We start from the raw sequence: 61,854 nt of genomic DNA, 5'->3' as shown, positions 1-61,854 counted from the left end.
AAGATCAACCAACGATTTTACTATCATAGCGCTATTGACACGTTAACTACCTGAAAATATATGATAGATATTAATACACGGCTCAGATATATACAGGGTGACTTATTTAAATTGCTCGGGTCAAAAATGTTGCGTACCCTCTTTTTTAATAAAATAATATAATATAATTTATATATATATATATATATATATATATATATATAAATTATATTATATTATTTTATTAATTTATTATTATTATATTATTATTATATATAATTGGACCGAAATATTATATTAATTACAATATTAGGGGTTAGTTTATTAAGCAGTGGTTAACAAATAATTTTCGAAAATTGTAATTGGTTGGGATGCCAAACAATATAAAAAAAAATGATGTTTTCTCAATTTTTGATATTGCATTTATAGCACAACCCCTCCAACATCTCTAAGAAACACATTCGGTCCAATTTTAAACAAGTTATTTCGGCCTAAATGATATGCGATCAGTTTCGTGAGCCACGTGTATCGACATCAAAAACAAAAATGGATTTATTCGAATGCGAATACCATACGGAATTAAAAAATTCCGGATACTTTTTGATCATATCTCGTATTCCCGATGACATCATCGAATCCAATTATTCATATTAATTAGAATATAGACTTGGACGTTACAAAAGCACACGCGCATTCGAAGATAAATTTGACAATTTTTGCACGTCGAAGAACGAAAATGGCAACGGTCACCGTGCTAAAAGACTTATCCGCGCAATGCCATTAGTATTCCGAGAAACCGTCGCGACTCGTCCGCAACCGCAATTCGAACGTTCTTTCCGCGCTTTGTAACGCGATTCCCTTGTGGCGTGCAGCACACAGCGCGTTGTAATTACATCGGTGTAACATTCAACGCGGACATTTAAAATAATAATAGAAACGGCTGCAGAGGAATCGTGGAATTACACGTGAAAGTACCATCTTTTGCTCGTTCCGTCAACGAAACGCGGTACATTTCGAAGTAATTATTCGATCGTCCTTGCGATTCAATGGAAAAGATTGATTCGTAATTGTTAATCGCAATTAACGATTAAATCTCTTCCAATTGTTAAACGCAATTAGCGATTGAGGTAGAAGTTCAATCATTAATTCCGATTAATTGTGTATGTAAAATTGTATATGTTCGTATAAAATATAATAATGTAAATAAACATGATAAAAATAATTCTTGACGGAACTACGTAAAAATATCCTAGGAAATGCTTCGAAAATGAACAATTATTAATTGCCTCTCTCAATCGATGATTAATTTAATCAATCGATTAATTCAATCGTCGACTTTTCGACGATTAATGGTTTCAGATGACAGCTGATGATTAATTTATTCAATTGATTAATTCAATCGTCGACTTTTCGACGATTAAAACCTTTAATCAATGACAGATCATTATATTCATCAATCGATTAATTTAATCGATGATTTTTCGACGATTAATGGCTTTTAATCAACGATTGATTAAAATCGATTTTATCAATCGATTAATTCAATCAACTATTTTCGACGATTAATGCCTGTAATTACATTTAATTGTAAATTACATTTATCAATCGATTAAGTTAATCGCCGATTTTTCGACGATTAATGCCTTTAATGAACGATTGACTATTAATTTTATCAATCGATTAATTTAATCTCCGATTTTCGATGATTAATGCCGATTATCAACGACTGAACATTACATTTATCAATCGATTAATTTAATCGCCGACTTTCGAGGATTAATGCCGATAATCAACGATTGAATATTAATTTTATCAACCGATTAATTGAATCGTCGATTTTCGACGATTAATGCCGATTATTAACGACTGAAAATTACATTTATCAATCGATTAATTTAATCAACGATTTTTCGACGATTTTCGATTAAACTGAAGATTGCATTTGTCAATCGATTAATTCAATCGTCAATGTTTCAACGATAAATCATTCTTTAATCGTTTCAATCAATCATTTAATCAAATCGAACATTTTAATCGTCTGGTGTCCAACACTGGTTTAGCTGCACCCGAAACTTTCGTAGAAATGTTCGCATTTTTTCGGCGTTCTGATTGCGCAAATGATGATAAATCGTTTGATAAAACGAAACGTAAACACTAATATGCAAATGAATCGTAAATTAACAAGTGAGAAGAAACTTCTCTTGTCAAATGGAGTACATATGTCGTCACGCGGAACCTAGATTCTTTAAAAGATGTTTACTGGCCGTTACTAGCGAACCATTTCTTCCCAGATTCATGACCGCCTTTTTTGCCGTAATTCTTCTCGTCGCGATGATGACTGTCGTGGCCTTCGGCGGCCTTACGACCCTTCTGATTTCGGTGATGGCGGCCCTCTTCGTGTTTCTTCTTTTTGCCGTGATGATGCTGGAATATTCGTATGATTTTAATCAGTTTTTAGTTTATTCTACGCCTCAACTGAATATCTATAAAAATAGTTAAATTCTTTTGTGAACATTCAATCACACTTCGGGTGAAAAAGATGGCACACTTTAAAATTAACGTGAGTTTTATTTATCTAACGTCCCAACTAAGGTTTTTGTTTTGTTCATTCTTGCAAAATACCACTATAAACATAGACAAATGAAACAGAATTGAATTTCGATAGGATCGAATGTCTATACAATTTTATCGAGAAAGAATTTTTAAGGAAAAAAGAATTTTTAAGGAGACATAGTGGGACAAAATGACAGCACATCTAACTAAAAATTATGTGTAGCTGTAAATCAACGAGTGATACTTAGTGATTAATATTTGTGTCTCCCCTTTAAAAATCCTTATTTTTCAAATTGATTGTTGATCAAAAGATTGACGAAACTCAATTCTATTTTGTTTGGGTGCGCGTTTATACTGGTTTTCTCGCAAAAATGTATAAAAACGAAAGCTTGTTCGAATCGTTAAATAAATAAAAATCACATTACTTTTGAAGTATGCTATCTTCTGGTCCGGTAGAGTATACTCGAACGAAATTACGTTGCGAACATAATGTTACATCAAAGTTGCAGATTTTCTCCCTTTCTTTCGATAAGAAATGAACTTTCAACTAAACAATTGAGTCATTTATTTTAAAAATAGGCTAAGTCCATTCATTTTCATTCAAAAAAAAGATACTTAAGGATTTTGCGTTTTAATAAATTTAAAGATATTGGTAACTGATAACATGGTAGTACAATGTTTATGTGTTTCAAAAGTTATTTTTCTATTCTAAAGATTATTGCCTTCTAGAGGCTTTGCTGAAATGAAATTATTCACAAGGTGTCCCAAAATTATGTGCAGATTTTGCAATGAAAAAACTGAAACGATATCACACGTAATTAACAAATGTTGAGGAATGGAAGTGGTAATGGTATTATATATGGTATTATTATATATTGTATATTATTTATTATATTATTATTATATATTATTATATATGGTAGTATATACATATATTGCCATAATATAAAATATATGTTTTACTGAGGGGAACTTCGAAGGCAACAACTTGGATGAGGAATATAATAATAGTAAGAAGAGAAAAAAGGAGAGAGAACAAATGAATTATTGAATTACTGACTTTGTAAATTTTATATACAGGGTTTCCCAAAATTATAGTATCTCCGGAAAATGAGAGGTTCCTCAAAACATTTGAAGTAACTTTTTCCTTAGCGAAAATGCAATTCGCAGCTTTGTTTACGAGTTATTAACGAAAAACGGTGACCAATAAGAGACGAGATATGCTGGCGCGAGGCGGCCGAGCCAATATGCGGAACTGTGCTTCGACCGCTCATTGGCTCGCCTGCCCTGCGGCGCTGAGCTCGCCTCTCATTGGTCAGCGTTTTTCGTTAATAACTCGTAAACGAAGCAACGGATTGCATTTTCGCTAAGGAAAAAGTTGCTTCAAATGACCTCAGGAACCCTCTGTTTCCCGAAAGTAACATAATTTTTATGACATCCTGCATAACGTAGAAATATGAATATTAAAATAGCTAGCTCAAATTTTTGGAAAATGGACTTAGGCCTCTTTTAAAATAAACGGCTCAATTAATCGGAGAAGCGAAGACGGATAACCTCGATAGAGACACACCTTTTCGTCGAAATTATGATCCTCTTTGACGTACCTCATTATGGCCAGAGTCCACATGGCCCATTTTCTGGTGGCCACCTTTCTTGCCCTCGTGTTCATGGTGGTAGCCGCCGTGCTTCTCGTTCTCGCCGTCCTCGTGGTACTCATCATAGAAGTCGTGCTTCTTCTCGTACTCGTCCTACGACAGCGGATAATCGGCTTCGACAGATTAGCCGGGTAAATCCTTAATTACTATATTAATTACCGACGTCGCAGCTCGCTCGATACTCGGAAAATTAACTGACTCCCGTAAGTTCCACGCGAAACTTTTGTTCCGTTGACAGACTCGATAAGGTCGCGAGCGATGTGCTCGATAATTGAACGACGCCGTAATTAATTAAGAGTGATTTAAATCGGCTGCAGCATTTTCCGAAGTATTCTCAAGTTGACTTTACTTAAACAAAGTAATTTCTGTAACGCGGATCATTACGCGAAGTAAATAACAATTTATAAAATAATAATTTTGATAGATTCGCGATAATAATAAGAAGTCGCAAAATATTGTGCATTAAATGTCGTTCGTTGATTTATTGCTATACATAATTTTTAGTGAAATGTGCTATTATTTTGTCGCACTATACTCCCATAAAAATTCTTTTTATTCAAATCGAATATTGTTTAGACTGGTAAAATTTAACCCTATTTCATTTGTGTATATTTATAGTGGTATTTTGCAAATCCTCATAAAACAAAACCCTGGTTGCAATATTAAATAAATAAATAATCCCGTTAATTTCTGTACTATTTTTTGCTACGGACTGTACTACCAACAGTTTTGACTTTTTCTCGTTGTAAAAATTTTTGAACATTGTTGAAGAGTAACAGATGTACAGGGTGACCTTGAATGACCTTTATTTATAGGTCAATGTATTCGTCTTGAAAAGCTTTATCAAAATGTGAATAAAAAGATATATCATCCCATTTAAAAAAACAAGGTTGACCTTCATATGTCCTCTATACCTCCACCTATAAAAAAATTATTGATATAATGCAATGTACCCCTCCAAATCAAAGCACTTTTGTCTGACACTTCTTTTTCTATTGTCAAAAACCTGCGAGTTATCCAGGTGTTTCGTTTCACAAATGTCCCACCCTGTATATGAAAAACACCAATGCAAGATGTTACTCTTCTTTTTTTTATAAAAAAAATACCACACAAATGAGAAAACGTGTTCTAGACAGCAACACCCCCTTAATCTTCCTATTGTTTGAAGTTTCAGTAGCTCAGTTTTTCCGTAAATTTCTTTAGGAAAATCATTCGGAGAGCGGAAGCAACGAATAAACCATTGTTTCGAATAACAATTGTACATTTATTATTGTTAATAGTGATGTCAACGAACCTTCTTGGAAATACTGTGCTCTCCCTTGGTGCTGTATCCTTTCTGATGTTTCCCCTCTTCGTCGAATTCCCCAGTTTTCTCACCTTTCTCGCCGTGATGACTTTCATCATAATGATCAGCCGCTTCATGTTTCTCCTCCTCCTCGCCCACCTTCTCGTCGTATTGTTGTTTATGATTCTCTTTGTCGTGGTGACCCTTCTCGCCCTTATCGAATTCGTGGAAGACCTTGTAACCCTGTCCGACAAGAAATACGATTTATCAGAATAGGAAAACGATACATCTCGTTATTTTGTTCACTCTAAAATAATAAATGTTTATAAATTCATGAATTAAACAATTTTGTAATTATTGTTATTAAGAATCAAATTTTTATTAGTAATTATAAAGAACACAATTTTTGTTAGTGATTATTAAGAACTAAATTTTTGTTAGTAATTATAAAGAAGCCAATTTTTATTAGTAATAATTAAGTAATAATTAAGTATAAATTAGTAATAATTAAGGATAAAATGTTTATTAATAATTATTAAGAATCAAATTCTTCTTAGCAATTATTAAGAATAAAATTTTTATTAGTGGTAACTAAAAATTAAATATTTATTAGTAATTATTAAGATTAAAATTTGTATTATTGATTATCAAGAATAATATAATTATTTTAGTAAGAAGAATTCATATATATATATGAATATATAAATATTCATATAATAAATATATAATAAATATATAAATATTTTGGTAAGAATAAAATTTGGTGAGTAGTTATTATGTTTAAAATTTGTGTACATAATTATTGGAGGTAACTATTTATAAATTATGACTTTAATGACATTTTTATTACTATTTATTGATCTCATCGTGATAATTATCATCGTTTAACGCAATTCTGACTACTGGTTACTATAGTGATCAAAGTCATAGTAAGATTATCACATTCTTTTAGCACATTTTACGTAACATTTCTGTTTTTGTTATTGACAGGTGATTCGTTACGAAACACGTTTACAATTAATGAAACACATAATTATTTAAATAACATAATTTTTACTAATATCGTTATCATATTAATATTACAAAAATTCGTAAATTTCAAGTAAACGTAGATTCACTTAATATTTTCGTATTTGTATACAAAAGATTATCACAAATGCAATTAGAAATTAATTGATTACGAAGAAAACTTAATATTTAATACCTCTACGACATTTTGAGTTTATTCATTTCTGCAGCGTCTCCGATGCGATTTGAGAGACCATGCCACCATGATACCATTTTCTAATTCATTAACGGTTGCGTATTGTTTAATATAACGATTGCATATTGCAAAATGTTCTTGCTAAAATGCCTCATAGGTTTGCAACGTATCTATTTCCATTATTTCAGCCACCGCATTTTCATGGAATCTTTAATTCGACCTTCGATAAAATCGAATGAAATCCAGTAAACAATTTCTCGAATAAAATCGTGCCGGAATTTTTGGGATACGCGTGTCCGAAAAATTCCAAATACCGAAACAATTACGACAAATACAACAAAAGCGTGCGCCGACGCGGTATTGTATTTCCGTTGAATTTCCAAACATCGCGTTTGCCAGAGAAATCCCCCCCGTTAACTTCGATTTTACCCGTGGAATAATAAAATCGGCGTTGGCAAAGCGTAACACGCGTCGCGCGTTACTTCAAAGTGGGATCGGCCCCGGTTCGCAAACGATTTCCGGAGAGTCGGCGATCACGGGGACGCACGTGCCGGCGAAAAATTCGGCGGAAAATATAGGCGCGTGGTTGTGTTCAAAGCGGCGGGTAACGAGTTCGCGAGCGAATTAATTGGCCCGGTCAAGCCTGGCCAGCCCCGCGGCTCGGAATAAAAGTGAAAAGCAATATGTCGAGCGGGAAACGGGGAAACGACGACGACGACGACGACGGGCCGGCGTCTCGCATCGTTACAACGAATATGTCCCCGGCCGAAGAAAGAAACCGTCGTTCGCCGAGCTGCAAGCATGTCGTTCGCGCAAAAACGACCGTATAATAAATAATCCCCGGCAGCGGTGGACACTAATATTACGGCCGGTAAAAAGGGAACGAGTCGTCGACGAGGACGTCGACAATGACGAGCCACGGGCACGTGAACGAATCGGGGGGAAATCTTATATCCTTTACAGAACGATGGTAATAGCTCCACATAACAACTGTGTGTACAGTGGATCTTCGCGTGCGCGGTTGCAGTTTTCATTTTAATTTGATTGTTTTAACTAGGAAGTATTTGCAGCTTCTCCTTAGAGAAGCGTAGATAACAAATTCGAGGAAAAAAATCGATGACAGAGTTGTGCTAATTCAAGTACATTGTAATTCAATTACGTAATTCGAAGCTTTCGGTTCATTCAATTACTAATTGCTTTAATCACGAGTGTAATTTTAATAGAATGTAATTGGAGTAAAATGTAACTGAAATACGATGAAATGGGAATACGATGTAATTTGAAATATAATCTAATTAAAATATTATGTACATTGAAGTACAGTGTAAGTGATATACAATTTAATTTCATAATGTAATGGAAATATAATGTAATTGTGAAGTACAATGTAATTGAAATACAATGTAATTTAAATAAAACGCAATTGAAATATAATGTGATTGAAATACAGCATAATTGAGATACAATTGAATAATACACACACACACACACACACACACACACACACACACACACACACACACACACACACAAATGAATACGTAATTGAAATACACTGTAATTTCGTTATAATGTAATTGAAATACAATGTAATTGAAGTACAATATAATTTAAATAAAACGTAATTGAAATACGGTACAATTAAGATATAACGTAATTAAAATACAATGTAATCGAAATGCAATGTAATTTCAGTATAATGTAATGGAAATACAATTCTCCAAGTTACGGCCCAGAACAATCAAGAAGTGAGATACATTTTTACGTTTATTTTATTTAATAAAAAACTCGATTATTATTTGCAAATAAAATATTAATTTAGTTTGTAATTTATCTATGAGAGTAATTGTTCATAGTGGACACAACAACAATATCCTTCTGTTCGAAACCTTCACATGGTTTTTTTCAACCCCTCTTGTTACCTATTATTATTTTTTATTTCTTAATCTCAGTACAATTACATCGTAATTCGTAATCAATTCGTAATAATTCGTAAACATAAATTCAGTTACTGTGCACTGTAAATAAACTCCCGAGAAATTGAAACATAAAACAAATGTTCAAATAAACAATCAACGTATCATTGTTCCGTAATCTCAATGCGTTTTTCCAATATAATTGACATTGTGCTATCATGCCTACGACAATATATTTTACTGAACATCGTTCTTCATTCGTTCAGTATTGTCTCTTAAGCTTTTTCATAAACTTTACAGAAAATGTCGCAAATTCTTTTTCAAAAATTTGAAATAATTTTTGTGATGTTTTAAAAATTTCCGTCTTTTCCACGTTTAATTTTGACAAATAAATAATTAATTGAATTTAAACAAGAAAAATTTAATATGTCTTATTCGATAAATATACACAGTTAATTATGCTTGAAAATAAACCAGAGGCACAGTAATTGGCTAACCCACAGTGATTGACTCTGCTATCATATTTTATAAATACAATTGCACAAAAATAAATCTGTTGATATATAATATAGTGTAATATTTTGGTTTTGCTAGTATAGTATGATAACTATAAAAGTATAATATTTTGGTTTTGTTAGTTATAGTATGATAACTATGACAGTATAATATTTTGGTTTTATTAGTTATAGTATGATAACTATGAAATTATACCTTGTCACCCTTCTCTTCTCCGATATCTCGATGGTCCTCGTGGAGTTCCATGCCACCACCCTTCTCTTCTTGCCTGCTGCCACCTGTTTGAATTAATTACGAGTAAAAGCTCGTACCTCCCATCATGATTTCCAATGAAGTTCACATGTCTTCGAATATTACTGTCTCATTTTACATTGGCATTATACAATATTACAACGCTAACCTAAATTGAAAAATCTCACTCTTATCGAGAAAATTGTAGAGGACATTTCCAACTCAACCCTTTACACCCGAAGCCATTTTTCCGCGAAATCCAGAATAGTTTTTCTGACAAACAATGTTTCTTTTTCATATAACCTGATGTATTTTATGCATATGAAATTGAATATTATGACTCATGCAACTTTCAACCCTTCAACGCTTTCAACCCTTAGCACTCGGATTATATTACCAGCAATAAGGGAGCAAATTCTGTAAAAATTGTGATTTTACTACTCAAAATCGATATGAGATAAAAAGGATCGTACCGCTACGAAATTTTAGAGAAATTAATAAACGAAAAAATTTTTGGTTTTTATTTATGAATTTTATACGACTACCTTACAGTACGAAAAAAAAATAATAATAATTAGAAAAAAATGTCGCTTTGACATGAATATACGGTGTTGCCGTATTCGAACGCAATGGTTTAACAGTTTTTTAAATACATATAATGCAGGTACGATATAAAAATATTATATAATTATTATATATTAATATTATTATATAATATTTATATATAATATAAATATCGTTTATGCGATATAAAAATTTTCAGTGGCGCCTCAGAGTCATCTCTCGAGCGCAGCGAAACTGAAATTTCAATTTGCAAGTATATCTTCACCTAATTTTGAAAGCTAAGTTATTCATGTGACATGACTTAGAAACTATTTTTTAAAATTCTGTTTATACTTTCGAGTAACATAAACACTTTTCAGTTTCCACGTACAAAAACGACATAAATAAAAAATATAAAATCAAGAAAAAGCTTCCGTTCGCATTATCAATAATATATTTAAAAACTAGATCAGGCTATTCGAGCGAACAGCACCGTACCTGCATGCTCGCTAGCAGCGACCTCGCTGTCGTTCGTCAACCGGAAGTCACCCTGAATCCCCTCGACCCTCCCAGCAACCGCCAATTCATGGTGGAAAATCGTCGCCAAAAGAAACGAAGCAGCAAGACGTCTGATATGAACGAACGACGCCATATCGATGAAAATTCCGGAGCTCGTTAATCGCAGGAACTCGAAGAACGCTGGCAGAATAACCAACCGGAAGTTCGTAGAAGAAACGAATACCGATACTGAACATCGCATGGGATCGCGGCGGAGATTTATTGGACCCGTGGTTCTTTTTCTTTCCGCTCCGTGTCCGATGATCGCGTTTTTTCCTTTGTGCCAAAGAAAGTTTCCGCATCCGGCCGATCGGAAGACGAGCGGAAAAAGATGCTTCTTTACGTTACTACTGTCACGGACACGGGCACTTTCACTGGATCCGCTCTCGCGACTCTCCGCTGGACCAATATTAATATTTACACGAGAAAACGCGACGTCCCCTTTCCACAGCCTCCAACTGTCCCTTTTTTATCGCTATCGAATACACTACCTAGCGTTCGGACCTTTCTTTGCTCACCGTCTCGAAACTGTTTTTGTTCCGCGCCATTTTTAAGAAATCTTCTTTACTCCAAGAACAATTAATATACCAAAGATTTTGATATTGGCATACGGCAATGAAAAAAATATGCTATCGTTTCTTTAAAATTTTACGAACTAAATGTACTTGCGTCTCATTTCGATTTTATACTGTTTTTTATATGTCCTTCTACAGTTTTTTCATTGATAGAGAGGGGAAGTTTAAATAATAAGAAAGACATGCGGAATGTGCTCGCAGCTTATTCTGATTTTACCTGATTTTTATTCTGATTTTTTTGTATGCCTTCTTATTTGTTACTTTCCTATTACTTGCGGAAATGATTTAATTTAGTAATTTAACTAAGTAGTTTTTTCTCATTGAATTTCTTCGTGTACTTGGAGAGTCCCTTTTTTACTTCTTTTATAAAGTCTTTAGGAGGATCTCAATTTCTTTACTTCAAGAGCAATAGTGTCTCTAATTGTTTCGATCTCGAATAATTCTTTTATTTAGAATTGTAACAAAGCTGCTTAAAACAATTTGAGCAATATTTGAACAATTCAATTGAAGCCTTTCTCTTAAACCAAAAGCAATTGCTTCTATCTTGAATAGTTATTTTATTTAATAATGTAACAAAGCTACTTAAAAAATTGAGCAGACTTTCCTGGCAATTTCTGCAACAGCAAGCATCTTGTTCATTTATATAAGGTTATTAATCGCCTTGAAAAGTGTCCTTTAAATTTTCAAAAGCAATTACGCCATCAATTGTTTCGATCTCGAATAATTCTTTTATTTAGAATTGTAACAAAGCTGCTTAAAACCGAGCACAATTTCCTAACAATTTCACCATTACGTTAATTCGCATGGTATTTTTCGTTGTCTTGAAAATAAATAGCGATTTCATTCGAACAATTTATGATGTGTGACTAGTGGAGAGACGAAAGTTTCAAACGATCGGGGGATAAAGTTTCCTCTGTTAATCAAAAACATCCTGTAACTTTAATCGTATCCGTTTCTTTTCCTCGCTGAAATTTCTGTCCACTTACACTCGCAGTTTTCAAAGTTCCCTTCGTCTCTGGCGTTTCCCCGGATCTTACGTGTTATTTTTACGGTGGCACAGAGAGTGCCCAGCGTATTGACATTTTTGTAATTTTCTCGGTCTTGACGGTCTCAGTAAGTTAATGGAAATGTTAATAGAAAAACAGCCTTACTCTCTCTCTCTCTCTTTCCACTGGCATGAAGGCACGCCTCCTGCGAACGCGCTTTGATTAAAAGTTACACTCCTTTAACCGTCGGACGGCGGACCATTTTCACAACTGTACTATAGACGATGTTTATAATATGTATAATAATTTATATATATATTATATTATATTATATTATAATATAATATTATATATATTATAATATTATATTATATATAATATATATATATATATAAATTATTATATTATAATATAATATTATATATATAATATATATATATAATATATATAATAATGTATATAATGTATAATAATGTTCCTTTGTTATAATAGTCCAAAGCATTATTCAGCAATATTTCGAAATTGATTTCTAAAGATATTTCTTGCTGACTTATCAATAGACCGCGGGTCTCCATTCCAAGTAAACATTATCGTCAGTTGCAACAAACGTGAGTCGGGCAGAAATTTCTTTCTTCCTTAAATTCTTTTAATATTCTTACTTTTTGTTTTTAATTTCACCTAACCATTTCGATCATAAGCGCATGAAATCCGCAGTCTATTCATCGACCTCTCCGTTGTGTTCCTAGTGAAGCAATAATTTATTTTATTTTCAACTGCCGGAAATTAAGTAATTGAATGAACGATTTAAATAATCTGGGTCGAAATTGACCCGGTCACCGGCTGTCAGGAAATAAGACTATTTTTACCAGTCTTCTCTACATACACAGTGGCTGAAGTCTTGATATTTTAGATTCCAGATAAATGGCATCCGGTCGCAAAATTCATCCACTAATTCAGGATTTTGAAAAAAATAACATCGGGCGTCAATGCATTTCGACTAAAAAAAAATCACGATTTCGGTAGCTTCTTCATTTAAATCGATTTTTCTTCAAAAATCCTGACGTGGTGAATGCATTCTGGTGACCGAATTTGAAATCAGCGTGACAAGATCTACGGATAATTTTCAAATTTTTGTAACACTAAATACATCGTAAAACAGAAATGTTACGTAAAACACGCTGATACATATATCACAAAAATGAGATGAATCTATCTTTTTTCTCGGTCTATCATTTCATTTTACTCGAAATTAATTTCATTTTACACTCACTATGGGAAAAGTTGAAAGTTAATTATGGAAAAGTGACAATATGTAACTTGAAAAATAATTTTAAATTAAAATTCTAAAAGGAGTCCTTTGATCCCTTTTATAAATTAACATTCTAACAGGCGTATTCTCCATCCTTTCGATAAAAATAGTGCTAAATTAACATTCAAAGTGGAGTCTTTTGGCTCCTTTCATAAAAATAGTACTAAATTAATTGTAAGAGAAAGTCTTTTGGCTGTTTTAGTAAAAAAAAAAACTGTTAATTTACAACTCAAACAGGTGTTTTTGTTGATCCCATTGATAAAAATAGCCTTGAATTAACATTTCAAGAATTGCCTATTGATACCTTTCGGTAAAAAAAGACGTCTTTTCGACCCTTTCGATAAATTAACACTTTAAGAGACATAAATACAGCTAAATTAACATTTTTACACAGGTGTCTTCTGACTCCTACAGTAAAAATAACGTAACCTAATAGCCTTGACATAACCTACCACTGGTCCGAAACGAATGGGATTCACTTTAGCAACAAATGTGGAAAACTTCGATTGTCACAAGCGATTGTATGTGATTTTACAGACGGATGGCCCGTAATCCCCGTCGCTGATGCGGCCGTCGAGTTAGGATCGAACGGAATGGCGGCGGCCAGGCCGAAGCCGCGGAGCAAACAGCTGTGGCTTTTTTTTCTTTCCACACACGGTGTCGTCCCTCGGACCGTTTCCACCCCGACGAAACGGTTAGAGCTTTACCGGGAACATTTTAATACGGGACCAGTTTAATGAATTTCACGGGTGTTGACTCCGCGGTCGCCGACGCGCTAATCGGGCTTAATAGTGTTTGACCGCTTTGAGGTCTTTGCCGTGAAGACGTTGCGCGGTTTCTTCGACGATGGACTGACTCCGCTTTCGCGCGGACATCATTACGAAGGAATTAGACGGTGGATTTTATTGTTGGCGTTGAATACTTTGTGAGATAAGGTGAAAGCGCCTATTGTGGAACGCTTCTCGGGAAAGGCGGGAGGCGTCGATTTTATGATAATTTAAAGTGTTATTGTTCGTTAGATTAACGTGCTCAATTAGGAGTTCAAAGAAAACGAGGAACTTTTTCTCAAAATTTTTAGCACCGTTTTTTTCGGCGAATGTTCATTTATTAGAAAACAGTAGGCTTCTTATTACTAATCGTATTTTTTTTATTCAAAAATACGTAAAAATATGTAAGTTAAGGCAATTCACCAACAAAAAGACATAACTTCGCGGAGGGTAGCTTCGCTCCGTCCACGGTGCACGAAAAATATTTTTTCGGTTAACAGTCTAACTTTGTCCTCGAACGAAGGATTTTCGAAATACTGATTTCTGACAAAATGGCAGGCGTTCGAAGTGAAGGATTTCGATGTTTGATGAAAAATCGCTGGGCTTAATAAATTAAATAAAAAACAGAACACTCAAAACGAGAGGAATCCTTCTTTCAAGGACAAGTTTCTTGAGTGCAAGAAAGACCGCGAGCTTTTCGTCCGAACCGATGCAGTCGTTTTCAAGATATCCAATCCACCGATGTTGAAAACGCAGATTCACTTTGATGAACAGATTCTGCTACGGCGTCCAAATACGACTGAGGCATTCTCGAGACGTGTGCAACTGAGAATAAAAATCTGAATACTAATTCCGCGGTTATTTTTGCTCGGCGAGACGACGAGGATTTCGACCATCAGCGCGAAGAGGATCGTAACGTTTGCCCCCCCCCCCCCCCCCCCCGTAGCACGACGCTTGTAAAAAAGGCGAGAGTCGCGAGAAAATAGGAGACGATCCGAGGCGATAAAGCAACGGACCCTTGAGGTTTCGCCGCCTATAATATTAACAATAATACATCTCGTTTTACGATCCTCGACCTTGGCCGATGCGTTCCACCCTCCAGAAACCGGGTCAATGGCATCGCTGCCAACTGGCGTCCTTCTCGCTCCGAGCATGGTCTCCTCTCGTTCCAACCCTTTCGGATAGAACGGCGAACGTAAACAATCACAAGGACGCAGGTAAAACGTGTGTGGCTCCGGCCATACTGGCCAGGGCCACAGCAATTCAGCCGGCTGTTGTCGGAGTGTCGTACAACGTTCGCTGGTGTGGCTAACGAGATATCGATAAGCAAATTAGCCCGCGTATGGACAGCGCCTTAAACGAGCGAGCAAATAAACAGGGTCTCGGTTAATGCTGGTAATTCGATTTCCATCATCCGCTATATAAGCGCGGCCGGTGGCCGAGTCTCGTTTATCTGGCAAGTCTGCGCCGGTTGCGGTTACACGGGCCGGGACATCGATGATCAACTCGTCCAAATTATCCCTCTCAGCAGCTGACCCCGACTGATTCCACGACTCGCGGAGCACGCCGACAATCGGGGACAACGGAACTGGCCAGAGCTGATCCTATCTTCCGGTTCTGCGAAGTCGCGCACCAAATAATCGGATGCCGCCGGTTCCGAGGATGCTAATTTCAGGGAGCTAATCATTTCGCTGCCGCCGAGAACTGTGCCGAGCCTGTCGTGCCTTTTGTGTTGAAACAGTGAAACAGTGAAGTACAAAGACCGTACGAAAAAAAAGTTCAAAGTTTCGCAGAGTCGTTCCCTATCGACGGATAATTCCGAGCGGTGACTTCATGGTGCAGAATGACCTGCCACAAGTCCCAGGACGATTTAGAGGCCGGACCGAGCCAAGGGGACACGTACACCGTCAACCTGCCCGGCCCTTTGAACCTCGAGGAGAAGAAGTATCTGTTGGCTGTGGAGAGGGGGGATCTGGTTAATGTGAAGAGATTCATCCAGGCGGCTCGTCAAGGCGGCATCAATGTGAGTTTCCGTCAATTTCGATAAATTTTATTGTACGCGATGTGCGGCCCTTTTGTTTCGAGCCCGATGAAACGTTGAATAGTTAAGTTGACACGTTAAAAGATACAGTTGACTAATTTTTTTTGTATTCGAAAGGCCAATTCATGGCATTAACGTTTAAACATGGCTTTGGAAATGTGGTAATCTGTTGTAATTATTAACGTAGTTGGTAATTAATGTAAATAGATAAAATAAATAAATAAATAACGTAGTTAAATTGTCCTTAACGTAGCTGCAATCGAAAGTTATTTGTTTAAGAATTTGTTGAAATTCTGCTGTGTTTATATAAGCACCGTCTACGTCTTCGTCAATTATCTTCGTCGTTGTCTCAAATTCGAGATGATCGCCTTCAAGAGAGGATTCGATTTTTAAATTAAAATAATTAAATTAGATTAAAATAATTAAATTAAATTCAAGTAATTGAATTTAATTTAACTTAATTTAATTTAACGACAAACGTAACGATTTTATTCTGATTTTTAACGAGTGTGATCGTAATATTTGCCACAATTCACACATATATTGGATAAATAACTCATAAATGTGTCTTTACGATCTGAATAATCGTAAATTAAAAAATTAGTGGCCCGCCATTTTCACGTAAACTTAGTGTTAAGGTAGTTGTACTCGAAAGAGATTTATTTAAGAATTTCTTGAAATTCTATCAATGTGTTGATTGTCGTCTACGTCTTGTTAAAATTTTCAAGCATTTCATCATCTCAAATTCAAAGTAATCCCTGTACCGAGACTTCGCTAAATTTCGCTGTATCTCCGAAGAATAATTTCAGAATTCTCCGATAACCTAATTTATAGTGGAAAACGTCCATAAGAACGTATTGACACACAAAAGAGTGTACCACGCTATCTAATTGGATGGAAACTGACGGAAACCTCGAGTGGGGGGAGGGTACGAGCACTTGGCAACGTTGCATATATCAGGTTTAGATCATTATACTATTATACACGGCATGTGTATAGTGCGTGTCTCTAGAAAATCCAAGCGTCCAGTGAAGCGTAGATAACTGTTCACTGTGACGTCATACGAAGTAAAAAACGCTCGTTCAAAATGGCTGATCCGTGACACCGCGGACACCAAGCGTTCCATAACTCGCGAAAATGGAAAAATTGAAGTATACAATATGTGATATATATTGTTTAGAAATATTGTTTAGAAACACTCGTCTTTTCGAATGAATATTTTCTTTACTGTTTAGCATTATATCACGGTATTTGCGTGAGTGACTTTATAAAGAACGATATTCAAAAATATAGATAAAATTTTTACATTCAATTTCATATGCTCTATCTGATTTTTATTGTATTATTTATGCTATTCTTTCACGATCAGATAACAATTGAGCGGTGTTTCGTAATAGTTACTTTTATCTTATAGACTCGGATAAGAAAGTTAAAAGACAAGAACCTTTTTTATTTTATTTGTCATTCCGAGCAATAGCAAAATGAAAAAAAATTGTTTTAATCATTATTCAATATACTAGTTCTTCCATCAATTAAAAGAAAATTTAAGTAATTTAATTCAGTTTTAATACTAGTGGAGTCCAAGGTTGACGGTGGAGTTCAAATTTTTATCAACGAAAATTGATTATAAACTGGATAATAATAATAATAATAATAATAATAACAATAATAATAATAATAATATATAATTAAAATGATACGAAAAACTTCTGAAATTCAAAATTTACCTATATTCCATAGTAGTCGAAATGACACACATATACAGGGTGAGTCGCGTAACACGATGACCTCAAATAACTCATAAAATATTTATTGTATGAAAAAATGTTTCACATAAAAGTTGCATGATTTCTAGGGGGACAAATAGTATTCTAATCAATTTTATGTGTTATTTTACTTTATTATCAAGATACGAAGATCACCTTCATTTTTTTTAATGGAATAGTTAATATATCACCCCTAATTCGGATAAAGCGTTGAATTCAACATAAAAATGTATTACGCCAAATAGGATCTAGGATACGTAGCCGCTGAGATATTAGCAAAATTAGTTTTATTTCAAGCGATGTTCGAACTGCTGCCGGTTGCAATCAATACAATCACGTAATCTCATTATTAGAGAGCGAGAAACATTGTCAAGAGTTTCTGCTGTTATTGCAGCACATGCACGACTAATACGTTGTTGCATGCGTCGTTACCTATGTAGCATCTAGAACTGCGTTTTCCAATACTGATCGGCCGCTCGTAAACAAAGTTGTCTGACTACGTTCTGTTAACAGTCACGTTGATTAATGGCCGTGTTCCTAATAAACGTAATTTACTTTCGCTAATATATTTCAGTATCTACATACGTATCTTAAACCCTATTTGGTATAATACTTTCTTTAGGTAGAATTCAACGTTACATCCGAATCCGGGAAGAAGTATTAATTATCCCATTTAAAAAATTAAAGGCTTGATAAAAAGGCGAAACAATATAAAATTGATTACAATTTTATATGTCCCCTTGGAAGCCATGCAACTTCTATCTGAAACACTTTTTCTACAACAAATATTTTATGAGCTATTTTATGAGCTATAATATTGTACTAATTGTAATATTATATTATAATAATAATATTATCTTATAATATTATATTGTATATATAATATTAATATTATTATTATTATTATATTAAATGTATATATAATAATATATATTATTATATTATATTATTATTATTATTATTATATTATATGTATATAATATTAATATTATTATTACTATATTATATATACATATAATATTAATATTATTATTATTATGATATTATATATATCACTGTATATATAGGTACACTACATATAATTTGACAACGAAAGTCCAAGAAAGAAGAAAGCTGCTTTGCATAATTAATTGTCCACATATCTCAAAAAAAAAACCACAAAAAATTTTAAAAAACAAAATGTACTCAAAATGATTAATTATCATAAGAAATGGCGGACGAGTCATTTTGGCACCGCTTGGCGGTTCTAATGTAAACGAAATGATTGCGTTTTAAAAGGTGTCCGAACAGATTTGTCCGGTACCGTGTGCCCTGCCGTTGACTTCTGCCTGCGCTGAATATTAAATGAGCGATTCGATTTGCAGGGAAAGTCACTGGACGTAAACTGTCTGGACAGCCTAGGTCGCGGGGCGCTGTCGCTGGCTATCGAGGCAGAGAATCTGGAAATGGTCGAGCTACTCGTGGTGATGGGCGTCGAAACGAAGGACTCGCTGCTTCACGCGATCGATCAAGAGTTCGTGGAAGCTGTCGAGCTGCTGCTGGAGCACGAGGAGCTTCTGACTTCGGAGTGCGCGGCCAACGGTAAGAAGCAGCGACGAATGCTTGCCCCGGTGTCTCCGATCGTGCACGAGCAATTTTTTGAGATAAAATTCTCTTTCCAACAGAAACCGAGATCACGCACAGCTGGCAGAAGATCGATCCCGCATCCGCAAGATACCCGCCGGAAATAACGCCGTTGATCTTAGCCGCGCAACGAAACAACTATGAGATCCTGAAGCTGCTCCTGGACCGCGGGGCGACGCTGCCGATGCCGCACGACATCAGATGCGGATGCGCCGATTGCCTCAAATCGACTACAGGTGGGAGTTCGTAATCCAGTAATCACTGGACTGCGGACATTTATGCAAAATAAAAATTTCTTGCATCGATTGCAACAGATTGGAGCTCGATAAACATTTCATTCTTTCTTTCGTAATTTTAATTGATTGAAATTAGTGTGGTAGTAAAACGTTTATTTTATTCGCTTTTCAACCTATGGAATAGGGTGAACAGTTTTGCTTCTACAGGGTGTTCCAAAATTATAGTATTTCCAGGAAATGGTGGGTTCCTGAGGTCATTCCAAGTAACTTTTTCCTCAGCGAAAATGTAATCCGTCGCTTCGATTACGAATTATTAGCAGAAAACAGTGGCCAATGAGAGGCGAGATTAGCTGGCGCGAGGCTGACGAGCCAGCAGTCGAAGTACAGTCCGGCTGATTGGCTCGGCCTCAACGCGTCAGCATACCTCGCCTCTCATTGGTCACCACTTTTTCTTAATAACTCGTAAACGAAGCCACGGATTGCATTTTCGCTAAGGAAAAAATTACTTCAAATGACCTCAGGTTCCCGCTTGGACAATTATGACACCTTGCATATTAATTGTAAAAATAAGATAGTTTGTGCACCGAAATTTAAGCGCATCAGGGTACCATAATTTTGAGAGTCAGTAATTCAATAACTCATTTGCTCTTCCCGCCACTCTTTTCTCTTCTTCTTCTTATTATCATATTCTTTATTCAGGTTGTTGCCTTCGAAGTTCCTCTCAGTAAACAATTGATTGTTCCTTTTACCTCTTCCATTTCTCAACATTAGTTAATTATATATGGTGTAGTTCCAATATTTTCATTACAAAATCTACATGCGTTTCCTTTCGCTTTCTTCCAGTAACTGTTTTCTGTTTCCTCGAAAGTGAATCTGGCTATCATCGATTGATTAAGTCATTTATAGTTAGCTGATGAGTCCAGTATTTTTTCCCTAATTCGCGTTCAGATTGCGCCCAAAAATGGACAATTTCGGAAGAAGAGATACGATTATCCGAGCCTTTCTAAGTTGTCGAAATATCACACTATGCTGAAGAACTGAACGAAGTTGTCCATTTTTCTTTTTGTACAAGCTGAGGGTCAATTAGGGAGAATTTACTGTATAATGTTTTATTATAGAAATACAGTAATTTCTCCCTAATTCGCGCTCAGATTGCGCACCAAAATGGACAATTTGGGCCTTATTTGAGCCTTGCGTTTCGTTCTTAACTATAAAAACGAAACGCAAGACTCGAATAATCGTATCTCCTCTTCCCAAATTGTCCATTTTTGTGCGCAATCTGGGCGCGAATTACAGAGAATTTATTGTAATCTGCTTTGTCACTCTCTCCTGTACACTCCGCGACAAATTGATAGGACGCCCTCCAATTTTTCGAGTTTTTCGAAAGCTATGAAGCATTTAAGTAGGGGAGACTGAGGCTAGAAGTTCCGTGGGTAAGTTGTTCCGATGGTAATATATTTCAAACAAAGAAGAATCGCGTTATGCTATCAATTGTTTTGTAAGCGTAGGCCGATCGCGCCGCATCACAAACCATTATCGCAGCGTCCGCGACAGCGAATTGTTTAGTTTTAGACAAAATGGTAGTCGCATACGAGGTAAATAAATATTTCGCAGTCGCTATTTTCTTGTCTAATTCAATTATTTAACGTCAATATCGTCTGTTTGTGTGTTCTGTTCTTATAAATCAAATAACATTTAAGAGCATGTTGCAGCAGCATTTATTAGAATATTTGAATGTATAAACAGAATATTTTTATAGATTGCCACACGTGTCAATTGGAGTTTTTTGTTCCCGTGACTCGGGACATATTGTTACCGTAACAACTTACCCCACCTCAAATGTACAAATAGTCTCTGTTGCGTTGCGATGCATATTCTAAATCACAGCCCAGGGAAGAATGGATTTAGTGTATGTTACGCAAGAACTGGGCTCATACCAAATGCATAAAGAAAGTAAATGCTGCATCATATATTTGTCCGAACTGCGATTCCGACGAGTCGTTCGTCGACATCTAATTTATTTCGTTTAAAAGGTTATTTCAATTAGGTTTAAGTAAAGTTGTTTCTAAATTATCATAATATCTTAGATTATTATTTTCATTTTACTACAATTAATGTTTGTGCCAAAGATAGTATATTTTTTTCTTTCAAAAATATATGTGTATCTCTCTGTTAATCCGAAGTTAACAAGCAAACTTTATTAATAAAGTTGTGTTTTATTTCATCAGAGAATGGAATATCTCATTGGAAAAATAACGTTTATTTCTTAGTAACAATTTACTCCAGAGCGTTAACAACTTATACCCCATGACGAGGTAGGAAGTTCCGCTTGAGTTAACCTGAAAAAACACTGAGTTTCTTATTGCGATATATTAAATTTGAGTTAACGATCTTAAAGTAAAATAAATTTAACAATGAATTAGTCAGAAACGAAAACAGCAACTGCATTGTTTCTTAGTCAATTTTCATGTTTCCTCAAAATCGGAACTTCGAGCCTCGGTCTTCCTTATCTCGTGCATAAGTACGTAAATAATTTACCTTTCGTAGTAACTTGTGAAAAAGCAGCTACTGTTTGCGTCGTCTTCCAGAAAATATGTTTGTTTATGTGAAAAATTACCTGTTGTAATATTTAAGTTAGTATCTAAAGAGCAGTCAAAACGAGTGATTTTTCGATTGTTATTGTCCTTTAAAACGTTCGGGTGCGTCGTCCCGAGCATTGTAAATGTTCCACTGAATAGCTTGATTAAGTGTTTCTTAATTTGATCAATAATTACTAATCAATATATAAAGAATACTAATCGATAGTGACTAATAATTGCCATAAAAATGGGACGAGGTATTCGATTACACGAAACCGAGATAAAAGTGATTTTGAATTAGAAAAAAGAAGGCATGGCTTTATCTATAACAAAATTAAGTTGGTATACACGTTATTACAAAATTTATTTTAAAAAACCCTTTTGAAATTATGGCAAGAGGAAAGGTAGAGATCGCCCAAGCGTTACAAACAACCGCGAAAATTTTGCAGTTTTAAAAATTGTATCAAATTCAATGTTAACTGCTTGTTAAATTGCTCCTGGAGCAGATGTATCTACAAATGTACGAAATGTACCACATATATTGGAGAGATCTAAAAGTATTCAACGAAGAAAACTGAAAAGAATGTCAGCGTTGACGAAGAAACACGTAGACGATCGGATGGAAATTGTTCGAGAATATGTGAGATAGAAGAAAAGTGGAGGAGAGTTGTGTTTTCAGATGAAAAAAGATTTATACTAGACGGACTTGATGTCTGGTCATATCACAGTAAATTCTCTCTAATTGACGCTGTAATTTTTGTGTACAAACTGAGAGGGTCAATTAGGGAGAATTTACTGTAATTTAATTTAGGGTTTCAACAGTAGCAAATGTAGCTCTAAAGCTCTCTAAAGCTTCCGAATAAACTTTAAGTATGAATATACAAATATCTTTAATAGATTTGTTCTAAAAAAAAAGAAAATATTAATATTAATATTAATTAATATTATTACATATAAAAGTGCGGATTACGCAAAGCTCATCGATGACGAAATTAGGACACATGCTACACGGCTAAGTGGTGAACAATTTTTTTTAGCACGATAATGCAGTCGTACTCGCTGCCAAAATTGTGAAAAATTATTTTCATAGAAATAAAATCAAAGTTCTGCAATGGCCGGTAAGATCGTCGGATTTAAATGGTATTGAGCTATTTAACCCGTTACGTATTATCAAGATGGGAAACGATTTCATTCTTCGGAAAAGCTAAAAATCGCAATTGGGGAAGTTTGGAGTTCCGTTTCAAGAAAGTTCATAAAAAAGTTCTACAAAAGTTTACCTAGAAGATTATTATAAATATATAATAATAATATAATAAATATATATAATAAGTATATATAGTAATAATATGTGTATAGTATATGTATAGTAACTTGTGATATTATATAATATGATAATATAATATATAATAATATAATATAACACATATAATAATAATAATATATATAATATAATATAATTATATATATAATAATATATACTATTATTATATTTATATTTATATATTGTATGTAATATTATATGTATATATATTTATAATATTAGTAACATTAGCAATGTTTCTTAATTTTATCAATAATTATTAATCAATATATAAATAATACTAATCGACAGTGACTAATAATCGCCATAAAAATAGGATGAGTTATTCAATTACATGAAACCGAAATAAAAATGATTTTGAATTAGAAAAAAGAAGGCATAACTTACATATATATTGATTTATAATGTTATTATTATTTACAATATATTGATTCATGGCTTCTCAGATAGCACAAAGACGTCTTTAAGACGTCTTTAAGACGTCTTAAGTGTAGAACAGGGTTACAAATTTGACCATCTTATCCGGCTGTGCCCTTCAACCGTACGAATTTCTTTTCATATCTCATCGTTTGATTAGGTGATCCATTGAGACTCTCGTCGACGAGGATCTCGGAGTACAAGGCCCTGGCTAGTCCCAGTCTCATAGCTCTGAGCTCGCCGGACCCTCTGATGACAGCGTTCCAACTGAGCTGGGAGCTTCGGGACTTGATCATTACGGAACCGGAGAGCAGGGCGGAGTACTTGAAGCTGCGGAGACAGGTGGAAAGGTATTCGCAACGATCGATCCTCCGACCAATGAGCTATCAACGCGAAGGCCTTCCTTCAACCGAACATAGTTCCATCTTTAGTTTTAGCTTGTCGTCTATCCTGCTGTCCATCTATCTTTCACCTAACCGAGCTAAATCCCCTGGAACGGAAGATTCCAAGTTCAGGCAGTAATCTTGCGTGAACTAGCCATCTTCATGTCGCCGTTCACGATCTATTGGGTTGGCAACTAATTGCCGATTTCAGTTATAGATGTCTCTCACTTTTATGATATCCGTAAATGTTATATTATAAAATTATTATTATTATTATTATGTTATTTTTTATTATCCGTGAATGTTAGCAACTGGACAAATTGAATGCAGCGGTCAAGGAAAAGCGACCAGAATTGGTCAATCGTAAAGCTGTCATTTTCCAGCAGGACAATGCTAGGCCGCACATGTCTTTGTCCACTCGGCAAAAATTGATGGATATTGGTTGGGAATTGATGTTGCACCCACCATATAGCCCTGATCTCGCGCCATCGGATTACCGCTTATTTCGATCCCTGGACAACTCCCTTCGTGGTAAAACTTTTAACGATGATGACGCTGTAAAATCTCACTTAACTCAGTTTTTGGCCGAAAAGGATCGGACTTTCTACGAGCGTGGAATTTTCAAGTTGTCAGAGAGATGGCGAAAGGTCATATCGAACAAAATGGAAAATACATTACAGATTAAACTTCGTTCCAAGTAAAAAAAAATTTTGTATTTCATTGAACAAATCGGCAATTACTTAGTTACGAACCCGATAGTTTTCACCTTGCTGCGCGAATTCTTGTATAACACGGCCAATACCGCCGTAAGCCGCTAAAGCCCTGACAAGATAACTGTTAATCAGATTCGCCGTCGACCTGTTGCAACAAGTCCGCACCACGATCGAGTTGCAAACGATCCTGAACTACGACCCGAACGAGGATGACAATGCGACCAATAAGCAGCTGGCCAGACTGGAGGTGGCCATGCACTACAAGCAGAAAACTTTCGTCTCCCATTCCCACGTGCAGCAATTTTTGGCTGCGATTTGGTGAGTTCGCGAAGTCGTTCTAACTTGCAGCCGTGCTTCGGTCCAACGGAACCGGCTCGCGGAATTGTTTCGCGCAATTCCGATGCCGCGTTTACAGATATTATCTTCTGCGGAAACCAGCGCGCCGGAACCGCGATTATCCTCGACGATTATGGTCAATGGGGTTCTGAACGGTTGTGTTGCCGCTCCACATGTTCCTTTGTAAAATACTCGAGTTCGCCATACGGAGTTTGCCGTAACTTCTTCGAAACATTATTGCAACGGAGATTACGTCAAGATGGCTGTGATTCCGTTCTCGATTAGGTACGACGGCCTGCCGGGCTTCCGTCGAATGGCCACGCCCCAGAGGTTCAGAGTGCTCGCGAAGACCGCCGTAATGTTCCCGTACTACTCCATGGTGTACTTGCTGGCTCCCGAATCGAAAACCGGCCAACTGGTGCGAAAACCTTTCGTCAAGTTTCTCATCCACGCCTCGAGCTACTTGTTTTTCCTGTGTGAGTACACGACCGCCGGCGAATCCGTAGAAAATAGGGAAGAACTACAGCAAATTCTGCCTAGTGGTCCATGTGACGGGCTTATCGGGGATTATCCTTGCGCTATTCCTACGCTTGTACGCGTTATTCCTGCGCCTATGCTAAAGTCGGTCGAGCGTGTGATGCGGCACGCGGCTCGCGGCTCGTTTGACTAGAATTTCCCGGAATCGCGATACATAATGCAATAACGTGACCTTCTCGATTAAAGTGTCGAAACATTTTAGTGCTGGATTTTTTTTTCAAATGAGCCCAAACGTGATATAGGTTGGACAGATATTGTTGATTACATGAAATTGAAACAATCATGATGTAATTGAATAAATATGGTCCAACGCGTGTTGTGTTTCGCCTCATTTTAATTGGAAGAATCTGAACAATATGTTTAAAAAGTTTCATGTATGAAAAGTTTGCTGTCTCTCTCTTTCCCTCTCTCTCTCTCTCTCTTCTCTCCTTCCCTCTCTATCTCTTCCTTTCCCCCTCTCTCACTATTTCCCTCTCTTTCCCCCCACCCACCCCCCTCTCCTTCTCACTCCCGCTCTCTCCAGCGCCCTCCCTCCCTCTTCCACCCTCACCCTCCCACTCCCTCCCTATTTCCCTTTCTCTCTTCCTCTTTCCTTCTCCCTCTCTCTCCGGAAACCACAAAGGAAAACCGCGAGAATCGAAGAATCATGTATGTATTGTCTCTATTGTCTATTTTCGATTCCGAGCTACGAGACTACTAAGCAGAATTTACTGCGCCATGAATGGGACACATGTTGAATGGGACATTTCAATTACCTCAAAAATTATGAATCTTTTTATGATAAAATTGTACTTGTTTTCTAACTATATTATGCATAAATAATCACACGTAATTTGAAACCGCTACCGGATAATACGTAATCATGGCAGACAATTAATTTTGTTCATGCCTGAAAATAATTTTTATATTTTATATTATATATAATATAATATAATAATATAAACTATTATATTATAATATATTTTATATTATATATAATATAATATAATAATATAAAATATTATATTATAATATATTTTATATTATATATAATTTATATAATTTTTATGAGCTATTGTATGAGCTATTGTTACTTTTGACTGAGTATTTTAATTATCGCATTCGATCAGGTATTTCTTCAAAAATCTTGGCATACAGCATCGAACAATTTTGTTTATTATAGAAATTATACAAGTTAAAGTTTCAATGTTGTTACCAAATTAATGAATGGGGCACAGAGAATGTTTATGGATGGGATATAAGATGAAATAAAAAGTAAAGAAAATTTAAAACATGTTGGAAATATTCTTGAAGATAATTTAGTTAAGAAGCAATGAAGACTCGTATCGGTGCAAGATGCCCTATAAAAGGTGCTTCAAATTTTTGCTCTTATTATGCCATTAAATTTTGAGATATTTATTAAGATAAGTTTGAAGATATCTTTATTCAAAAATTTTTGTCAATTTTCTTCAGTTTCTTCATATCGAAACGATTATTTCTCGTGTCATAAAATACTCTAATATTTATTTTTAATTCATGTTCCCCCATGGTCATAATATTAACCAAAGATGCAAAAGCAAGGTTTATGTAATTCAAGATCATTATAATCATCATAATACTATATATGCACTTACGATCATTAAAAAAAGCAGTACATATAATATTTTGCTACATAATATTGCACAATATTTTGTTACACTGTCCCATTCATAAAAATGAGTACCCCATTCACAATTAGTGAATGGGAGAAAATGCATCTTTTAACAAAATTAAAAATAAAAAACGCAAAAAATAAAGGAAATGAATAAAAAATAAATAAATAAATAATTAAAAATAAAATGAAATGAATAAAAAATAAATAAATAAAAAATTAAAAGTTAAAAAAATTCAGAATGAAACGTAGGTGAAACTCATCGACACCGTGCATTCTTATAGCAAAAGAACTGATCTTTCGAATATTTGAAACAAGAATTGGATTAGTATTAAATTAGTCGCTCAGTGTTTTTCCTTACTTTGTCCTAAACAAAAGTGTCCCATTCGTGGTAGTCCTTCCCAACATCGAGGAATTGTAACGATTAACGGAGTCTTCCACCTATGTCCGGTCAGTTATTCTAATGTTGGTCTCGCAACGAGCGGAAGAACAAGTGGTCCGTTTTTTCGGCACCGAGTCGACGAGGAGGAACCTCGAAGCCGAGCTGGCCAAACAAAGGGGCACAGTCCCGACGATTCTAGAGGGTATCGTAATCTTGTACGTTCTTGGATTTATTTGGGAGGAAATTAGAGAGGTACTGGTAACCTTAATTGCCAACCACCTCGAGACATTCTAGCCTGCTTGAACTTTCAAGGCCTACGTGGACGGCTTGAAAGGCTACCTGCGCGACATGTGGAACTTCATCGACTTTGTCAGGAACTCCCTCTATATCGGGACCATTCTGCTAAGGATCGCGGCGTATGTACAGCAGAACGCTGAGATTAACCAAGACTCGATGGCGGCTTTGGTACCGAGAGAAAATTGGAGCGACTTCGATCCCCAATTGATAGCAGAAGGTCTGTTCGCAGGTGCTAACGTCTTCAGCGCCCTGAAGCTGATCCATATGTTCAGTATCAATCCTCATCTCGGACCTCTTCAGGTACCGCTGCGTTTCTCTCTATGGAAAATTAGGCGCACGGGAAAATTAGAAAATTAATAAACATAATGTAATATATAAAATCGGGATATATTATCGGGATACAATCAATATTAAAATCGGGACTGGGATTCGAGCCTCGATCTCTCTCGTTCGTCGGGCGAATGCTTTAAGACCCATGTCTGGATTTCATTGCTTAGTATTTGAGTGTACAGAGTGGGGCATTTGAAACAAGACACCTGAATAACTCGCTTGTTTTTGACGATAGGAAAAGAAGTGTTGAACAAAAGTTCTTTGATTTCATAGGGCAGATTAAATGACGTCAATAATTTTTTTATACATGGAGGCGTAGAGGACATATGAAGGTCAAACTTGATTTTCTAAATGGGACGATCTAATTTTTTATTCACATTCTAATAGAGCTTTTTAAGACGAATGCAATGACCTACAAATGAAGGTCATTCATGGTCACAACGTATGAGCTACAATGAAAAACGAAGCACCTGTAAAAAAATTATTCACATCGTACAATGCGCCACTCGAAATCAAGCAAATTCTGTTTGACATATTTTTTTAATTATCAAAAGCAACCGGGTTATTCAGATGTCTCGTTTCAAATGCCCCACCCTGTACATGTATCAGTTACATATGTTTCTTGTTAGATTTTGCTGCATAGGTTTATAGGCATTCTGTGTGTCTGTATTTCGTACCATATTCATTTTTAGCTTTGCAGACCACTATTCTAATATTAAAAATGATTAAAGAAATACAGTAAATTCTCTCCAATTGTCCCACAGCTTTTAACCAAAAATGGACAACTTGGGAAGAAGAGATACGATTATTCGAACCTTGCGACTTGTTTTTATAATTGTCCACGATCGGCAACTATAAAAATGAGTTGCAAGGCTCGAATAATCGTATCTCCTCTTCCCAAATTGTCCATTTTTGTGTACAAGCCAAGAAACAATTGAAGAGAATTCACTGTATATTAGAATGACTTTTGGTCCTAGAATTGTGTAAATATTGCCATAAATGCTTATAAAACCGGATTTTCTAACAAATGATAGGAATAATTTCGACCGTCCAAATCAACGAAATACAGTAAATTCTCGATTATGAAAAATCGAATCGAAAGTACAATTATTCGAGCCTCACAGCTCGTTATTATAGTCGCCGATTGTCAACAATTATAAAAAGAAGCCGCAAGGCTCGAATAATCGTATCTCCTCTTCCCAAATTGTCCATTTTTGTTTACAAGCTAAGAAACAATTGAAGAGAATTCACTGTACATTAGAATGACTTTTGGTCCTAGAATTGTGTAAATATTGTCATAAATGCTTATAAAACCGGATTTTCAGTCAAACAAATGATAGGAATAATTTCGACCGTCCAAATCAACGAAATACAGTAAATTCTCGATTATGGAAAATCGAATCGAAAGTACAATTATTCGAGCCTCACAGCTCGTTATTATAGTCGCCGATTGTCAACAATTATAAAAAGAAGCCGCAAGGCTCGAATAATCGTATCATCGCTTCCCAAATTGTCCATTTTTGTTTACAAGCTGTGGGACAATTGAAGAGAATTCACTGTACATCAGAATGACTTTTGGTCCTAGAATTGTGTAAATATTGCCATAAATGCTTATAAAATCGGATTTTCAGTCAAACAAATGATAGGAATAATTTCGACCGTCCAAATCAACGAAATACAGTAAATTCTCGATTATGAAAAATCGAATCGAAAGTACAATTATTCGAGCCTCGCAGCTCGTTATTATAGTCGCCGATTGTCAACAATTATAAAAACAAGCCGCAATGCTCGAATAATCGTATCATCGCTTCCCAAATTGTCCATTTTTGTTTACAAGCTGTGGGACAATTGGGGAGAATTTATTGACGACTGATTCTCTCCTGGTCCTTATAACGCAAAGACCTCAGAAATGCCGATTCCTACAGACAGAACCACGTTCATTCGCATTGATCTTCCCCCAGATATCCCTCGGTAGAATGGTGATTGACATCATCAAGTTCTTCTTCATCTACACTCTGGTGCTCTTCGCCTTCGCTTGCGGATTGAACCAGCTGCTTTGGTATTTCGCCGAATTGGAAAGACGGAAATGCTACGTCGGCTATGGAGACATTTCTTGGGACGCTACCAGTGAACCTTGCCTAAGATGGAGGAGGTAAAATGATCCACTTCTCATATCATCAAACATCAATCCTGATTTCGTTTTCGTCGTCCACAGATCTTGCACAGTGCGACAAATAAGTTTCGAGACTAGCTGAAGAAAACATCGTTGAAACAAGAAATATGAATATTTCTCGATTTTTTTATTCAAAATAGTCTCCTCCAGTTTTAATACACTTGTTACAGCGATTCAACGGTGATCCAAATGCGTGTTCTAGCTAATTTTGTGGAATCGCCTCTAGCGCTCGTGTTGAAGCTGTTTTGATGGTCGAAATGTCATTAAAAATACATTCTTTCAACCTCAATTTCAATTTTGGGAATAGAGAGAAGTCACACGGGGCCAAATCAGGCGAATACGGTGGATGATTCAACGCACAGACTTGATTTCGAGCCAAAAATTGACGAACAATAAGCGAGGTGTGACTCGGTGCATTATCGTGCAACAGACACCAGGTCTCTGGATCACGATATTCGGCTCGAATACGACGGATTCTGACCATCAAACGTTTCAAAACTTCGAGATAATATGTTCCAGTAATTGTTCGGCCAGTTGAAACGAATCCCTGTGGATAATTCTTTTGCTATCGAAGAATGTAACGAGCATTGTCTTGATTTTTGATGGAACTTCCGTGCTTTTTGGCTTGTGGCGAATCTTTCGACTTCCATTCCGCACTTTGACGCTTGGTTTCTGGGTCGTACCGAAAGCACCATGTTTCGTCACCCGTAACAATTGATTTCAGGAAGTTTGGAACATTTCTGACGGCTGCGACGACTTCTTTGGAATGATCGACACACAGCGATTTTTGGTCATATTTCAATATCGATGAGAAAGTTGTTTAAGGAGAACTGTTATAACTTTGCTATTCATCAACGGATTGAACCAAAATTGATATTACCGGAAAGAGGAATGTCACAGCTTCCAAACGCCGGTCTAAAAAAAAAGATGGCGCTATTAGTTACTGAAATATGGTCCGAGTCTCGAAACTTATTTGTCGCATTGTGTACTATCGAGATTTTCTGGCATAGACCATGTCATGGTGGAATTATTTTCCCAACACTTCGCTTTCCCATTGCATCTACAGTGGCACAGAGAAGTGTTCGTAATTTAAAATGCACGAACTACTTTCAAACTGAACTAAATGATTTGCATTTTTTTTTATGATAGAGGGACTAGTCTGGTAAACGATGATTGAAAAATGCTTTCTTTTTTAATTTTACTATTACTTGGAGTGACAACAAAATCAAAATTTGTTGTTTTTTAACTTCTTTATCTGAGCCCAAAGATCAGCAATCGCAGTTTTGTTCGTTCGATGTCCACCCGAAAGCCACGACAATAAGAACCGCGCGATGGCTGACCGTGTAAATCTAAATTCTCTGTCGTCTACAGGTTCAGCAGTCTGTTCGAATCCTGTCAGAGTCTCTTCTGGGCCAGTTTCGGAGGGATTGGAATCGAGAGCTTCGAACTCACAGGTGCGTCGATGTTCCTACAATGCATTTAGAGCAGTGTTTCCCAACGTGAAGCGTGGAACACCCAACCGCGGTGCAGTTTTTAATATTTTTAGAAAAATAAGGCAAATAAAAATAAATAGGCAATCAGAAAATAATTCTGCGACTGTTAGGAAAAACGCCGCGTATCATTTCGAGAACTGAAAACTTACGTGTTTCGAGGAATTTCGAGGTTTCGAATAAATAATAAATAACAAAAAATATGTATTGCATATTACTCACACTGCATTTAATATTCTATCGTAGGCCTGGACAACTTATGGCTGACAAGCCAGATACGAGCTCTTCCGCCACTGCTCTGCGATTCCTATCATGACGATGTTTCACGGGCCTGTTATAAAGGGTGGTCCAAAAGTTACTCAAGATTAGGAAATGAGGGATTCCCAAGGTTATTTGAAGTAACTTTTTCCTTAGCGAAAATGCAATCCGCGGCTTCGTTTACGAGTTATTAACGAAATACACCGACCAATGAAAAATCGCGTACGGCTGATGCCCCGACCACGCGACCACTGCCGCTGCGTCAGACGACCAGCGCGACGCGGCATTAGCCACAAGGGCGAAGCGGCTGTCGTGATCGCCTCTCATTGGTCAGCGTTTTTCGTGAATAACTCGCAAACAAAGCCACGCATTGCATTTTCGCTAAGGAAAAATTACTTCAAATGATCTCAGGAATCCCACAATTTCTCGAAGTAACATAATTTTGGGACACCCTGTATACAGAGTGGATAGCATAGCAATAGCGAAAGAAGCCGTATGCTGTTTGCGAGTCACAAGTTGCCCGGACCTGTTCAATACGGAATAATAAAAATAGATAATTTTATTTTCGATTTAAGAGAGAGAGAGAGAGAGAGAGAGAGAGAGAGAGAGAAGATTTTTACTTTATAACGTTACACCAGCTCATCGAATTACCAGAAAGAACTAATATTTTGGATTCTGAAGCTTCAATAGATTCTCGCTCGGAAAGAAAAACGAATTCTTTTTAATATAAAAGTGTTGAACATTTTACTTTCGCTCACAAATTGCCCCATCCTAGACTACTGTGCGTTGAGATTGGGGCATGGTCAAGAAAATATTGAGAAACACTGATTTAAAGGATCCCAATTCAAATGAGAAACTTCAAGGATTCCCTTCGATGTTCTTATGTTTCCCATTACAGGGATCAAGACGTATACACGATTTTGGGGCTTATTGATGTTCGGCTCTTACTCCGTGATCAACGTGATCGTCCTACTGAATCTCCTGATAGCTATGATGAGCAACAGCTACGCCATGATAGAGGTGAGTGCAATGTGTACGCGAGAAGTCACTACGCAAGGAGTGGGGGCAGGTGACGCATGCGCGGAAGTCCCGTGCAGCGGCGCGGGGCGTCTACCGAGCGAGTATTACAATACTGAACCACGATGAAACAAAGGTTCTGCGTTGTGTCTCGTAGTTCAGAATTGTAATGTTCGACCGGTGGACGTCCCACGCCGCTGCGCGAGACTTCCGCGCATGCGCCGCCTGCCCCCACTCCCTGCGTAGTGACTTTTCGCGTATACACTGGGTGAATGGCTTTCACTACTACATTTGCATAACGTTAACACGATCGCTACCAGCATCTGTAAAGCAAGTCTCGCTCCACAGTCCAGCATGATCGTGGTTAAAATATGTCTCTATTGGCATGGGTCTCTTCAGGATATACAGTGGGGGACAAATATGTGTGGACACTCTTTGAAACGGTGTAACTTCTTTAAAACTGGACTAAATGACTGGACTAAACGAATTTTTTTTAGGTGATATAGGGACTAGTCAAATTCTACTTTTATTTGGAATGTCAAAAAACAAATAAATAAGTCACGTATTCTGGCTTTTTTATTTAAGCTTAGAACGAAAATTTCAAAAATGCGTTCTGTATATCTGGATAACTTATACAGGATGTCCCAAGAATGTCTCGCGATCTGGAAATGGGGGTTTCCTGAGGTGATTTGAAGTAACTTTTTCCTTAGCGAAAATGCAATCCGTAGCTTCGTTTACGAGTTATTAAGGAAATACACTGACCAATAAGAGATCGTGTACGGCTGACGCTCCGCCCTTCGCGACCACTGCCGCTGCGTCAGACGGCCAGCGCGTCGCGGCGTGGACCGCAAGGGCGGAGCGACGGTCGTGCTCGCCTCTCATTGGTCACTGTTTCTTGTTAATAACTCGTAAACGAAGCCGCAAATTGCATTTTCGCTAAGGAGAAAGTTACTTCAAATTACCTCAGGAACCCCTCATTCCCGGATTGCAAGACATTTTTGGGACACCCTGTATACATATCAAAAATTTCGTCGAAATCGGACGACATCGCTATCATTTACAAAGTTACAACAATATAAGCTGCAGAATCCATTTGAAATCTGAGACGACAATGGAAACAGGAAAAATCTGCCTTTGTTGGTACGAATAATTTCGTGGACTGATATTGTATAGCACGAAGATTAAAATTTCACTGTTTCCTTTGTGCTCGTTACTCACAGTCTTGTTGTAATTTCGTACAAGTAATCCTTATACCGCAGTAAACAATTTATTGCAGAATCTCGAACGCGTCACTTGATTTCAACAAATCTTTTTTTATAAACAGCAAGGTTACGAGTACTTACTTATGGGACTGACTGTATGCGTCGCTAGTATCGAAAGGGTTAAGTAATGAAATATCGCAGGAACGATCGGACACGGAGTGGAAGTTCGCCAGGACGAAACTGTGGTTGAGCTACTTCGAGGAAGGCGGCACGCTGCCGCCGCCGTTCAACATCCTGCCGCCGCCGAAGCTGATCCTGCGGTTCTGCGGTCTCCAGAAGAAGACCAGCGGGGATAGCCACGATCGCGGGCGCTCGCACGATTCCAGCAAGTAATAGCCTATCCCCGAGCCAACTTTATATAGAGACCTCCTAATAAGAGACACGCAGTAAGGGTAAAGTTATGTCGTTGGCACTGTGCACGTGGCACTGTTGCCGTGCCAAATGTCACGTGATTCTGTCGGTGACGTCATGTAGAGGGCAGCAGGGATTCCGGCGATGTATTACGATGCTCTCGCGTTTGTGATTGGTCAGGTCGCGTCAATCGACTACGCTGCCCTCTATGTCCATTCTGCCGAACTGCTCAGCAGTGACGTCACCGATGGACGTCACGTGACATTTGCGATATTGCACGGCAACGATGATCGTTGGACGCCATTTTTCGGCAAGTTCACGGGCCATCTACATGCACGCGTGATGAACGTGACCAAATAAAATGGCGACACAGTCGGTCGTACTATACCGACGAGCAAAATTAAAGGATCAAAAAATGTTGATCGAAAAATGGCCAATGTTCGAACCGCTGTAACTTCGTTAAAAAAGATCGTACAGAGATGGATCTTCGTTCATTTTAAAGAACGAAGTCTCCACTTTTTAACTCTTCTTTCAATTCCATTCGAGATGCTACTTTACTCGAACACGAGGCGATAGCGCGAAGGTACTTTCATCTCACAGAAATTATCCAACATCAAATGTCTGCACGAAGTTTAAAAAATATTTTTCGGGTTTTTTTTCCTGTAACGAGATTAAGGCGTCACATTTTAAAGAGCGAAAACTTAGGTTCTTTTTATAAAAAAAATTGGCTGCTACTTGGTGCTATTGGAATAGTTAAAGGAACTGTTATACAGAGTGTTCCAAAATGATTGTATAAGCGTGAAATGTGTGTGTGTGGGGGGGGTTCCCTGAAGCTAACCAGCGCACGAAGCCCAGCTCCGCTCATTGGCTCGATCGCTTCGCGCCAGCTGAGCTCGCCTCTCATTGGTCACTGTTTTTCGTTAATAACTCGTTAACGGTGGCTCGGAGAACATTTTTGTAAAGGAAAAAGTTACTTCAAATGGCCTGAGGAACCCGCCATTTCCGGATCACGAGACATTTTTGGGACACCCTGTATATACAGTATCAGATTCTGTAGAGTACACATCAGACTCTGCCGTCCAGAGAAATAGCCTCGCGCAGAATTCAACCGTACCTAAAAGGTTAATTAGGAAATAATTTCTGATACGGTTGACTTATGGCAACATCTAAAGATTACCAGCTTCGCAATTATTTTACAACAAACACGGCAATGTTTCATTCGAATCTAGCAGTTGTTCTCTTTCTTCTTGGCAATCGGTAGACAGCGGATTTTATGCATTTATGACAAAATTGTGTAGTTACAATGTGTAATAGTGGTAGTAGTAGTAAAGGAAGAAGTTGCTTCAAATGATCCGAGGAACCCGCCATTTCCGGATTGCGAGACATTTTAGGGACACCCTGTAGACCGTTGTAAATCGATGCGAAGACAAAAAAAGTGCGAAACAATGCATATGAAGACGATTATTTCATTCAAACGATGAACGAGCGAGCTACCAGAGCAAGCCACTATAGTGGCGCGTCGTCCAGAGAGATGACATCCGCGAAAGCCACTATAGTGGCGCGTCGTGCCTAAAAGGTTAAGGGTTAAGTCGTTTAATCGAGGTGACGAAGTTAGCTGAGAAACACCCTGTACGTGTAATTTCGGTCGGGGAAATATTTTTTTACTGTACGTCGCATCCCTTATGTCCGCTTCGACGAGGTCCTTTACGAGGTGCTTATTTGTCTGCTGGCGATAGGTACGGGGCGGTGATGAGGGCGCTGATATGGCGGTACGTGGTCAACGCTCACTCCGAGCACGAGACGGACCCGGTCACCGAGGACGACGTGCACGAGCTGAAGTCGGACCTCTCCTCGTGGAGATGCGAGCTGTTAGAGGTGCTCAGGAAAAACGGCATGGACATCACCGGCGCTGACACCAAGGAGAGAAGTATGCGCTGTGCTCGATGTTGCCGTCTCAGCTGATGCGTCAGCGTAGCGAATAATTCTAAATATCGCGATCGTCCAACAGCTATCCTAGGAAAGAAGATGAGGGTCTGGGAGAGAAGGCTGATGAAGGACTTCCACGTGGCGACACAAATGGCAGGAGGGTCTATAGACATGGGGGATGAATTGTTGAGGCCGCCCGAAGGCGAAGATAACGTCGCGAGGTGGAAGAGGATCGCCAAATTAGTCGTGCAGCAAACGCCTAATCAGCGATGGACACAGGTGAGATGTACAGGGTGTATGAAAATTATGTGTAGCGAGCACCGCTGCGTGATCCTACCCCCCTTGGATCGGTGAAGATCGACTCAAAAATGGACCGCAAAATGGTACTTGTTCCTGAAAATCGGGATCGAAGGGACAGATTTGTTTCGTTGCGACGTGTAGTGCTCGTCGAGAGGAACGAAAGTCTGAAAGGAACCGTGGTTCTCCAGTCAACCCTTTGCATAAGAAACGATGTTAAAAATGACATCTAAAAATTGTATAGGGTGTATCCAAAATCGTGATACAATAGTCCGGCAAAGTGATTCTACGTGCAAAAATAAGTGAGAAAGAAGCAATAAAATTTCTACACGTTCTATATATTCGTAGACAAATACAGAGTGGTCAGTAAGTAGTGGTACATGGAAATCGTCTCAGATTCGGATCCTAAAATTATAGTATTTCCGGGAAATGAGAGGTTCCTGAGATCATTTGAAGTAACACTTTCCTTAGCGCAAATGCAATCCGCGGCTTTGTTTACGAGTTATTGACGAAAAACAGTGGCCAATGAGAGACGAGATCAGCTGGCGCGAGGCGGCCGAGCCAATGAACAGAACTGGGCTTCGTCCTAACGTTGGCTCGGCCGCCACGCGCCGGCCGATCTCGTCTCTCATTGGTCTCTCTATTTCTCTTAATAACTCGTAATCAAAGCAATAGATTGCATTTTCGCTAAGGAAATAGTTACTTCGAATGACCTCAGGAAGCCCTCGTTTCCTCGAAATACCATAACTTTGGGACACCCTCTATATATAAATATAAATTATCCTAGTTATCTATATTTCTTCAAAATAGTAGCATGTCTAAAAAAGAGGTTACAATAAAAATTTAACACCTTCGTATTCTTCTTAAGGAGATATTATCAAAAAGATAAAGAATTTTCGTTTAAATAAAAATCTTTGCCACCGCCATGATTTATAGTAATTGGAATTTTTCCACTCGTTAATTATCTCTTTGTAAAGGATGATGTGTATGTTAAAATCATCAGACACCTCCGTTTCGAAAGGTGTCCATTAGGGTGGTCCTTATTTTTCGAACTCCGATCTTTTTTTGACGTCAATCCCCGGGATGGTTCCGCTTGTAGAAAAAAATTCCTGTGAAAAATTATTTCCATCGGATAACGGGAAAGCGTATCGACGGAGCTTTAAAGCTTCGAACTTTTGCTATTTTTTTTTTTTGTTTGAAAACATTGTACGGATAACATGCATCGAATAAGTTTGCTTGGCGCACGACTGACGAGATGTTTCTTGCACGTTTGCCGATTATTATCCTCGCGATCCTCAGGTTGCGTGCCGGTTAATTCCGAGCCCTGCCTTAAGCGACAATAAACACACTAGGAATCTCTAAACGTTCGAACGCTATTATCTCGAAAATCATTAGGAGTATGAAAAATATTAAGTATAACAAACCTGTCGGAAATCATATTACCTTTCAATCTTATTTCAACGAAATTTCGATTAAACCTACCGTTTTCGAGAAATTCGGTAGAATTGCCTAGAAGTTAGGACGTCCACGCGTCCACGACTGTAAGCATGGGAAGATGTTTAAATCTCTACCATCATTTAACGTAATTCCAGGTGGTGAGTAGCGCCATAAAGAGCTCGCAGATCGGCAGAAGCAGCAGCAGAGCGTCGTATCAGAGTCAGAAGAACTTGAAGATTGCCATGGAGGAGGCGCAGAAGCTGACCAGCAAGAAGGCGCCTGTGGTGCCTGTGGCGCCCGTCGCTCTGCCGGAGAGCACTGCTTCGACGATCTTGCATGTTCTGCAAGACATCGTAGAGACCGACGAAACAACGACGGATGTGCATGCTAAACCTTCGAAGATCAAGATCAAGGAAGACTCGGTTGCGCCCACCGTGAAGGTAGAATATTGAAAACTCTGCGAACTGAATGAATCCTTTTGTAGAGCGGGTTTAGCAGACGCACGGTATATATGTATCGTTAAACTGAGTGGGCATTCTTGTTCGCAGGCGAAGCTGGCAGCGACAATGGACTATATCGACGAGAGACGTTCTAGCAAAAAGAGTCCCGCGAAGTCCCAAACGACAGGCCAACAATCGACTGGTAAGAATTTTCTTTCTTCTGTTGTCGATGGAAACGGAAATGCTAGATGAAACTCTATTTCCGTGTAGCCCCCTTTTTTATCTGTTTCTTTGATCATTCTCGTTCGTACGGAAGGAGAATTAACCCTTTGCACTCCGCTCTCCCCTCTCGTGGGACATCGTAATTCTAGCATATCACTACTACATTTGCATAACGTTAACACGATCGCTACCAGCATCTGTAAAGCAAGTCTCGCTCCACAGTCCAGCATGATCGTGGTTAAAATATGTCTCTATTGGCATGGGTCTCTTCAGGATATACAGTGGGGGACAAATATGTGTGGACACTCTTTAAAACGGTATAACTTTTTTAAAACTGGGCTAAATGACTGGACTAAACGAATTGTTTTTAGGTGATATAGGGACTAGTTCAATGTACAATGACTACAATACTGTTTTCAAATTCTACTTTTATTTGGAATGCCAAAAAACAAATAAATAAGTTACTATAACTTATTTTATTATATTATTATATTAATAATATTAATAATATAATAACTTATTATATTATTAAGTTAATGTATTATTTTTAATCCCTGAAGATGATTAAAGGAAGAACGAGATCGCAACTTGGTCTCTATTCCTTGCAATTGGCGCATACAATTTTTATTTTGCATAAAAATCAGCAGTCTATCACTTCTGATTCCGATTTAATTACTTGCCCAGCGTTAAAAAAACATTCTGAAGATACAGAAATGTTCAGAAGATTCTCTTGAATCTATATCACATAATGAAAGTGTTTATTATTATTATTATTATTATTATTATTATTATTATTATTATTATTATTATTATTATTATTATTGTAAATATGAATTACAAATGATTCTCACCATTATTCTCATAAAACACAACATGAATTCCGCAATTAATCAACTGCTGGAAAATAACGCCGTTACATGTAGTAACAGAATGCTCAAACAGGTAGCCAAAATTACCGACAAGAGATAATTTAGAGATTTACTACGAAAACACAGATGGCGTTACCATATAAAGTCCTGCTTTAAAAAATAGAAAATGTTAAATGTTGTATGATACATGTGCAAAAAAATCTTGTAAATATTTCTATCTAGAAATTTCTAGCTGTTGCATGACCTAAGATGAATAGATATATATCTACTCATCTGTACTGTGACTCATAGATTTATGGAAATTATTTGATAATATATTAAAAATCATATTTACATTATTGTTTATAGATGCATCAAGTACGTCCACGCATCCCAGTAACGCACCTCAAACTTTGCCTCCTAAAGCTGTAGAAGAAAGCAACGTAGCCGAAGACACCACATTACCAGCATCAGAAAATAAAACAAGTAAAAAACGACTGAAGCCAAACGCTACATCACAAGATAAAGAAAGACTCGTGACCAATGCGCCAAAAACATTTAACACTAGATCACCTCGACGCGGGGGTGGCTGGTTGTGAGCATCGAATCTCATAATAATCACTCTTCAACCCTTAAGCGACCTATGAGACACTGATCTGTGACACAAAATTAATTTGCATTCTACTAATAATCATTTAATAATTTTTAATTATTTCATATATTGAGAGTTTTTATATTTCACTAAGACTACAATGCTGCAACGAGATGTTGCATTTGTCAAGCTCATCTTGTAAGTTCACTTGAGGGTGCAATCGAACAAACATGTCTCAAACAACGTGTTGTTACCTTTCGAACGAGCGGTGTTAACTTTTTTTATTACCATATGAAAAAAATTAGAGTATAGAATTAAAAACGATGGACACTGTGTTCTGAAACATTTTTGTCATGCGCGAATAAAGTAGCATGTGAAGGGCAGTAGTGTGTTCGTTCTTTATTTCTTAAAAAATATGTACCAAATAAATCAGTTTCGATCGAACGAAATCGAGACTTACAGGCTAAAGTATCGTGCATACAGGGTGTCCCAGGTTTGAATGTTCAAACTTTGGGGCCCTTTCGCGTGGAATTGATTTTGTCCCCTAACGACAACGCCATCCCCTGACTCTTCGCTCTGATACGAATATGGCCGACCACCAGGGCATCCGGTTTGTTTAATGGTTTCTCAATGGACATATTCGCTAATGCATCCTCGACGAATATCGATTTTGCGCACATATTCGTCCGGAAAGTCATTTATATTAGTCCGGAAAGTGCCTGAAATATCGGAACATGTCGCAGTTACACTCCAACTTTCCACATAATCTAAATAAAATGAACCTACCTTTTCCAGGGTCAGACTGCGCATGTTCGTGGACTTCAGTAAATGGGCAAGATACTCCCTCAAATCCGATAACGTGGTATTTACAGATACCTTATTCTCCCATTCGAACTTTGTCCACATCTGCCGGAACTCCGCGTTGGTACAGGCTGCTGGGACTATCTAGTCCATGATGTCGTTCAGTACTACGACACTCCTGTCAGGCCCAGCACCGGATACATCGTAAACTAGAAATAATTAAATAAAATTAGGAGGCATTCGAAGGCATCCGAGATTTTGTTCTGTTATAATAATTTCTTCTACTTAAAAGCTTGAAATTATGAATGTCCAACTGAATAACTACACCTATATTGCCAAATATAATTCCGTTTTCTGTGAAGGTTACTTTCATGTTGGCCTTGATGCTCGCAAAGTCTCTCTGTGAGAGCACAATGGGCTGTGGCCTCTCCACGAGTTTCAGGTCGCCCATCGTTGCTAACTCCAGAGTGCAATTCTAAAGGGTGACCTCGCCATCTGGAGAAGTTTTCAGCATTATCTCCCAAAATATTAAAAGAAGCTTTTTGATTGTGTGATCTTGCAGTGGCAGGACAAACCTGATGATGGTCATCAGAAGTCCCGGCAGACGTTCTTCACTCAGGATCATGTGGATGGTCTTCTTCAGGGCTTCAATCTTCGTCTGGGCATCGCCCTCCTCTAGATCCAGCTTCAACTGGAGCTCTGTGTCGGTTGGAATGTTAATCAACGTATAACAAGGTTGCTCCGCGATGGTGCACACTTTCGTTACTGCTGAACAATCTACCAGGGAGACTTTCTCTTACGAACTGCAAATTAAAATCGCATTAAATGTAGCGAAAATCCAACTACTTTGACTGTTTTATTTACGAAACCGGTGGGCAATGAGGTTATGTTGACCTCGGATGTAGGTTTCGTGTGTCATTCGAATGCTATGGTAATCGCATGGATATTGTCGTGTTCGATGTACCTGATCACGATAAAAATGAAAGACGACGATATCTTCCCCATGGTCAACTCTCTCATGAGGGAGCTGCGTACGCGAAATGCTCCGTACCCTCAATTATAATATTTCACTGACTCGTTCGCGGACTTATGCGTTACCCGGAACCGTGCTGTTCTGACCGGACTGTCCTGGCCGGACTCTCCGAACTGACTACCCTGTTCCATCTTTGGGCGGCCGATTTTTGCCACTTATATACGTTCGGCGGAACCTCGTCTTCCTTTGTCCAAGGAGACGGTTTCTCCTCAGGGTTTTCCCAGGTAGCCCTGTAGCGGTAGGCGGCCGGTAATTATTTTTCAGCAACATCTGCTGTACACGTGGGGTTGTCAAAAAAGGTTACTAAAATCCTTCTCGACTTGCAACGGCCAGGGAAAGTTTATTACTTCGTCCTTGGCCTCTGCAAGCGAATCCGCTAACTGTTATTCCGTCGCCGGCCGTGTACCGCCATAAAAATGAAAGTTTCTTTAGGCGGGCGCGTAGTTGCAGCATAATGGCTGCTACACTGACATTTATACACAAATCCGGAAACAAGGGACAAACATACGTGTCAAACCCCTACATCAGGTGACTAGTACTGAACCAAGTTTAGGTTATATTATATGTGTGTCTGGATATGTGTGTTATGTGTTAGGTTATATGTATATGTATAGGCCACCGTCCATATCTTCCACATATGTAGAACACTTTGAAACTCTCGCGTTGTTTGTTTCGTAAAATTTCCATCAAACAATGTCGATTAGGCAATTTAACTCTTCCAATCTCTTTCTCTATCTCCCGCCACTAATAATACAATTTTAAACTTAGCTCCGATCAAAAAAGAATTCGTTATCAATTCCATATTCTATTAAAACGAACACAAGGTACTCTAGAATGAAAATGTTCGTGCAGTAAAAATTATCCGACACTCGATTATCCAACATTGTTTGATTACAATGTAATTGTAGTTCTATCTGCTCTGTTCTGATTCCGATTTAAAATAGAAGCGTAGTCTAATTATCTGCTACCGTTTTGATCCTGTGCGTTTCTACAGTATTTAATTTTTGTTTCACAGGAGAATCTAATAACTAATGAACATTTGAGCATACGGAAATATTCAGAAGACTCTCCTGGATCTGTCTCACGAGAAGAATTTTTGTTTATCGTTGAAAATGAAGAGTATAAATTATTCTTACTGCGTTTTTTCATAATCATTGGCTGTATAAATATAGCGTTATTACACGAATAATTATTACTGTTTTTCCAAAGGCTTTGTTTAGTGGCGCCATCTGTAGCACTATCACAGTTATCATTTGTGGGTGATTTTGACGAATAGTTTGAGCGTTTTGCCGCTATGTGTATTGGCGCTACTTTGATATTTTCAGCAGCAGATAATTCATGCCGGAATTTCTATTGCGTCTTATGGAAGTTGCGGCAAGGATCATCTGTGCTCCATATTTACAATAACAAATGACCTTTTCCGGCGTGATATCAATTCAGGAGATTCTTTTGAACACTTCTATGCCCACAAAATATTAACTGAACCCCTAAATTGTCACGTTTCATACCATTATTCTTATTAAATTTCATTTTATTTTAACTTTTATTAAAGTTAAAATAAAAGTTAAATACACAAATTTTCGTGCATTTTTCTAAAATTAAGAGAATCATTGTCGTCAGCTAATAATAATGTCATTTCCACTTTATCTTCATTACGAGGAAACTTTTAGTAAATATTGTAAGTTCCCACTTTATGCGAATTCATCTATTAAAACTTTGCCCGAATTGTTACAGATTTCAACAATAACTTTCGACAAATGCAAGGAGACAAGCGTAAATGTAATAATTCAACTGAGACGCTACTGACCCAGAAAACAAACTGAACGGAATAGACCTTAACTGGTAGCAACTATGAAGAAACGAATAACTTCGTTTGCGAATTTCTGCGCGGGAAAAATCATTACGAAAAAAATCGTTAAAAATTAAAATCATTAAAATCACGAAATCGACGATTTCGTACGTACAGAGAATTATCGGCGTTAAGATATTTGTTTACATGCACACGTACGAGTCTGTTCACCGAAACCGCGGGCATCGCATAAATGCACCGTCATTCCGCTCGAATATTTCGAACAATTATCCTGAGTTGAAAACATGCGAAAACTTTTCCTCGTTGCCATGCAAAATGCTCGATTTTTGCTCTCGGCCAACTATCGCTGCCGCGATAAACTCTTGATCTATTCGAACGAACTATGAAGACCACTTGCAGTCGTCGGCATGCACATCTTTTTTTTTCGGCTCGTTCAATAAGTAACATTATTTGTTTGCGACGAACTTTGACCCGGGGGAAAAATTTCCGGTGGGTCATCGACGACCCGCGATACGATCCGTCTCACTCCGTTCATCGAACGTCGTCGTGGCAGGCGTCTCGTGGTAGCCGAGTGTCGCCGCGCTTCCTCTAGATCGCTGCCAACGCGAAATGCAATAAACACGATTGCACAAACTGCCGAGATTTTAATAGAAGACCCGTGGCATTTGTATCTCGCTCTGTACACCGTACCATTGCCTCGAGAACTCGCGCAATGTGAAATCTTTAAAATCTCATCACACACACACACACACAAATCAAGGTAATCTATTCTATCTATATATTCTAATATATATATATATATTAGATTATATTAGATAGAATATATAGATAGAATAGATTATATTAATGTATATATATATATATATATATATATATATATATATATATATATATATTAGAATATATAGATAGAATAGATTACCTTGATTTGTGTGTGTGTGATGAGATTTTAAAGATTTCACATTGCGCGAGTTCTATTATATATTATATATATATATATACATTAATATAATCTATTCTATCTATATATTCTATCTAATATATTCTAATATACATTAATATAATATATTCTAATATATATTAATATAATATATTCTAATATATTCTATCTATATCAAGGTAATCCATCTCTCAAATCAAGCTTATCGGTTTTATGGGAACCAGTCGATAAAAATAGAACAATACTATTGTGTCTCTTTTAGACGTTCTCTTTATTTTTGTAGCGCTCCCTCAATATTGACAACCATAATGAACGATGCTACGAGCTATAACAAGCTCAACGACAAACGCATCGCCGCTCCCATTCAAAACTCCGAAGCGCGGCCTCAATGGTACACACCGCGACAAAACTGTAGGACGCTGCCGAATTTCTAGCGTTTCTTAAAAACCACGGACGTGCACAATGTTTTTGTATATGAACGTATACAGAATATCCCTTTTGTAGTAACATATGAGCCGTTTATTTTGAAAGTGGCATAAGTCGCTTTACCGTAAATGAAAAGTGGTGATTTTCTAATGTTTATACGAAATTATTTATACTGAGAACAATATCAGTATCCCGAGATAACAAATGCAAGTAAATCTTCTCGAAAGTTAGCATCCATATTTTTAAACGTGTTAAAACGCAAACCCGTAAATATATCGACTTAAAAACAAAGTGACTTATGCCACTTTCAAAATAAACGGCTCATATATAAAAATATATATTTAGTATTTATAAAATATATATATATATATATATATATATATATATATATATATATATATATATATACTTAGTATATATTATAAATATATATATTATATATATTTAGTATTCAGTATTTGTGCTGTTTTATAGTAATGGTGACAGTTTATAAAAAAACAGGTGCGACAAAATTATAAGACAAGTTGAGTTTTCCATAAACAATCAACACATAGAATTCTTTCTGTTACCTTGTAATAATGTGAATTTCTACCCTTCCTTTTTACCACTTCCAACATTCTTTGAGGTGAAGATTTATACAATTTATTAAAATTGTGTTTTGTTTCAAATTCTTCCGTACGTATTTTCAATACATCTTTTTAATTCTTCTATGGCATTAAACTGTTTTCCCCTTGAGTATACTTCCTCAGCTGACATTCCCGAACAGTTTTCAATAATAATCAAATCCTGCAAATCTTGCTGGCCACAGTAAAATATCCATATTTTTATCTTCGAAATAAGCTCGTGTTATTCTTGCAATATGCACAGCTGCGTTATCATGTTGAAATACTTTTGCTTAGCTATTTTTAGTGCATACTTCGTATATCCACGTACGTTCTACTATCCACTTTTTGTATTGGGTTGGCAACTAAGTAATTGCCGATTTCAGTTATAGATGTCTCTCACTCCCATTTTTATGATATCCGTAAATGTTATATTATAAAATTATTATTATTATTATTATTATTATGTTATTTTTTATAATCCGTGAATGTTAGCAACTGGACAAATTGAATGCAATGGTCAAGGAAAAGCGACCAGAATTGCTCAATCGTAAAGGTGTCATTTTCCAGCAGGACAATGCTAGGCCGCACACGTCTTTGTCCACTCGTCAAAAATTGATAGATATTGCTTGGGAATTGATGTTACACCCACCATATAGCCCTGATCTCGCGCCATCGGATTACCACTTATTTCGATCCCTGGACAACTCCCTTCGTGGTAAAACGAAGCGAGCGTTTTTCGTAAAACGAAAAACAAACGAATAAATTTCAATAACTTATTTCAATAAATTTGCTGACATTCGGCGCAACGTTTCATTAAATTTCGTCGAAATTTCAAGGCTCGTTGAATATTTCGATGAATGTGTACAATGACAGTGTACAATTTTTTTTTTTTTTGCTAATTCAAGAGCCTCGCAAAGATTTACTGGCCGCGTGAATTGATGTCGCGCGTAAAAATTCCGTGTAAGTAGCATTATAATTTACCGAGCAAAAAGGAGCCGCGTAAATTGAGGGACGGGTGTACTGTATGCTCGCAGGATGTAAGCGGGGGCCCTTTCCATTTAAGGAGCAATAAAACCGCAAAAAAGGTCGTAGATCAACTTTTCGAAGGCCGCTGTGAAGAAGAGACTTCCTGCTGTAAGAGTTCGTGTCGCGACAAACGCGGGAAAAGGTTTCTTGAACCGTAGGCTCGTTTTAATTCGTCAAATTTCAACAGCGAGAATATTAACAACTGTAGAAATAAGGAACAAAGGTGTCGCTGAAAATATATTTGTTAATAACAAATTGTAAACACGTCTTCGTTGTATGGCACTCTCGCGCTCGTTCCTCTTTCATGCTTCGTACAAACGCGCACGCGTACACTCCCCTCCAAAAGTATTGGGACACTCGCAGAAAATTAAATAAATTCGAGAAACCCCGATGGGAAATTGTTATAATTTCTTCAATTCGTTTCAAACGAATAATTGTATGTGTATAATATTTATATGTTCTTTTACACTGTAATAAAAATAAAGTCAAACTTATAAAAGAAAATTAAATTTTCTTCTCCACGATTTTTATTTACTTCTTGGACTAATTTTGACATCCGTTTTATTTGTTTGTTTATCATTTCTGATCCAATTTGGTTGCATACACGGTGTGGTATGTTCCATAATTGCCAAAATGCAATGTCTCTCACTCCCATTTTTATGATATCCGTAAATGTTTTATTATAAAATTATTATTATTATTATTATTATTATGTTATTTTTTATTATCGGTGAATGTTAGCAACTGGACAAATTGAATGCAGCGGTCAAGGAAAAGCGACCAGAATTGGTCAATCGTAAAGGTGTCATTTTCCAGCAGGACAATGCTAGGCCGCACACGTCTTTGTCCACTCGGCAAAAATTGATGGATATTGGTTGGGAATTGATGTTACACCCACCATATTGCCCTGATCTCGCGCCATCGGATTACCACTTATTTCGATCCCTGGACAACTCCCTTCGTGGTAAAACTTTTAACGATGATGACGCTGCAAAATCTCACTTAACTCAGTTTTTGGCCGAAAAGGCTCTGACTTTCTACGAGCGTGGAATTTTCAAGTTGTCAGAGAGATGGCGAAAGGTCATCGAACAAAATGGAAAATACATTACAGGTTAAACTTCATTCCAAGTAAAAAAAATTTTTATTTCACTGAACAAATCGGCAATTACTTAGTTGCCAACCCAATATAATTCCGTTCTTTTATGTCAAAATAAAATTCTGTCTCTTGTCATCGATATTTAAGCATTCAACTAAGTGCAGGCATGCAATAAATATAAATATAATAACATATGTACATATAATAACAATAAATATAAATTGTCTCACTGAATGTAAATTGTCTCTTTTCTTCTTAAAAATTATAACAAATTTGCCGAGCGTGTCATAATGCTCGTGTTTTGCACGGAAAATAATTTTGAACATGTGCGCAATAATATCCTGGAAAAACTGAACTTGCTCATGTTTGCTAAAAAAAAAAACAACAGATTTTTATGTTTTTAATGGCTGATTTGCCCAACAGCGATCAAGTAATCACAGCTACATTTGCTGATGACGCGACCTTCTTGGCATCCTATGCGGACCCTAGCATGGCCATTGAATGCCTGCAGAGTCACGTTAATATCATCGAAGAATTGTTCGATAAATGGCGCATTAAAATCAACGAAACTAAATACGTGCACGTCGCCTTTGCCTTACGTAAAAACAACAACTGTTTGACGGCAGTATTTAACGCTAGATTTACGGAGCACAAAAAACAACTGTTTTATATTAGTTTATAAAAGCAACGATAAGACATTTATTCTGATTTTTAACAAGTGTTATTGTAACATTTGCCGTAAGTAACATATAAATTGAATAAATAACTCATAAATGTATCTTTACGATAAAAATTAAATATATATATATTAAATATATAAATTAAAAAATTAGTAATCCGTCATTTTTACGGTTTCTGTAAATCTACTGTTAATGACACTCCTATTGCACAACATAAACAAGCTAGGTTCTTTTGGAATGATGCTTTAAAAGACTGACATGGAAAGACAACATTATATCCAAACGTAACATCTTAAATGGTATAATTAAAAAATATTACTGGTTACTTCAGTTCAACCTAAATCTAGACAGCAAAATTGTAATATACAGGGTGTTCCAAAAATGTCTCGCAATCTGGAAGTGGAGGATTCCTGTGGTCATTTGAAGTAACTTTTTCCTTAGCGAAAATGCAATCCGTGGCTTCGTTTACGAGTTATTAACGAAAAACAGTGACCAATGAGCGACGAGCTCGACTGGCGCGAGACGGCCGAACCAATGAGCGGAACTGGGCTTTGTGCGCTCGTCGGCTGGCCCGCCTCGCGCCAGTCGAGCTCGTCGCTCATTGGTCACTGTTTTTCGTTAATAACTCGTAAACGAAGCCGCGGATTGCATTTTCGCTAAGGAAAAAGTTACTTCAAATGACATCGAGATTGTGACATTTTAGGGACACCCTGTATAGATTTAATACTCAATAGTAAAATCTAACAAGTAATCTAAACTACACTCCATGCCATTATCAAGTCAGCGGAATTACTTATAATTCCCTTCGGAAATTGATTGTAATTAAACATCATAATAAAAACAGATGTTTTTAACGCAAAAGTGATAATAGAAGTGTATCAACTCAAACAGAAATATCAACTGCATTCGCTAGAGAGACTTCTCAGATGATAATAATCAACTTTAATGAAACCTCCGGAATACAAATTTCGAAAAAATATCGATCCGTATTTTTTACAAAAAAAATTTCGAGGTTTGCAAGTAACAAACATTATTTTCATGAAAACCTTTCATTCCCCATGTCGATCATTGAATCTCCAATTATAATTGGGACCTCCAATTACAACACACGTATTCGAGAACTTTCTCGGTTGAAATTTGATTTTTTTGTACGATGAATTCGAACAATTCGCACGTTCTTTAAAACGAAATAACTTTTTTTATAATCGAATACATTTCGTTGAGATATCCGACGGATTAATTTACTAGATCATGGTTAAAAAAATTCTCAATCGATTGGGATGGCAAAGAAATTAAATAATAACGATTTCTCATCTTATTTATCGGAGCCTGTAACGAAAATTGAAAAAAAGCGTTTTGAAGTAATCGGTAATTTATACGAACGCTGAAAATTTTATCGACATCCGTTGACATTGTAATGAGTTGCAAACAAATTAAAGACTGCGAAATCTTGAGATTTCTCTCACAATTACCGGCTACGATTTCTGTGATCTTTGACTGTTTGCAGCTCATAAAGAAACATCGTGCAAACACAAAGAAACTTCGAACATGTCATCATTACAATATACACGTTAACGTAATTACTTAAAAATTCATGCAAATCCCTATTAAATCATCGTGTTTGCAATGATTCAGCGTAAATTGACTTGCACTTACTGATTTGTAAACAGAGCCGTGCAAAATTCACTCGATTGACGAATAACCAATAAGAATTACAATTCTTCGAGAAGAGCTTATACGAATGAGAATATGATTTTGACTCGTTATTCGCGAATGACGAATAGCTATGAATGCACCTGAAAAAAAGATCGTGAACAGAACAAAAAGGTGTTGAATTTCTTGAGCGTTGCATTCAATGCCAGCAATACTTCTCCAGACAGCCAAGTCTGCTTCGACCAAATACGTGTAAAACGCTTGGTAGTGGACTTTGCGAGCAAATATATGTCAATTTGGTGCAAAAACACTGCTTCTGACAGGAAGCAAGAAAGATGGAATTTCCGATTGGTTTCCTTGGCCGTTTGCTTTGGAGTCGCAGGTAAATTGGCATTTGCGAGAGAACGTTCTATGCGTCATTGCAATCATAGTATAATGCCGTGGAAGTCAATTATTTCTGCCCGCAACGGCAAATAATATTTTATTCGCGGGCAATTTATTCGCGAGCCAGGTAATGGCAACTATATACGGAAAAGAAAAGAGAAAAAGAACATTGTTCGCGAACGAAGCGAATCAATTATTTATTCGTTCGGAACGATTATCTAGATGAAAAAAGTTATTCGCATAACGATCGCCGCTCTGTTTGGCAACATGCGATATTTACCGGAACAGTAATTGGCGGGCCGGTTAAGAGTTGCCAATAAAAATAAATGAGATTCGCGAAAGAATCTGCCACGAACGCGAGCTGCGACGGCGGCTGTCCGGGGCACACCCAGGGCATTTTTTGGATTCCAGCGGGCGGCGTCGCGTCGGTCCGTTTCGATTACGTCAGACGAAATTAGCGACTAGACCATCATCGGTGCCCTCGTGTGCGCCGGCTAATTGCAAGCGTCTCGAAGCGACGCCGGAGCCAATCTTCAATTATTTCCCGTCTCTCTCTTGCCTACTTTTTTCGATTAACTTCTATTGCACCGGGCAACTGCATTCGTCTGCACACAAAGGGGGTCACACACGCGTTCTCAGCCCGCCGATCCCCCGGCCGCTCCGTCCCCGTCCCGCCACGTACGAGTTTCTCGGAGTTGAGATAATGATTGGAATCATCGTTATTGACCGTAAGCGTTTCGCGCTTGTCACGTTGCCCGGCGAGGCGGCTCCGTCTCTGCAGGGTACGCCGCCGCCGTCGGCCCCATTGAATCACAGATGAAATTTTGATGTACTCCGCCGGCTTTTAATTTCACGGTCGCAATTCCTCTCGCAATCATGCTTTACGACCGTCGGGCCCGCGCGAATCGTTTTCTCGAATAATTTTTAATTACACGCTGTAGAGTACGCCGACGCAATGTCCCGCCCGAACGATTCGCGTAGCTCCCGTTCGAAACTAACTATTCGCCCACCCACGCGCCGACCGACGGCCTCTTTACGCGGAATCGAATTTTTTGACCGGCAATTGCCGGAAGTGAACGGGAATCGAGAATTTGCTGGCGATCGAGAAGTTCAGGAGCGTTTGCGGAAAACAATTCGAGCGACGTCGCTTTTTGCCGAGTGCCGTGTGCGGCTTCTCTGCAGGAGCAAGAGGAAACGCCGACATCTTCGGTCTATTTTTACCTTTACGCGTAACCAAGACCGCGATGTTGCTTGAAAACATAAGGAAGCTTCTTACTTCTTGCGATAATAATACATGGATTTATGGAGAGGTGGGAATCGATTTTACGGAAGAGCCGGCGCGCGGCGTATCTTTGATGTAGACAGAGTAAATTTGCAAGCGGCGTAAGTGTCTAATTAACGCAAATTGCTTGAGAATTTCGAAGTATGGAAAATATAAAAATATATATATATATATAACTCTATAAATGAATATAATAATAATAAATATATATACTGTTATTATTTTGTATATTTTTTTATTTTATTTTATTATATATTACTTATTTCTTTTATATTTTCCATACTTAACTATATATACGTTATATTATTATACATATTATATTTATTGTTATAATAGTATAATAATTATATATTAATTATAATTATAATATATAACGTTATAATATTATTTACATTAAATATAATATATATATATATATATATACATATATATTATATTTAATGTAAATAATATTATAACGTTATATATTATAATTATAAAAAAATAAATATAAAAAAAAATATAAATATATATATATAATAATATATAACAATATAATAATAATATATAATATAATATATATATATATATATAATATGTTCAAAATAAGTAAATAAAATTGTGGAGATATAAGAAGAATTTAATAACGTTTACAACACTATTTTCAACTTATCCGAATAATTGGAAGAAACAATTTATGTTTATTTCATTTCTGTGTCTTAGAAACGTACTGGAAAGTTTTTATTTTGCGTAAAAATCCGCAGTCTGATGATCAGTATTCGCTAAATTTGAACGTGTTTTACTCGAAACTGTGTTTTTTCAAAACGGCGACCATGATTTCTCAAAATCTACTTAACCGATCACCTTCAAAATTTAGTATACTTGTGTCTATCGTTCAAACTAGAATCAACAGAAATTTCTTACTTTTTATGTATTCTTTTTATATTCAAAGATATATCGTATTGAAAGATTAATAAGAAAAAAATCGATAATCAAATTCCAAAAAGTTACCATTTTCTCCATCGTCTACTTCTTTTCTTTCGTTCTAGTATCCTACTATATTAAGATATATAAAGGTATAAAGATCTTATGCGTTTTTTCTTTCGTTTCAGAGAAACGAAATGACCGCAACCATGATCATCGTGGAACGATCCTTCTGACATTTGAGCCGTTTATTTTGAAAGTGGCATAAGTAATTACAGTAATTACAGTAATTACTAATTACAATTGAACGGTATCTTTTCATTTAAAAAAAAAAAGTGACTTACGCCACTTTCAAAATAAACGGCTCATTTAACTGTGTTTGAGAGTACAGTAATTTCGCTCTAATTCGCGCTTAGATTGCGCAGAAAAATGGACAATTTTGGAAGAGCAGATACGATTATTCAATTCTTCGCGGCTCGTTTTTATAGCTGTTGACAATTGCTAACTAAAAAAACAATCCGCAAGGCTCGAACAATCGTACCTCGTCTTCCGAAATTGTCCATTTTTGTGCTCGATCTCAGCGCGAATTCGGAAGAAATTACTGTAATCACTTCCTAAAAATTACGTATGAAATTTCATTTCGGTGCACTGAATCTGTTAAAAAATTATTTAGTTCCGCAGAACCAAACTACAGTAAATTCTCCCTAATTTACTCAGAAATTGTGCACAAGAATGGACAGTTTGGGAAGAGGAGGTACGATTATGCCAGCATTGCGGCTGGTTTTTATAGCTGTTGACAATCGTTAACTTAAAAAACGAATAATCGTATCTCCTCTTCTCAAATTGTCCATTTTTATGTACGGGCTCGGCGTCAATTAGGGCGAATTTGCTATATTCAGTGCCACCGTTTTCAATATTATTTTCGAACCGAAAGAAATTTGTGGATGTTGTTGAAACATGCGCAAATAAATCCAGTAAATGCGACTGCAAAACGCGTTACGCTTTCTTTACAAGATCTTCAAGGAAGTTATAGGAAAACACATTGTGGCGCACTTCGAGATTGGTAAGCAAGTTTTTGGTCAAAAACTCGACAGACGTTATCAATCAAGCACTGCATTCACCGGATATGGTCCCGCGTGACTTCGGAGAAGGCATTTTGAGTCGATTGAGGTCATTAAGGAGACTTCGCAGAAGAAGTTGAAGGCGCAATGTGTGCCTTCCTCAGTGTGCGAAGAAAATATATTGAAGACAGGGAGAAACGTTGGCGTACAGTGGCGGACAAAAGTATTTGCTCACTTTCTAAAACGCAATACGCAACTTTTTCAAAACTCGCCTAAATAATGACTTGAGTTTCTTTTTAAATGTTGAAGGAACTCGTTTAGTTTTACAACGATGAAAATTCTTTTTTTCGATTTTCCAAATTACTTGGAATGACAAGAAATATAAAAAAGAACTCTCGTTTCTTGACTTTTTTGTCGGAGCCTATAATGAAAATTTAAACAATGCGTTTTGTAGATCTTGGTGACTTACGCGAATGTTGAAAATTTTATCGAAATCGGTTGACGTTGTTACGTGTTGCAAAAGTATCGTAAAAATCGCAGTTTCGTCACGATTTTTTACATTTTCGATCAAAACCCGCAAGAAATCTGCAGATTTTTATATTTTTCAACGTCTGTTTCAACGAATTTCGATGAAATTTTCGGCATGCATGCAAATTACCGAGATCTGAATGCAAAACGCGTTCTTTAAATTTTCGTCATGGGCTCAGATAAAAAAGTTGGAAAAATTCAAGTTCTTTTATCTTTTTTCATTCCAAATGAAAGAAAGTGTTTTAGTTCAGCATTTTACATTAATAAACTGTGGATGTTTATGCAAAATTTATATGTCGAAATATGCGCAACATGTGCAAAATTAATGCAGAATATGTTCAGGAATATCAACTATATAAGGTGTTTATTTTATCCAGCACATCGAAATATCTCCCGCGTTTTTTGCCGATATAAAAAGATACGTCTGGTCAACTATGTTTAGTTCAAATCTAAGAATATTATAATTCATGTTTTTTTTCTCTCGAGGTCATTTTTTTTAAAGTATCATCGTTAGTTTTTACAGATGAATCCCTATTTTCCGAAGGTCATAGTGTCAGAGGTCGTTGAACTCGCCTTGACGCGAGCCTCGGATCTAAACAAACAGCGATGATCTTCAACGCTGGACAAAAATTTACCTCGAGAGAAAAATATGTATGATAAATAATCATAATATTCTTAGCTTCGAACTAAACGAAGTTGTCCTGACGTATTTTTTTATATCAGCAAAAGTAACGAAGATATTTTAATGTGCAGGATAAAATAAACACTCTATATATGCAAAAACTATGAAAACCATATGCAAATTCTTTTATTATCCGCACTATTTACTACTTACTACTGCTACTATTATAACTGTACTTGCTACCATTTACTATGATTTGCATTACGATTTGTTACGATTATTCTTTTTATGTCAATCGGTGCCTTTCATCTTGCAAAATTAATTTAATGTTCTTTCAACATCACAGGATGCGATAGAATCTCATAGACATACTTTTTCCAATATATATATATAATATGTATATATATATATATATATATATATATATATATATATATATATATATATATATATATATATATATATACTGCTTTTACTTCATCTAGAGTTTCAGTAGTTTCACCAGTTAAGATGTTCGAAACATATTTTTTTGCAATAAGATGGAAAAACAAAATTATCCTAATCAGCTGAATATTTTAAAAAATATTCAACTCACAAGAGAATGTTTCAAACAAAACTAGTGCATGTTTTCACGTAGAGTATGATTCTGAAATAAAAAAATATAGTTCTATCATTAACGTGTTATAGTTCTATCTTATCATAACATTGAAAACGCGCACGCATTAAAAAAACTGATACCGCCATTTGACTCTCCACTCGAAATACTAAAGGACATGCGCCAGTTTGTTTTTCTTAAATCACTCGTCTACGAGATTTTTTGCGATCTCAACTCAAATGAGCACCCTGTATACAAAATATACAGAAATAAGACAGATACATGGAAGAAATATACAATATACGAAACATACGCGGTATGGAAAGAAGACTTTATATTTCTTTCTCGATTCTTTAACGATAAAACAAATTTCTGTCCGACTCCCATAAATGTATCTCTGTTCTATAAATACGTGCATTTGCATGAACACTCGCAGTCTGTAAATTAAACTAGTCCCTCCAGCATCCCCGAAAACTTCATGTCGTTTAATCCGGTTTTGAAATGGTTTTCAAAGGTGAACCGCGCCGCTGCGTCCGTATTGCCTCTGACGTGGAATCTCCTTGGAGGACGATCAAATAAATGTTTACGAATAAATAAGTAGTTTCCGTTTGATTTAAAAACCCGGTTACCACCTTTTTTACATAATGTAATTACTCCGTTATACGTTCGGTCGGCTTCAACATCCGGAGCCCGCTAATTAAACGCGATGCAAACCGCGCCGTTCTCGGACTTATCGAACTCGATCCGCAGAGAGCACAAGTGCATTTCAGCTGGCTTGAAGAAAATAAAGAACATCGCTCTGACCTAACACAGTTGAGCTGGACCTATGATACTTAACCCAGACCTAGGCTACTTGACTCTGACCTCGCGTACTTAAATCGAACCTGACCAGCCAAGTGCCAGATTCGACTCGCCTCTTTCAGCGATCGATGTGTCCTCGGAATTTCGATGTCGAGCTCGAGAGACCTCGCACAATCGACGACTGTCTCGAGAATGTACCCTCAACTCACGCGGAACGTAAGCGTTCATACCTGAATCATTAATTAATTTATTTATTTATTCATTAATTTTGTACAGGAAGGTGTCCATTATAACGCGAAACATACGCATACACCTGAATCATTAATTAATTAATTTATTTATTCATTAATTTTGTACAGGAAGGTGTCCATTATAACGCGAAACATACGCGTACACCTGAATCATTAATTTATTTATTCATTAAATTTGTACAGGGAGGTGTCCATTATAAAGTCGAAGAATACAGTAATTTCTCTCTAATTCGCGCTCAGATTGCGCACAAAAATGGAGAATTTGGGAAGAGGAGATACGATTATTCGAGCATTGAGGCTCGTTTTCATAGACTCCGATGGTCAACAATTATAAAAACGAGCCGCAATAATAATCGTATCGAATAATCGTGTCTCCTCTTCCCAAATTAACCATTCTGAGCGCGAATTAGGGAGAAATTACTGTACAGAAAGTTAGGATAGATAGGTGCAATTTAAATCAAAATTACTAAGATAACTGCGATTTCTAAAATTACTATGTTTATTGTTACTATATTATATTGTTACTATTTATTCATTAAATTTGTACAGGGAGGTGTCCATTATAAAGTCGAAGAATACAGTAATTTCTCTCTAATTCGCGCTCAGATTGCGCACAAAAATGGACAATTTGGGAAGAAGAGATACGATTATTCGAGCATTGAGGCTCGTTTTCATAGTCACCGATGGTCAACAATTATAAAAACGAGCCGCAATAATAATCGTATCGAATAATCGTGTCTCCTCTTCCAAAATTAACCATTTTGAGCGCGAATTAGGGAGAAATTACTGTACAGAAAGTTAGGATAGATAGGTGCAATTTAAATCAAAATTACTAAGATAACTGCGATTTCTAAAATTACTACGTTTAAACCTGTACAGTCTATAATAACTGGACCGCTGATTTTATGCATTTATGGCAAAAACGACTGACTGAAATATAAAATTATTAATTTATAAAATTCAGAAGAATTTCATAATTTGATTATTCCTCTTCCAACTTATCAAAATTATTAAAAGAAATAATTCATTTTTATTGAATTTCTGTCTCTAAGAATCGTCTTGAAAAATTTCTATTTTGCCCAAAAAGCCGCAGTCTAATAATAACGTTGCCAACTTATTGCGAGTAAGACGCCTTAAAGCCGGTTCGAAAGAGTGCAGCGGACGATTGAAAAAATCAGTGGATCGGCTTACAGTGTTTACATTAAAGGAAAGACGATTGAGCCCGGTGTTTTTAGCACAGCTCATCAAATATGAGAGGAACTAATCTAAATGCTAATGTAACCGCCGATGAGTATTTGTTAATTACGAACGTCTTTCTTTGATTCTGTATCGTGCCGAACTCAGCCTAAATAACCCGTTGCCGTACTTTGACGAGCCTGGCCCGTTGTGGATATTTATGGTTATAACCCGTTAAGTATGAATATTATACCGTTTACCTTGGCCGGGATAAAATTCTATTCTCTTGTCATCAATATGTAATACTCTCAATAAACCGATAGTTTGCATATAATTATTTATTATTAATATAATTAATAATTAATATAATTAATTAATATATATTAATATAATTAATTATTACCATCGAAACAGATCGAACGGTCGCTTTTTAAATAAACGTTATATCATTTTCCAGTTGGTCGCAAGTACAGTAGAGACTTCCTTATCCGGAGGTTTATTTTTGTAATATCCTGACACCGAAACATTTAATTGTCTAACAATTTCATTCAAGATCTCTGCTAGGAGGTGATGTATCTAAATACAATGGAGACTCACTTATCCGAAGGTTTATTTTTGTAATATCCTGACACCGAAACATTTAATTGTCTAACAATTTCATTCAAGATCTCTGCTAGGTGGTGATGTATCTAAATACAATGGAGACTCTCTTATCCGAAGGTTTATTTTTGTAATATCCTGACACCGAAACATTTAATTGTCTAACAATTTCATTCAAGATCTCCAATAGGTGGTGATGTATCTAAATACAGTAGAGACTCCCTTATCCGAAGGTTTATTGTTGTGATATCCTGATACCAAAACATTCTGTTATCTAAATATTTCATACGAATTCTCTACTAGGTGTGATAATGTATCTAAATAATATACAATGATTAGATAATATTGAATGTTTGGATACTAGAATATTGTAAAAATAAATCTTCGGATAAGGGAGTCCCTACTGTAATTACAATGATTAAATAATATAACGTTTGGATAGCGAAAAATTGTAAAAATAAATGTTCGGATAAGTCTCAAATGAAAATATTTTCTTCTTTATTTGCGGTTTGATCTCTTATCTAGAATCACCCCTTCATCGGTTGTATCGCCGATACTGGGACACCCTGTACAACATTCAGGCATTTATTGTAGAGTTATTTCTGAGCTTTACATTCTGCGCTATATTTTCTATATTTTTATATTTTTATATTTCTATATTTTATATTTTTATATTTATATATTTTATATTTTTATATTTTTATATGTATATTTCTATATTTTTATATTTTTGTATTCATATTTCTATGTTTTTATATTTTAATATTTATATTTCATATTTTTATATCTTTATATTTATATTTCTATATTTTTATATTTTTATATTTTTATATTTATATTTCTATGTTTTTATATTTTAATATTTATATTTCATATTTTTATATCCTTATATTTATATTTTTATATTTTTATATTTATATTTCATATTTTTATATTCTTATATTTATATTTTTATATTTTTATATTTATATTTCTATATTTTCATATTTTTTCGTGCCTGAAACATAGTCGGATGACATATTTCTTTGAAAAACTAACAGTAATAGTTAAGTGTAAAACAGTAACAATAATAAGTTCGTGATTTTAGTACAAATAGCATTATAAAAATTCCTTACATTTTTCCAAAGAAACGGAAGTACGGTTTTCGACGATTCTTGAAGTCAGGCGTGCCGAAATACAACCAATTTCAGAATGTTTGTGCAACAACGGTACAACAACAGGAAGGATCTTGAACAGAGTGAAATCCATATTACATCACAAAAATTTGCAATTGTTTAAACATAACCGTGGTAGTATACGTTGTTCATATTATTTCATTTATGTTTTCTTTTTTGTATAAATTTATGCACTGTTATTATACAAATTTCATTTCTTTTCTGTACATTAAAAATGTTAAATGTTATGTTTTCTTTTTGTATAAATTTATACACAGTTATTATACATATATAATTTCTTTTCTGTACATTAAAAATGTTAAAAATGTTATTTATCAACAGCAGTATCAGAAAACGTATTCTATATGGAATTTGATTGATATCAAGAGACGAATACGAAGCACGAACTAGTTTTCTTTCAAGGTCATCTATTCCGAAGATTTCGAGGTCATCGATATTGATTTGCATATAAGTGCATGTATTTTTTTTTTTTATTGCATCGTGAGACTCGAAAGGTCATTTGAAGTTCAACTCATTATGCATGTTTGAATATATTTTTACATTAACTGCACGATGCAATAAAAAAAAATTCAAGTAGCATACAAAATATTTTTTGTACACCCACAATTAGAGGGGTCCGCCTTATTTAAGTGAACCACCCTGTATTTAAATTATAATAAAAATAACATGAATTTTGTAAAAGAAAATTATATTGATATGTTTGCATTCAACGTCATCAGAAGGTCATGCTATACTAGGTCATTGAAAATTGTCGAAAAAAAAATATTTGAAATTTTTTTGTTGCACTGTATAGTCGATTGAAAAGTGATCAGAACTTTTGCTTAAAACAGTTTCATGTCAATTTATTGCGATTACTTGAAAAATCGTGGAAGGTGTTTCATGAAACACCCTGTATGAACTGTACATTAAATAAAGACAGAAATGTTTTAGTTTTATTTTGCGATAACTCCTCGCATGCAGTTGCGCTAAGTTAAATTGTTTGCACACGCACGTTTCTTTGAAAATACAGTAAATCCACCCAAATTGAACCTCAGCTTGGAAACGAAAATGGACAATTTGGGAAGAGAAGATACGATTGTTCGAGCCTCGCGGCTCGTTTTTATAATTGCCGATTGTCAAGAATTATAAAAACGAGGTGCAAGGCTCGAATAATCGTATCTACTTTTTCCAAATTGTCTATTTTTGTTTTCAAGCTAAAGGAAAATTAGGGAGAGTTTACTGTACCGAGTGATCTACAATAAATTCTCTCCAATTGTCCGTCAGCTTGGAAACAAAAATGGACAATTTGGGAAGCGGAGACACGATTATTCGAGTCCTCGCGGCTCGTTTTTATAGTTGCCGACTGTCAATAACTATAAAAACGAGGCGCAAGGCCCGAATAATCGGATCTCCTCTTCCCAAATTGTCCATTCTTGTTTACGAGTT

General features: G+C 36.5%; 3 protein-coding genes and 2 long non-coding RNA genes across 9 annotated transcripts; 2 read left to right on the top strand and 3 right to left on the bottom strand.

The window, feature by feature from the left end:
- Positions 1 to 2,023: 2,023 nt before the first annotated feature.
- LOC117222070 (uncharacterized) lies at positions 2,024 to 10,613 on the bottom strand. The gene is made up of 5 exons (XM_033473545.2): positions 10,381 to 10,613; positions 9,304 to 9,386; positions 5,482 to 5,715; positions 4,137 to 4,280; positions 2,024 to 2,403 (listed from the first exon to the last, which is right to left on the bottom strand). Exons 1-5 carry the CDS (start codon positions 10,532 to 10,534, stop codon positions 2,236 to 2,238), a joined length of 783 nt encoding a protein of 260 aa, XP_033329436.2. The 5' UTR covers positions 10,535 to 10,613; the 3' UTR covers positions 2,024 to 2,235.
- Positions 10,614 to 15,519: 4,906 nt separating this feature from the next.
- trpl (transient receptor potential-like) lies at positions 15,520 to 41,364 on the top strand. Its single transcript, XM_033473528.2, has 17 exons — positions 15,520 to 16,100; positions 19,249 to 19,465; positions 19,549 to 19,743; positions 24,221 to 24,410; positions 25,289 to 25,474; positions 25,778 to 25,968; positions 28,115 to 28,293; positions 28,354 to 28,638; positions 30,630 to 30,820; positions 32,213 to 32,295; positions 33,488 to 33,609; positions 35,010 to 35,197; positions 36,956 to 37,146; positions 37,228 to 37,424; positions 39,035 to 39,319; positions 39,428 to 39,521; positions 40,759 to 41,364. The coding sequence occupies exons 1-17, from the start codon at positions 15,921 to 15,923 to the stop codon at positions 40,986 to 40,988; spliced, it is 3,204 nt and encodes a 1,067-aa protein (XP_033329419.2). The 5' UTR covers positions 15,520 to 15,920; the 3' UTR covers positions 40,989 to 41,364.
- On the bottom strand, positions 39,952 to 40,547 carry LOC143259197 (uncharacterized). The gene is made up of 2 exons (XR_013033039.1): positions 40,393 to 40,547; positions 39,952 to 40,277 (listed from the first exon to the last, which is right to left on the bottom strand). It is a non-coding gene; the product is annotated as an uncharacterized LOC143259197 (long non-coding RNA).
- A 1-nt stretch (position 41,365) lies between the features above and the next one.
- On the bottom strand, positions 41,366 to 43,678 carry LOC117221996 (uncharacterized). 5 transcript variants are annotated; one of them, XM_076520529.1, is made up of 5 exons: positions 42,747 to 43,678; positions 42,358 to 42,585; positions 42,108 to 42,277; positions 41,768 to 41,991; positions 41,366 to 41,700 (listed from the first exon to the last, which is right to left on the bottom strand). In XM_076520529.1, exons 2-4 carry the CDS (start codon positions 42,405 to 42,407, stop codon positions 41,927 to 41,929), a joined length of 285 nt encoding a protein of 94 aa, XP_076376644.1. In that variant the 5' UTR covers positions 42,408 to 42,585; positions 42,747 to 43,678; the 3' UTR covers positions 41,366 to 41,700; positions 41,768 to 41,926. The 5 variants fall into 5 exon arrangements, with proteins under 5 accessions (XP_076376644.1, XP_076376646.1, XP_076376648.1 ...); XM_076520531.1 differs by having other exon boundaries at positions 42,881 to 43,678; XM_076520533.1 differs by having other exon boundaries at positions 42,150 to 42,277; positions 42,747 to 43,659.
- On the top strand, positions 43,216 to 46,367 carry LOC117222061 (uncharacterized). Its single transcript, XR_004490609.2, has 3 exons — positions 43,216 to 43,343; positions 44,550 to 45,385; positions 45,849 to 46,367. It is a non-coding gene; the product is annotated as an uncharacterized LOC117222061 (long non-coding RNA).
- The last annotated feature ends 15,487 nt before the right edge of the window (positions 46,368 to 61,854 follow it).

The sequence above is a fragment of the Megalopta genalis genome, chromosome 3 (assembly GCF_051020955.1).
Source record: "Megalopta genalis isolate 19385.01 chromosome 3, iyMegGena1_principal, whole genome shotgun sequence".
Lineage (NCBI taxonomy): Eukaryota > Metazoa > Arthropoda > Insecta > Hymenoptera > Halictidae > Megalopta > Megalopta genalis.
This window is presented reverse-complemented; position numbering and strand designations above follow the sequence as displayed.

Coding starts and splice junctions, on each gene's coding strand:
- LOC117221996 (XM_076520529.1), bottom strand. CDS start 42,407: ATGATCCTGAGTGAAGAACGTCTGCCGGGACTTCTGATGACCATCATC. Junction 42,278..42,357: donor CTTCTGATGACCATCATCAG/GTTTGTCCTGCC, acceptor AAACTTCTCCAG/ATGGCGAGGTCACCCTTTAG. Junction 41,992..42,107: donor TTATATTTGGCAATATAGGT/GTAGTTATTCAG, acceptor AATTATTTCTAG/TTTACGATGTATCCGGTGCT.
- trpl (XM_033473528.2), top strand. CDS start 15,921: ATGACCTGCCACAAGTCCCAGGACGATTTAGAGGCCGGACCGAGCCAA. Junction 37,425..39,034: donor CTAATCAGCGATGGACACAG/GTGAGATGTACA, acceptor ACGTAATTCCAG/GTGGTGAGTAGCGCCATAAA. Junction 39,320..39,427: donor CGGTTGCGCCCACCGTGAAG/GTAGAATATTGA, acceptor TCTTGTTCGCAG/GCGAAGCTGGCAGCGACAAT.
- LOC117222070 (XM_033473545.2), bottom strand. CDS start 10,534: ATGGCGTCGTTCGTTCATATCAGACGTCTTGCTGCTTCGTTTCTTTTG. Junction 9,387..10,380: donor CGCTGCTAGCGAGCATGCAG/GTACGGTGCTGT, acceptor TAATTCAAACAG/GTGGCAGCAGGCAAGAAGAG. Junction 5,716..9,303: donor GAGAAGAGAAGGGTGACAAG/GTATAATTTCAT, acceptor CTTGTCGGACAG/GGTTACAAGGTCTTCCACGA.